Source organism: Sceloporus occidentalis, unplaced genomic scaffold (assembly GCF_023333645.1).
Source record: "Sceloporus occidentalis isolate IW3139 unplaced genomic scaffold, rSceOcc1.0.p SCAF_76, whole genome shotgun sequence".
Lineage (NCBI taxonomy): Eukaryota > Metazoa > Chordata > Lepidosauria > Squamata > Phrynosomatidae > Sceloporus > Sceloporus occidentalis.
In genome coordinates this window covers 1,098,072-1,170,160 of record NW_028317056.1, presented here as the reverse complement: position 1 = coordinate 1,170,160, position 72,089 = coordinate 1,098,072, and the positions used below count along the sequence as shown (strand labels likewise).

Below are 72,089 nucleotides of genomic sequence, written 5' to 3'. Positions count from 1 at the left end.
ATTTTTTTTCCTCATTATATGATTAAGTCATTGAGTTAATAGATTGAATTTTTGGCCTTTATACCAGAAAAAAAGTATTATTGTTCAATTGAAATCACCATTTAATTATTCAATTGAACTGCCTGCTACAAATGTAACAATTCTGCCAAGACCCTGACAGTTCTTACATTTGCAAATCTAATTTAAAATTAAATACAAAGTCTTTTAATTCACAAAGGCTACGTTTTTACCATTTCCTGCGTGTTTACCCTTATTTTGATTTCACTCGAAGGGTGACGCCCCCTTGTGTCTCAGGCCCCCCTTTCATTAGCTGATGACCGGCAGACAAACCCCTATGTATTACTTTGATACCTTGAACATGTAGTTGGATGGCCTTTTCCTGCTTATCCGGGCTGTAGATCACTAAGCACTCGTAGAGACCCTCGTCGGAGATGGTCACGTTGTGTACGGACAGCGAGGCGTCCCCGTTCACGACCCCCTTTTCATCTATTGTCATCCTTCGGTGGGAAATCATTCCTTTGCTGTCATATTTCAGGACTTCCCTGCCATTAACTTTCCAGAATATGGCAAGAAAATTCAGGTTCACAGAGGGGCCGTCTACACGGAAGCTACAGGGGAGAAGAACACGAGAGCCAACCAACGCATTTTGGGAATTGGCAACAGTTACTTGGAGCCCCGAACCTGCAGAGACACAAAAATCATCTTTATTTACTATTCCATGGATCCCATGCATGTTTAATCCCCTCACTGTATTAGCCTCTACCACATCTGCTGGGAGGCTGTTCCACTTATCTACCACCCTCTCATTAAAAGAAAACTTCCTTCCATTCCATCTCAGCCTCTGACCCTTTAGTGTTAGATTCCGGGCTCTTGTTGTAACTTTTCTCCTCCTTTGTTAAATCCCTTTATGTATTTAAATGTCTCTCTCCCCTCGAGACCCCCGGCCTTTCCTTATAATACGTATCGAGACCTCCCGACCTGTCCTTATAATACATAGCGAGACCCCCGGCCTCTCCTTATAATACATAGCGAGACCCCCGGCCTTTCCTTATAATACGCAGCGAGACCCCCGGCCTTTCCTTATAATACGCAGCGAGACCCCCGGCCTTTCCTTATAATACGCAGCGAGACCCCCCGCCTTTCCTTATAATACGCAGCGAGACCCCCGGCCTTTCCTTATAATACGCAGCGAGACCCCTGGTTATAGGGGTTATATAATGTGGGCCCTGGCGGGGCCCCTGGGTGCCGCTGCTTGTTTAGGGATTGTGCGCTGGCGTCACATTTATGGAATTATATCGAATGATGCGCTGCTGTCTAGTTACCCCGGAGGGGGGCTTTTATAGTGGGGGGGGCAGCGTTGTCGGGGAGGCAGTGATGGGAGTTGTCAGGTTGGACACAGTCCGCTGCCGCTGACCCCCCTGTCCTTGCCCCGGGGAAAAACAGGAAATTCTTCGCTTAACTCTTTCTGCGCCTCAGGATTGCGCAACACAGACTACGACCTTAACCCTTTCACGACTAGAGGAGTGAGCGATAAAAGCGTTCCAATGCTGGAAGCAACGCAATTTAGCCGTTTAGCGTGAGGGAACGTGAAAGGCGGTGGGGGCGAGAGGGCAGCTGGGTTCAAAATCAGCCCCGCATTTACCCCCTGACAGGGTAAATATTCCAGTTACTCACATATCCGCTGCATTAACAGAATAAGACCCAAAACACGGAGATCCATGGCTATCCTCCGCCCGGTTATCTCCGGAACATTCTCTGCACAGAGTCTGCTGAGAGTGGAAGTGAAAGTGGAGGATTTGTGGTGGTGGGGGGGGAATTCCTCCGGTCGGGAAGGTCGGGAGGGACCGAGTTTCGCTCGGGGTGGAGATCCCGGAGATCCGGATTAATATGCGGAGAACCGGTCTGATCAGCGCGCCGGGGATCTCCCATAGGAGCCGCGTTACAGACAGCCCTGGATAACACGGGGTTAATGCAGACCCTTTAACCCCAGTGCTAACTCCATCACATACCCCCCAACAACAGGATGCTCAGCCGTATCCCTGAGTGCCACTCCCAGGATGCTCAGCCAGCTCCCTGAGTGCCACTCCCAGGATGCTCAGCCATATCCCTAAGTACCACTCCCAGGATGCTCAGCCATATCCCTGAGTACCACTCCCAGGATGCTCAACCATATCCCTGAGTGCCACTCCCAGGATGCTCAGCCAGCTCCCTGAGTGCCACTCCCAGGATGCTCAGCCATATCCCTGAGTGCCACTCCCAGGATGCTCAGCCATATCCCTGAGTGCCACTCCCAGGATGCTCAGCCATATCCCTGAGTACCACTTCCAGGATTCTCAGCCAGCTCCCTGAGTGCCACTCCCAGGACGCCATTAATGCAGCTGCAGGAAATATCCCGGGAAAGCAGAAAGTGAAAGTAACTCGGACTTTCGGACCTCAAGATGGCCGCCTGGAGACGGGGGATCCTGCTGATCCTGCACAGCCATGCCTGTGAGTACTGAGAGTGGGGCACTGGCTGTGAGTACTGAGTGTGGGGAACTGGCTGTGAGTACTGAGTGTGGGGAACCGGCTGTGAGTAATGGGCGTAGGGCACTGGGTGTGGGATGCTGTCACTTGTTAACCCTGTCAGTGCCAAGGAGTGTGTGCATCTTTTCCTCAGTGGGGAATTATCATTATTATTACTATTATTATTATTATTATATTTTCATCATTATCATTATTATTATTATTTTTACTACTACTGTTGCTATTAGTATTATTACCATTATTAAGTCATTAAAGAATGAAATAGTAGAATGTCAGACATCATTAAAATGACTTATAATTACAATAATCCATAATGATATCAAAACAACCACGTTTTCTTTATGCCGCCCGAAATAATAATAATAATAATAATAATACAATTTGATATTAATATTTGACATTTAATGCTAAATTTTCCAACAATATTCTGAAAACTATGGATTTATTCCTTGTTTTTTTAGTGGTCTCTCTTGTGAGCGCGGAGCTGGAGCTCGTGGCGCCGACGTCCCAGGCGTTCCGCTTAGGAGACGAGGCCCGCGTGCCGTGCACGGCCAAGGTCGACAAACCTCCCATAAACCTGCTGAACTTCGTGCTATTCTGGGCCTTCCGAGGGCAAAACATTCTGAGGTTCGACAGCAAAGGGGTGGACGACATGTCGGAGCCGCGCAGGTTTTTTAAGGCCGAGAGCGCCCGGACGGGAGACGTCTCTCTGCACATCCGTAACGTGACGTTAAGCGATGCCGGGACGTACAGGTGTACGGTCATCTACACCCCCGACAGACACGACAGGGACGTCCGCGTCGCCGTCTACGGTAAGTGCCTCGGTCACTGATTTATATAGCACCATCATATTCCACGGCGCTGTACAGAAACCTGTATTTCCATTAATTTGCCAAATTAGGCGCACTGGCCACCTGAAACCTGTCAGAGTGGTAGAGCCTCCCAGCAGAGGTGGTAGAGGGTAATACAGTGAGGGGATGAAACATGCATGGGATAGACATACGGCTCCTGAATCTAAGACGAGACCAACGACTGAATAAGGTTTGAGTCTTTACAACGGGAGAAACGGGCGACTAGACGGGGGCCGCCGGGGGCCGATCTGCCGACAGGGGCTTCTACAAACAGCCCATGTAAAACAGCTTCAAGCATTGGAGGGCTGCACTAGTACCTTGAAGGCAGCGGGGTAGAAGGGGCAGTTATGGGATAATTATTCCTGCAACCTGATATGGAAGGTGTGTGACCTACGAGGGGTGGGATACGAGACACATGACAGGTCATACTTAGTACTAATATGTTTGAAGACCCCCCTCCCACAGCATTCTGACTTCTGGTAGGTAAATCGTTATGGCAGATAATTGTTACCCCTCATTGGTTAATTACCTCGGGGTAGTGCTAGTATTCAATGCGTGTGACGCCATCATGGATCGTGTTTCTGATGCCCCACAGCTCTTCCAACCATCAAGACGCTGCAGACGCTGGAAAAGGGCGACGACACAACCACCGTGCTCTGCGAAGTCGCCCGATTTTACCCCAAAGACATCAGCGTGACTTTACTAAGTGATGGAAATGCCCTGAACGGCACTGTTCTGACCCCGCTCACGACCAACAGCGATGGCACCTTCAACATCAACATTACCAAGACTTTCCGGAAGGACGAGAAGCCCAGGAGCTCATCCTGCGAAGTGAGACAGGATTTCCTCGCGCGGCCGCTTACGAGAGAACTCACCCTGTTATACAAAGGTAAGGAGAACGACTTCTTAAGGCCCCTTCTCCCCAAATCTCCCTTACTCAAAGGCTCCTTGGTGGTTGTCCATCTTGGTGTAAAGCTGTTGCCCAGCAGAGGTGATTCCGTGCCAATTCCTCCTGGTCCCCAGTTGGCTTAATGACCATCGCTTGGCCATAAACCATTCCCAATATCCACCAACGCACTTCTGTAAAGTCACACGCGTATGGTCCCGTGACAAATGGCCCCCATTACCCTGTTGGGACACTCAAGGTCAACTCTTGATTCTCAACTCTTCCTTCTCGGAGACCGAAGGGGTGACCATCATCCAGCTTTCTTTCCCATTGACTCATCTCACAAATACCCTCACCTCCTTTGTGCCATGCTGGCCCGTGGTCGTGTAAGGAGTCTCATCTGAATTCCTGGCTTGGGTCCAGCTTGGCCGGTAGCTTGCCCTGAGTCCACAGACCCGGGAGGGGGTATCATTAGTCAAATGGAGCCTTGCTTGAGCTTTTATAAGGTAAACAAAGTCATGGTCGGTCCTCAAATAGCACCACAGGCAAGGAGCCTCTTTGTTGCCCCACACGCCGCCATGTTGTGGCTTTTTTTGACACATTTATAACGCCTGAGTAGACATGGGAGTCTTGCGCTTGCCCTCAACGCAATGTGAGGGCTTCTACACATTGGCGGGTGGCTTGCTGGTGCCCCCTGGTCCAGTAACCCCAGGCGGTCTAAGACCGCGTGTCTATTAGAGGGTCGGATCTATGGGTTCTAAAAAAAACCACATGGGGTGATAACCTCTCAATTTATTTTATTACCCCCCAGAGAAGGAGAGCTACACGACGGCTCTGGCGCTCGGGGTTGTCGCTGTTCTGGTTCTACTTGGAGTCGTCGCGTTTGTCTTCTGGCACAGAAAGAAAAGAGGTAAGAAGAAGATCCAATAGCGCCTCCAAATGTCTGTTTCATGTGACGTTCTGCGGTCTTCACAATTTCTTTATCTTAAAAAATGAAAGGGTTTGACTTTATATTTAAAATTAAATTAATTTAATAAAATTAATAAAAAATGAAATAGTTTAATAATAATAACAAATTTAAATTAATCTTGAGAAGTAGAGATTTTATTTAATCATTAAATTAAACAATAGCTCAATCTGCTTTTGCTCAATGGTCCATTCCGTTGGTTTCTACGGCGATAAGACCGTTTTAAACACTTTGCACCAATTTATTATAATTTTTTTAATTTAGCAGATAATGGCACATTCAATGTGAATATTGAAAATTTGCCCCGGCTCCTCGTTCTACGCGTCTCTGTGCTTTGCAGGTGGGAAGACGTTTGCCGTCGGCGATATCCAGGGGCCACCGGCGTGGACTGCTGGAGAAAAGATGTCTCTCTGGTGCACGCTGTCTGACTGCGCTCAGGACCCCGGGGTAAAATGGATTGTGACGGGGAAAGATGGGAGGCGCTTAGCGCTGATGGAGATGCCCTCGCTGGAGGCAGAAGACAAGGAGCCCCTCCTGTCCTCGGAGTATGTGGTGACCGGCGAGAAAAAGGAGAAACGCGGGAAAAAGGCAGTCTTTGATTTTATCAGCTCTCTGAACTTCATCCCGTCCGTATCGAGGCATTTGGGGTCGACCGTGGAATGCGTCGTCACCTGCGCCGGCAAAACCGAGGAGAGGACCTTTACCTGCATATCAGTTTATGGTAAAAAAAATACATTTTTAGATTCTAGAAGCATGTCACATTTTTTTTTAATTTCTGCCATCTTAAAATTACCCTGCCGGCAGGTCGGCCCCATCCGGCCCCCGTCTAGTCACCCGTTTCTCCCGCTGTAAAGACTCAAACCTTAATCAGTCGTTGGTCTCGTCTTAGATTCAGGAGCCGTATGTCTGTCCCATGCATGTTTAATAATCTCACTGTATTACCCTCTGCCACTTCTGCTGGGAGGCTGTTCCACTTATCTACCACCCTCTCAGTAATATAAACCTTCCTTACACCACTTCTAAGCCTCTGCCCCTTTGGTTTTAGACTACGACCCAAAATTCATCTGGGGTCAAAGTCCGGGTATTAATGCATACATTGCCGTGATATTTACCCCAGTGGTACCAAAAACCACCTTAAATACCCTCCTTAATTACAAAGCCCACCCTATTGTCTTTCAGCGAAGCCGCAATTCAATGATCCGATCAACCTCAGGGCCAGCGACGCAGGAGATGTCCAGCTCTGCCTGAACCTCCGGGGATTTTACCCCCAAGGTATCGACGTCACCTGGAGCTGCGACGGGGAAAAGTCTCAAGACAAATTCACCACCAATCACGACGGCACTTTTAACCTTAAGAGCAAACGAAAGATTCCCGCCGATCGCTTCAAAGACCCCGCTTTCAAAGCCTCTGTAACGTGGCATCACGTGTCAATGGCCGCGCCGGAAGCCAGGGAGATCTCTGCGAGAGGTAACGGTCTAAATCTTATCAGAGGGGTTCTAATGTTCCGAGACTTCCTCCTGACTTGGGCTCCCCGTATTCTTTCAGACCTCCATTGGCGTCCGGAAATCGAAGGCGTCTCCGTCCAGAAGACTCCCGGCGGCGACCGCGTGGAACTGAGCTGTAAAATCTCCAACGTCTTCCCCGACGTCCTCGCCGTCAAGTGGTTTGAGAAGAGGAAAGGCGGCCGCGAGATCCCCGTGACGGACGGCGAGAAGTTCACGTTTCTGGAGGTCACGAAGGAGAGAGGCCCCGATCGCACCTTCACCTACGGCTCGGTGGTGGTTTGCGATAAATCTCAGATTCTGGATCGGGAGTTTATCTGTCGCGTGGAACATCCCAGTCTGCAAAAGCCAATTCAGGCCAGTACAGGACCACTACAACTAACTGGTATGTAAGCTTTTACTGGTAGCTGGGACCACCACAGCGGCCGGAGAGATATTGTTGAAGGTCCTGCTAGCTCCGTCCTCCAAAGAGCGGAGAGGTGTCCAGCTGCCTGTTGGTCTTTTTACCAATTATTTTATTTTTTTCACAGATTTGATGACCTTCGTTATCAATAACATCCAGGGGCCGCCGGTTTTGTACGTTGGAGAAAAAGTCACTCTGTATTGTGCTGCTTCTTACTGCACCAAGGACGTCGTGGTGACTTGGCTCGCGGCCGAAGCCGATGGCCCAGCGCAGGAGATCTCAGAGGTTCGGTCAGGAGAAGACAACCGACGAGGTCTTCTCGCGTCCGGCGTGTACGCGGCGGTCAGGGAGAGGACGGATCCGTCGGACAAAGATGGACTCCATGATGTAACCACCTCTCTAAGCTTCACGCCGTCCATTTCCAAACACAAGAACGCATCGCTGACCTGCAGGGTGGTCTGCAGCGGGAAGTCCAAAGAAAAAACATTTCACCCTAAAATACTGTATGGTACGTTTATAATGTTTGTGGAAGAATAAGCGCCCGTTACTGTTGACCAATGAGGTAACAAAAACATTGTAAAGATTAATATTATTAATTACCAAATGTAGCCAAAATTCTTTAATCTATATTTCATGTCATAAATATATTATTTAATATTTTTAGATATTTATTATTATATATTTATGAATAATTAATAATTACAATAGAATTAGGAATTATATATAATAAAAAAAAAAAACAACAAATATTCAAAAAGGCTAATGAAGTCCGTTCCACCATAGACTTTCATTAGTCAGAGAGTCTGTCTGGGTGATTAAGACTGAGCCATTCTATCGTTGCCCACAGGCAGTACGATAAGGAGTCGGGGGGGTTTGTCTAGTAGATCGGGGCTCAGATAACAGAGTGAGAACTCATACAAACGGCTGACAACATATTATGGGGCAAAAACAGCAACTGGGGTAAAAAAAAAAAATGTTTTTAACCTGATGTTGATTAAGTGGTGGGAGTTCTGATTGCTATGGCAGCGGATCGTAACCGTCGATCATTATTTTTCAGCCAGACCAAAAGCCCCGGGTCCTGTGGGGTTACGTCTTTGTGGCAGCGGGGAGGTGATCTGCTCCTTGGACATTCAAGGATTTTACCCACAAAATATCGAGGTAAAGTGGGGGGAGAATTTGGATTCAGCGGAACATTTGAGACCCAACGGGCTCACCTACGACCTCCGCAGCGAATGTAAAGTCGCCGGGGATCTGTTCACGGATCCCAGTTTCAAGGTGAAGGTGTCGTGGAAGCACGAATCCATGAGCGGCTGGGAAAGCAAACAGCTGTCGGCGAGAGAGGAAGGTAACGGACGGCGGCCCGGCCCGGAAATAGTTTTTTTTCTGACTTTTTTTGTATCGGAAATTATATATTTCTCCAATGTAATTTATTTCCATTTTTAGGTTTTCCTTGGCGACCTCAAATCGAAGACATTCTCGTCCCCAACGTGTTTAATAAGCGCTCGGCCGCCCTGACGTGCGCGATTTCACGCTTTTTCCCCAGTAATCTGCAAGTGAATTGGTTAAAAAAGGAGAAAGATCACGAATTCCCTGTGACCCACGGTGAAAAATACAGAATCTCCAACGTTACCACGGAGAGGGCGGCCGATCACACGTACTCGTGCACATCGTGTTTAATGTTCACGCCGTCCGTGAAAACAGAGCAGGGGGCCGAGTTTATCTGCGTCGTGGATCATCCGAGTTTAGAAAAGTCCGTACGTAAGAGCACCGGGGCCCTGCGCATGCAAGGTGAGTATTTCGGGGTGACATTATTAGTGAATTAATTCCATATTTACAATAAAAAGATCATAAAAATGTAACATGCAGGCTCTCCTATCCAGCTGTCGGCTGATTAGTCAAGAATTCATGGTTCTTAACGCTTTATTTTATGAGGTTTCAATCATTTTTTGGGAAACTGCCGTTATTTTGTACCCTAGTGAAAGATTTGACCCCCCCCCCCGGAATCTAAAAGTCTAATATACAATAATGTGAAATGAATGGAATCTCCTCTTTTTCAATATATTACCCCGGCTTTCGATACATTCCTAAAAAAGAAGGCAAAAAAAACCCCTAATCAAGTTATTTAAGGGGGGAGAAAATCCAAAAGGCGATGGGATTCCTCGTTGGATGGGGAAGCTGTAAAATATGACTGTTTATTCCGTCATTTATACCCCTGTATATTCTGCTTTTACCCCTTTTGGAGGCATCCGGTGTATCTGATGGACCCCCCCTCTCTGGGCGGTGGATTCCGTACCTTTACTGTCCTCACTGTAATAGATCCCCTCCTGTGTTGTGAATGAAATCTCCGCTCTTCCCGTCTCAGCGGACGACCTGTTATATCGGCCCCGCACATATTTATACACCCATTGTACAGCGCTGTGGAATATGATGGCGCTATATGAAACAATCAATAATAATTTATATGGCGTTACAGTATCTTTTGGAGAACACTGACGGCGTCGGATTATTCTGATTGGCCGTTATATAAATTCTTTTAAGGTTTCCCAGACGTGAAGAACATTCTACATTCCGGAGACAGAGCCGCTTTGGACGTGGAGGGCTTTTACCCGCGGGAAATCGTCGTTTCTTGGAAACTGGATTCCGGAGCCGAGAGCCGGGCGGTCCCCTCATCCAGTGAGTTCGAAAAAAACGAAGACGGGACTTTTAAGGTCTCGAGTACCTGCGACTTGAAGACGGTGGATCTGAGTGGAGACGGGCCACGTATTCTGACAGCCACGGTGGAGCATGAAACGGTGGAGAGTCCCATCCGCAAGAGCATCAGTTTGGCGAGAAACGGTAAAGAGAAAAAACATTTGTATGATTCTCGCTCTGTTATCTGATCCCCGATCTACTAAACACCGCGACTCCTTATCATACTGCCTGTGGGGGACAATAGAATGCCTCAGTCTTAATCACCGGCCAACATTACTGTATACAGTGCTGGGGGTTATATTACTGTATACAGTGCTGGGGGGGTTATATTACTGTATACAGAGCTGGAGGGTTATATTACTGTATACAGCGCTGGGGGGTTATATTACTGTATACAGCGCTGGGGGTTATATTACTGTATACAGCGCTGGGGGTTATATTACTGTATACAGCGCTGGGGGGTTATATTACTGTATACAGCGCTGGGGGGGTTATATTACTGTATACAGCGCTGGGGGGGTTATATTACTGTATACAGCGCTGGGGGTTATATTACTGTATACAGCGCTGGGGGTTATATTACTGTATACAGCGCTGGGGGTTATATTACTGTATACAGTGCTGGTGGGTTATTACTGTATACAGCGCTGGGGGTTATATTACTGTATACAGTGCTGGGGGGTTATATTACTGTATACAGTGCGGGGGGTTATATTACTGTATACAGCGCTGGGGGTTATATTACTGTATACAGCGCTGGGGGGTTATATTACTGTATACAGGGCTGGGGGTTATATTACTGTATACAGTGCTGGGGGGGTTATATTACTGTATACAGAGCTGGGGGGTTATATTACTGTATACAGCGCTGGGGGGGTATATTACTGTATACAGCGCTGGGGGTTATATTACTGTATACAGTGCTGGGGGTTATATTACTATATACAGCGCTGGGGGTTATATTACTGTATACAGTGCTGGGGGGTTATATTACTGTATACAGCACTGGGGGTTATATTACCGTATACAGCGCTGGGGGGTTATATTACTGTATACAGCACTGGGGGTTATATTACTGTATATAGCGCTGGGGGGTTATATTACTGTATACAGCGCTGGGGGGTTATATTACTGTATACAGCACTGCTGGGGGTTATATTACTGTATACAGCGCTGGGGGTTATATTACTGTATACAGCGCTGGGGGGTTATATTACTGTATACAGCGCTGGGGGGTTATATTACTGTATACAGCGCTGGGGTTATATTACTGTATACAGTGCTGGGGGGTTATATTACTGTATACAGCGCTGGGGTTATATTACTGTATACAGCGCTGGGGGTTATATTACTGTATACAGCGCTGGGGGTTATATTACTGTATACAGCGCTGGGGGTTATATTACTGTATACAGCGCTGGGGGGTTATATTACTGTATACAGCGCTGGGGGTTATATTACTGTATACAGCACTGGGGGGGTTATATTACTGTATACAGTGCTGGGGGGTTATATTACTGTATACAGCGCTGGGGGTTATATTACTGTATACAGCGCTGGGGGGTTATATTACTGTATACAGCACTGGGGGTTATATTACTGTATACAGCGCTGGGGGTTATATTACTGTATACAGCGCTGGGGGGTTATATTACTGTATACAGCGCTGGGGGGTTATATTACTGTATACAGTGCTGGGGGGTATATTACTGTATACAGCGCTGGGGGTTATATTACTGTATACAGCACTGGGGGTTATATTACTGTATACAGTGCTGGGGGGTTATATTACTGTATACAGCGCTGGGGTTATATTACTGTATACAGCGCTGGGGGGTTATATTACTGTATACAGTGCTGGGGGTTATATTACTGTATACAGCGCTGGGGGATTATATTACTGTATACAGCGCTGGGGGGGTATATTACTGTATACAGCGCTGGGGGTTATATTACTTATACAGCGCTGGGGGGTTATATTACTGCATACAGCGCTGGGGGGTTATATTACTGTATACAGCACAGGGGGTTATATTACTGTATACAGCGCTGGGGGTTATATTACTGTATACAGTGCTGGGGGGTTATTACTGTATACAGCGCTGGGGGGTTATATTTCTGTATACAGCGCTGGGGGTTATATTACTGTATACAGCGCTGGGGTTATTACTGTATACAGCGCTGGGGGTTATATTACTGTATACAGCGCTGGGGGTTATATTACTGTATACAGCACTGGGGGTTATATTACTGTATACAGCGCTGGGGGTTATATTACTGTATACAGCGCTGGGGGTTATATTACTGTATACAGTGCTGGGGGTTATATTACTGTATACAGCGCTGGGGGGTTATATTACTGTATACAGCGCTGGGGGGTTATATTACTGTATACAGCGCTGGGGTTATATTACTGTATACAGTGCTGGGGGGTTATATTACTGTATACAGCACTGGGGGTTATATTACTGTATACAGCGCTGGGGGTTATATTACTGTATACAGCGCTGGGGGGTTATATTACTGTATACAGCGCTGGGGGGTTATATTACTGTATACAGTGCTGGGGGGTTATATTACTGTATACAGCGCTGGGGGTTATATTACTGTATACAGCGCTGGGGGGTTATATTACTGTATACAGCACTGGGGGTTATATTACTGTATACAGCGCTGGGGGTTATATTACTGTATACAGCGCTGGGGGGTTATATTACTGTATACAGCGCTGGGGGGTTATATTACTGTATACAGTGCTGGGGGGTATATTACTGTATACAGCGCTGGGGGTTATATTACTGTATACAGCACTGGGGGTTATATTACTGTATACAGCGCTGGGGTTATATTACTGTATACAGCGCTGGGGGGTTATATTACTGTATACAGTGCTGGGGGTTATATTACTGTATACAGCGCTGGGGGATTATATTACTGTATACAGCGCTGGGGGGGTATATTACTGTATACAGCGCTGGGGGTTATATTACTTATACAGCGCTGGGGGGTTATATTACTGCATACAGCGCTGGGGGGTTATATTACTGTATACAGCACAGGGGGTTATATTACTGTATACAGCGCTGGGGGTTATATTACTGTATACAGTGCTGGGGGGTTATTACTGTATACAGCGCTGGGGGGTTATATTTCTGTATACAGCGCTGGGGGTTATATTACTGTATACAGCGCTGGGGTTATTACTGTATACAGCGCTGGGGGTTATATTACTGTATACAGCGCTGGGGGTTATATTACTGTATACAGCACTGGGGGTTATATTACTGTATACAGCGCTGGGGGTTATATTACTGTATACAGCGCTGGGGGTTATATTACTGTATACAGTGCTGGGGGTTATATTACTGTATACAGCGCTGGGGGGTTATATTACTGTATACAGCGCTGGGGGGTTATATTACTGTATACAGCGCTGGGGTTATATTACTGTATACAGTGCTGGGGGGTTATATTACTGTATACAGCACTGGGGGTTATATTACTGTATACAGCGCTGGGGGTTATATTACTGTATACAGCGCTGGGGGGTTATATTACTGTATACAGCGCTGGGGGGTTATATTACTGTATACAGTGCTGGGGGGTTATATTACTGTATACAGCGCTGGGGGTTATATTACTGTATACAGCGCTGGGGGGTTATATTACTGTATACAGCACTGGGGGTTATATTACTGTATACAGCGCTGGGGGTTATATTACTGTATACAGCGCTGGGGGGTTATATTACTGTATACAGCGCTGGGGGGTTATATTACTGTATACAGTGCTGGGGGGTATATTACTGTATACAGCGCTGGGGGTTATATTACTGTATACAGCACTGGGGGTTATATTACTGTATACAGCGCTGGGGTTATATTACTGTATACAGCGCTGGGGGGTTATATTACTGTATACAGTGCTGGGGGTTATATTACTGTATACAGCGCTGGGGGATTATATTACTGTATACAGCGCTGGGGGGGTATATTACTGTATACAGCGCTGGGGGTTATATTACTTATACAGCGCTGGGGGGTTATATTACTGCATACAGCGCTGGGGGGTTATATTACTGTATACAGCACAGGGGGTTATATTACTGTATACAGCGCTGGGGGTTATATTACTGTATACAGCGCTGGGGGTTATATTACTGTATACAGTGCTGGGGGGTTATTACTGTATACAGCGCTGGGGGGTTATATTTCTGTATACAGCGCTGGGGGTTATATTACTGTATACAGCGCTGGGGTTATTACTGTATACAGCGCTGGGGGGGTTATATTACTGTATACAGCGCTGGGGGTTATATTACTGTATACAGCACTGGGGGTTATATTACTGTATACAGCGCTGGGGGTTATATTACTGTATACAGCGCTGGGGGTTATATTACTGTATACAGTGCTGGGGGTTATATTACTGTATACAGTGCTGGGGGGTTATTACTGTATACAGCGCTGGGGGTTATATTACTGTATACAGCACTGGGTGTTATATTACTGTATACAGCGCTGGGGGGCTATATTACTGTATACAGCGCGGGGGGTTATATTACTGTATACAGTGCTGGGGGTTATATTACTGTATACAGCGCTGGGGGTTATATTACTGTATACAGCACTGGGTGTTATATTACTGTATACAGCGCTGGGGGTTATATTACTGTATACAGCGCGGGGGGTTATATTACTGTATACAGTGCTGGGGGTTATATTACTGTATACAGCGCTGGGGGTTATTACTGGATTCTGGTATTTTAACTATTTTTTTGTTGTATTCTTTAAGCAGAGACAAAGGCCGAAGCTCCGTTGATTGGTCAGCAGAACGTAACAATTATTTCCGAGCTTCCAAAGGAAAATTCCGTTCTTGAGTCTCATCCTTCGAACCAACAGACAGGTTTGTCCGACGATGAAAAAATTATTCTATTTTTCTAAGCTTTGTTTAAACTTTGGGGGAAAATAAACTTGCTGATTTTTTTTTGGGGGGGGGGATCCTCTACTCAGATAATAAAAGATATTTGCTTTGCAGAACAGCACATGCGGTTTATCGTGAACGCAATTCAGGGGCCGGCTAGCTGGACGCAGGGGGAAAAGGTCTTTCTATACTGCACGGCTTCCTATTGCCCCAAGGACGTCGAGGTTTCCTGGGTCATAACGGGGGGCGACGGAGGGTCTCGGAAACAGGAACCTATGCCGTCCACGGAACATACTGAGCCTTCGGACGTAGAGGGTCTCTTTAATGTAAGCAGCTCCCTGACGCTGATCCCATCTGTCCAAAAACACGCGGCGGCCGCCATCAGCTGCCGGTTTGTGGGTGACAAAAAAACGAAGGAAAAAACATTCCGGCCAAAGTCTATTCACGGTACGTGAAACACAATGGGAATCATTTAAGTCTGGAGCAAACATAACGAGCGACTTTGATTGTCACCAATTATTCTCACCACTGATTGGCTGCTTAAGGCAGCCAATCAGTGGCAACAAAACTCTCCCTTGAGAGCTCTTTCTGCACATGGGCAAGGAGGGCTCTGATTAGACCCCCTATAGATCCGACCGGCGGTAAGAACCATGTGTCGGTATTTGTCTTCGGCCAAATACATTTCTTGAATGGGTAATAGCGGGGGGGGGGAGTACATAATGGGGGATGCATTTACGGGGGGGGCAGGTACATCTGATGGGACCTTTTAGCTTTAAAGTATATATATGATGGCTGGAGTGTCCCTTTAACCCTTTGTACTTTGTGCACTTTTTTTGCCAGGGTTTACGGTTTAATATTTGAGACATTTGTTAAAGATGTCCATATAACGCTATTGTAAGGGGTTAAAAAGGATAGAACGAACTAATATCCCTATTTTCTTCTAGCAAAACCAACAGCGACCAGGCCGATAAACGTGAGCCTCAGTAAATCAGGAGATGTTATCTACCTACTGGGCCTGGAACATTTTTACCCAAAAGATATCAAGATTGGGTGGACTTGCGGAGCAGGAGAGTCCCAGGAGAACGTTAAATCCCAAGAGGAATTCCATGAAAACAGCGATTTCACATACAGCGTTCAGACGAAATTAACCATTTCTGGTGACAAGTTCAGGAATTCAGAATTTAAAGTGTGTGTTTCCTGGCGCCACGACTCCATGGAGAGCTGGGAATCCATGGAAATGGACGCTAAGGATCCCGGTAAGATCCAGAAACGCAGCACTGGGTTCCAGGTTTCTAATCGTTTTCGTTCCAGACTATTGAAAATTCCTAGTTTTAACACCCAAAACAAAATAATAATTATTATAAAAAAATTATAATAATAATATTTTTTATTTTATAATAATAATAATAATAATTATTATTATTATTATAATGAAAAATCACAATTTAGAGAAAATTCTCTATCTCTTCCACCTTTTACATTTGTGGTAAAAGCATTACTGAAGAACCGAACGGTTCCTTTAACTTGCTTGCAAATAAACATAATAAACAATAATTTTTCTGGAATTTAACCCTGAGGCATATTATTGAGATTTTATTTAACTTTTATTTTTAGAAAAATGAAAAATAAATAATGCATTTATGGAGATTTATTTTATTGAGATTTCATTTAAGTTTTAATTAAAAAGTAAATAATGCAATTTATTTTATTAAACAGGTAACACTTACAGAATTTGTCTTTTTTTCATATAGAATTTAAATGGAGACCAGAAATCCAAGAAATCCCTGTTTCCGGCATATTTTTATTCAAAAGTGTCACTTTCCAGTACAATATCTCGAAGTATTTCCCTGATATCCTTACGGTGAACTGGTTTCAGAAGGAGTACGGAAAAGACGACTTGGTTCCTGTTACCAACCTTGATAAGTACCGGATCCCGGCGCTCAGCCCCCGGCAGCAGCCCGACGGCTCGTACCGCTGTGAGGCGTGCCTGATATACACTCCATCCCTGATCTCGGAGCAAGGAATAGAATTCATCTGCAGAGTGGAACATCCCAGCCTGATTGGACCAACAGAGAAAAGGACTGGACCATTACAAGTCAGAGGTGGGTGCTTTATGGATGCTCAAGATGAGAAAGGCAGGTAGACACACGAGATTGGAACGGGGGGGGGCAAACATCTAAAGAAGAAAATGGAAAGGGCGTCTTATGGAAAAGGTTTAAAGGCGCCCAATAAAGCTTTCCTAAAATTGCTATTAAAATGATGCGTCCAGAAGATAAAAGATCAGAAGATAAAACATAAATATAAGAAATGATAACCCGTCGCTAACGGAATAATCCTAGAGAAGCCGCCGGTATGGAGCGTCGGGCTGAGCAGGAAGTCGCGTCACAAAGTATCACATCCGCGGAATCTTTCCATGACGTAGACCAACGATGATCGATAATAAAGCGTCATCTCTCCATGATAAAAAAGCTCAATAAGTGATTTAAAATAGCATTAAAACTTCTGGAACGTTCTACCTACAGTATGCAGCCCCCACGCTGTCATTAAACGTGACAACATGACAAATAATCCTTTTTTTTTCCTTTTTCTGAGACAGAAATATTATTAGTATTAATAAATTTTATTATTATTAGTATTAATAAATTTTATTATTATTAATATTTATTTTAAATGTTACAATTTTAACCCTATTTTTTCATTCTATCGGTTAATGCAAAGTTGGGGTTTTTTTTTTTGGTGACAGAAACTTCTTATTCAGTAATGTTATCTTATTATATTAATATTTTTTTTCAGCCATTCCTAAAATACAGCCATTAAAAGTAATTGTTGATGACGCGGGGGAGATACAGTTATCCCTGGAGATGCAGAGTTTTTATCCTAAAGACGTCCAGATCGAGTGGTCTGTCCAAGCCCACCATTCTCATCACGCGCTGGAGTCCCGGGAACAGTTTGTGGATAATTCAGATTTAACCTGCGGTCTCATAAGTCGATGTAACGTCTCCGGGGGCTTCTTCACGGACCCCGACGTTAGCTTATTGGTGAACTGGAGACGGAATTCGAGTCAGGATTCTGAAACCCACCACTTATTTTGGAAATATCCAGGTAAGGAGGAGAGTTTGAGTAACGACTCAAACCAAGCGGGTAGTTGATACAGTGTAGCAGAACCTATAACGAAAGCTCCACAAAAGCTCCTCAAACTAAGTGTGGGCAAGGACAACCTGGAGCTGAGTGGATGCAGGTGGGGGAACCAAAATATTAGAAATCTGCCAACCAATGGCTGCACAGAAGATTCTGGAGTCGCGTTCCCTTTCTCCAGAAGGTCCATGGGGTCTTCATTATGAAGAAACAACCCGTCAGCTTGGCCTTCAAGGAGGTCTGAGTGGACCCAGTGGTTAACATGGGAAAGGTCTTTTTGATCGGTTTCTTGGCCCCCCCTCGGAGGAGATCGCTATTTAAGACAATACTTTTCTCCGTTCCTAGATTTTCCGTGGCGCCCGCAGATAGGAGAGATTGCGGTTCCAAACCTTTGGGTCGGCCGAGAAGTCGCACTGAGCTGCACAATCTCTCACTGTCTCCCAAGTGCCGTCTCTGCTGAATGGTTCTCAAAGCCCCGGGGTCTCGATGATTTGTTTCCAGTGAGGAACGATACAAGGCACGCCATTCCGGGAATGAAGATCGAGAGGGAGAGCGAGAGTTCGTTCTCCTGTACGGCGTTTCTAACTTTCCTGCCCACTTCAGACGCCACCGACGGACACGAGATCATCTGCCGTGTCCGTCACCCAGGACTTCAGAAGCCAATCGAGAGGACGACCGGACCACTGCGGCTAATGCGTGAGTCTCCATCGGCCGAGCGTTACAGTAACCAAAATATTTGTAGCTGCATCGCTTTCAAGATCCCAGAAGTCTCTTCTTGAGACGTCACGGTGAATTTAGGGGCAGTCGCTGCCTGGGATCGGGTGGATCAGCTCAAAACCTCTCTCATTTAATAATTTCATTACTAATCCGGGATCAGTGACATTATTCCCAGTATCCTTCATCGCCTGCACCCTGCCCAGAAATAAATAATTGAATCCTACAAAAATGTATCATTTTTTCAGGGAATGCTTTATTGTCATGTGACACATACGCAGTCACTGATTGGTCGGTGGCCAATCAGTTTATTCTTTAAAAGAATTAAATTAACATATATTGTTCATTTGGTTCCTGATATAAAAATTTACACATGACAATTTGATGCCATTTTGTTCTGTTATCCGTGGAATTTTTAACAAGGTTTGTTGTCGCACATTGTAGCAAAATTGTTTCCAAAAATGTTACTTTTTTTAAAAGGAATCCATTCATAGAATTTAATATTTTTTTTACTTATAAGTTTAGATAGAAAGTCTAATTTATTTTTCTCTACTGTTTGTACCTTTTAGAAACAGAAGCAGCCAATATGGTGACTGAGATAGATGGTGTTAAGTGCCTACCAGCCGTGACCACTGAGAAGGTGGTAGATAAGTGGAACAGCGTCCCAGCAGAAGTGGCAGAGGGTAATACAGTGAGGGTATTAAACATGCATGGGATAGACATACGGCTCCTGAATCTAAGACGAGACCAACGACTGATTAAGGTTTGAGTCTTTACAGCAGGAGAAAGGGGCGACTAGACGGGGGCCGGATGGGGCCGATCTGCCGAAAGAGGCTTCCTCTTTAAACGTTCTGGATATGTCAGTGTCCAGGAGGATAGATAAAGAGTAGACTGAGATGAACTTGATGGGGAACGGATTCTGATCGGGGGAGGGGGGGTTGTTGGGTTTTTTGGATTTTTTCTGTAAAGATCGGGAAGATTCCGCCGGAAGCTGCATTAAACCAACACAATTCTCCGCAGGTATGGAGTGCGACCCGGAAACCCCTCGTTCCAAGCCTTTCCGGAAAAACGCCTCCTCCGCGCGCAGGAATTCAGGTCAGCTGCGTAATATTAATGAATAGAACGTGCGCGGCGATGTATTTTCACGTATTACGCAATCCGGTGACATCACCTCCCGTGCGCTTAACAGAGATTGATGAGCGAAAAGTACAATCTACAGAGTGTGCTCATCAATTGGTTTAAAAGCTACGATGTAACCCTCGCTCCGCCTCTGCCTGCCGTCTCAGTTAAAGTAGGGAGGTTGGCGGGCGGTCGAGGGGGATCTCGGGTCGCGGCCAGGAGTCAGACGTAGAGCCAAAGGGAGAGCGGGCGACATCTGCGCAACCTGATAACTTATGGGTTTTTTCATCTTAAATAGAGCCACAAAAAGTGAAAACTCAGCGAGTTTTGCCCAAACCTCAGAAGAGGAAGAGATCAGACGAGGCGGACGCAGGTGAGAGATTTCTGCCCACGCCAGCCTCAGACACTCCAACAAGCGCCACGGGGGCAGTGGGAAGGAATAACCACCAACCCATGATGGCATCCCGATATCCTTCAGAATGCCCAAAACGTATCGTTATTATTAACTGATTTAATTTTTGTGAAGGATATATTTTGGGGGAAACTGTAGTTTTTTCGCTTCAGTGCTGGATTCTGCTGATCTGGCGCTAATGCCAGAAGTGTGAAGACAGTAAATGGGAGAAACAGGTATGCTCTGTGTAAAGCGACCCGGCCGTTCAAAAGTCTGGGGTTACTTAGAAATTTTCTTGTTTTTGAAAGAAAAGCACATTTGGTCCGATAAAATAACATGAAAGGGATCAGAAATCCAGCGCAGACGGGGTTAATGTTGTAAATGACTTTTGTAGCTGGAAACGGCTGATTTTTAATGGAATCTCATCATAGGCGTACAGAGGCCCTTTATCACTCCCATCACTCCCGGGTTCCAATGGCCCTTTATCACTCCCATCACTCCCGGGTTCCAATGGCCCTTTATCACTCCCATCACTCCTGGGTTCCAATGGCCCTTTATCACTCCCATCACTCCTGTGTTCCAATGGCCCTTTATCACTCCCATCACTCCTGGGTTCCATTGGCCCTTTATCACTCCCATCACTCCTGGGTTCCAATGGCACGTTGTGTTCGCTGATCCAAGTTTAAGTTTAAAAGGCTAATTAACCCTTTTGTAATTACGTTACAGCCGGAAATGTCGTTGTTTTCCATAAAAACAGCTGAATGACCCCAAACTTTTAAATGTTTGCTTACCTCTAAATTTCACAGCTTTAGGGTGGGGGTGGAGGGTGAAGGAGTCAGTCGTTTGGATAAGAGGTAGTGGAGACAGGTTCCCAGTGACCCAAAAGTGGGAAGCGGTGGACGTGGAGCTTCATGGGTTGTTCCCCTGACGGAAAAGCCACTTTTTTCAGAATCCTTGACTGAGAAACGGAAGAAAGACTGCGAGGAAGACTCACCACTGAGCGACGACAACGAAGATGATCGAGCCGAAGACGATATGGACACAAACTGAGACGGAAGCAAGAAGGCACAATCTACTAAATTGTGATTCTCTGCAAGGACGTTCCGCGTATAACAGGCTGAGATGACCACCTTTTTCAAATGAAATTCAGAAAAGTTCCAGCCGGAGGAGCCGGAAGAACCCTCAGTATTTTATGACGTATTTTTCATTATATTACGTGTTTTTGATCACTCTGTTCCGTTAGAAATACTGAAGTCTCAATCAGAGGACCGAAAGTGAGGACGCCTCGGGGGGGCTCGTTAACGGACGCTTGTTCATTGAGAAGACTTTTATCCTCCATCTCTCATTTAGTGGTTTCTATTCCCTGTAAGACGTACCCCCCATTCCCTCCCGTTCTAATTCCCGTTCTAATTCCCGTCCATCGGTTATTTAATAATAAGTGGAAACCAATCATTCCTCACGGATACGTTCCACGTAATTCAAGCTTTTCACACCTGCATCATAAGTTGGGGAATGTCGGTTTATACACTGGGGGGGATTCGGGGAGTAACGGGGGGACGCTGGTCACGTTTCACAGGATCACGTTCTGTACAGAAGATGATGGCGAGAAACGTATTTAATTCCTACTTTTCCACAAAAAAAAGTAAAATAGAAGAACAACTGGACATTTAGTGAAAGGAAGGCCCCGGTAAGAGAGACGGAGAGCTCCGCAGGGGAGGGAAGGCGGTGGAGCGCGAGCAGTCGATTGGATTTTAGTATTTAAGCCTCTGGGTCCTCTGCTTGCTCACAGTTCTTGTTACCCCTTCCTGTCCTTCCATGCCTGGTTCCTGCCCCGCTGGTCACCTCGGCTGGCTGGTCCTGGCCACGTCGGTCTCTCCAGTCCTTCCGCCTACTGACCTTGGCCAGTCCTGTCCGCACTCCGGTCCCTTTCGCTTCTGACCATAACCCCCCTTGACTGACCTCAGCTTTCCCAAGCCTCCTTCCTGCTTCTTACCGCTCGTTATAAGCCTCGCGGGGCCACGGTCTCAGCTCCCAGTTCTTAAAGCCGACTCCTTAACAAACTGCCTGTGGGAAACAATAGAATGGCTCAGTCTTAATCACCCAAATAGAACCGGCCTAGTCAAAATTATCTGAGCACAATCTACTAGACAAACTCCCTGACTCCTTGTCATACTGCCTGTGGGAAACAATGGAATGTCTCAGTCTTAATCACCCAGCCGGACTCTCTGACTAATGGCAGTCTATGGCTATAGAAAGTCACGTGATATATCACCCAATATATCATATGATTGACAATGTTTTTAACTTCAGGGGAAAAAAACAAATAAAATGTAATATCTATGTAAAGACAAAGGTCATGTAGCTTTTCATTTTCTGTTTGAGGGAAGCCTGAATCACGAGACAGTTGGGCAGTATTGCCGACCGGTCATGTGGTTTCCAGTAAAGTTACTGTGGGGTAAAGTTTAGCTGTCTCAGTAATAATGGCTCATCCGCTGTCGCTGCTTCTCCTCCTGCTGCCCCGAGCGTGTAAGTTTTATCTACTTCTTCCTCTTTAAAAGCGGAGTAAAAGCGGGGATATTGAGGGTTAACGTCATTTTTGGGTCGTTTTTGGAGTAAATAACTGGAGCTTTCAGCCGACCCGCGACGATTCTATCAATCAGACCGATGGCTTCAGAACGCGGATCAGAAGATTATGTAGATTGTATTTGGGATTCCGGACAAGCAGCGAGGGGCTGATAGCTGCGCCTGTCCCGATTCTTCTATATCTACCCCGGATACCCCGAATACCCCTAAAGCTCGTGGGACGTGCGTTGAAAGTTACAGGGTGTGTTGTTTCTTGTTGGGTGCTGCAGGGTAAATCAATGTACTGTTGCGTGTTTTGTTTTCCTTATCTTATAAACCCTGATGTGAATCATGCGCAGAACCTCTATCTGACGCATTATTTTACCTCCCAAGTGCCCTGTTTTGTTTGGTCAGTCCCTGCTCCTTCCTCCTCTATTTTCTAGGAGCTGAACATTTGCTGGGTTCACACAGTGCCGGCCCTAGTGGGGTGCGGGGCCATAAGAGAAAACGTAAAATGTCTGCCTACCAGGGGTGTAACTAGAAACCACAGGGGCCGGGGCAAGAATTCCCCCGAGGCCTCTTAACTTTACCAACCAACATTGCCACAGTGCCACCTTTGCCCCAAACAGCTGGTATGTGCCATCATCGCCCCGCAAACAACTTCTCTGTGCCTGCTTTGCCCCACTTGGACCATACGCTCTGACACACATATGTAAACACACTTACACAAATTACACTCACTTACTCACTAACACACGTACACATTCTGTCACGCCAGCTTGTAGTGTAGTGCATACATGGACTTGCTACCTGGTAGAGATGGTATGGTTTAGTTCAATTGCATAGTGGTGCCAAAAGGTCTTTTAACATGAATTTGTCCTTTGCTGGTTCAAAGAAGGGCCTTTTCTAAACAATTTTTAACCGTTACGAGGAGACAGAAACAAGAGGTCATAGGGGTCGCCCGGAACCCCTAGCGGCACGGGCCCTGTTGCAGTTGCGATCCCTGTAGTTATGCCACTGTTACCTATATTTTCTGTGATTCCTTTCTGTATATCTGCATGTAATGGTTCATATTATTCGATAAATTAATATTTTGTATGTAAAAATAAAAGCAAATATTCCCTAAATACATCTTCACGGCTCCTGCTCGTCAATTCCCTCGGCTGCCTGCCTGTATCTGCAGTGAAATATCTCCTCCTCCCGGGGACTGGAGACTTTATTTGCTCCCCACTCACTCTAACACAATATGCTAACTCACTCCACCATACACAGACACACACTCTCCCTCGCCCCACCAACCCTAGGCTTACCCATACACCATACACACATACACTGCAAACCATACACTGACATCCACACATTCTAACACCACACACTGACACATACACATTCTAACACCAGACACTAACACATACACATTCTAACACCAGACACTAACACATACACATTCTAACACCACACACTAAACACCAGACACTAACATATACACATTCTAACACCAGACACTAACACATACACATTCTAACACCACACACTAACACATATACATTCTAACACCAGACACTAACATATACACATTCTAACACCACACACTAACATATACACATTCTAACACCAGATACTAACATATACACATTCTAACACCACACACTAACACATACACATTCTAACACCAGACACTAACACATACACATTCTAACACCACACACTAACATTTACACATTCTAACACCACACACTAACACATACACATTCTAACACCAGATACTAACACATACACATTCTAACACCAGACAGTAACACATACACATTCTAACACCAGATACTAACATATACACATTCTAACACCACACACTAACACATACACATTCTAACACCAGACACTAACACATACACATTCTAACACCACACACTAACACATACACATTCTAACACCAGACACTAACATATACACATTCTAACACCACACACTAACACATACACATTCTAACACCAGACACTAACATATACACATTCTAACACCACACACTAACATATACACATTCTAACACCAGATACTAACATATACACATTCTAACACCACACACTAACACATACACATTCTAACACCAGACACTAACACATACACATTCTAACACCACACACTAACATATACACATTCTAACACCACACACTAACACATACACATTCTAACACCAGATACTAACACATACACATTCTAACACCAGACAGTAACACATACACATTCTAACACCAGATACTAACATATACACATTCTAACACCACACACTAACACATACACATTCTAACACCAGACACTAACACATACACATTCTAACACCACACACTAACACATACACATTCTAACACCAGATACTAACATATACACATTCTAACACCACACACTAACACATACACATTCTAACACCAGATACTAACATATACACATTCTAACACCACACACTAACATATACACATTCTAACACCAGATACTAACACATACACATTCTAACACCACACACTAACATATACACATTCTAACACCACACACTAACACATACACATTCTAACACCAGATACTAACACATACACATTCTAACACCACACACTAACATATACACATTCTAACACCACACACTAACACATACACATTCTAACACCAGATACTAACATATACACATTCTAACACCACACACTAACACATACACATTCTAACACCAGATACTAACATATACACATTCTAACACCACACACTAACATATACACATTCTAACACCAGATACTAACACATACACATTCTAACACCACACACTAACATATACACATTCTAACACCACACACTAACACATACACATTCTAACACCACACACTAACACATACACATTCTAACACCAGACACTAACACATACACATTCTAACACCAGATACTAACACATACACATTCTAACACCAGACAGTAACACATACACATTCTAACACCAGATACTAACATATACACATTCTAACACCACACACTAACACATACACATTCTAACACCAGACACTAACACATACACATTCTAACACCACACACTAACACATACACATTCTAACACCAGATACTAACATATACACATTCTAACACCACACACTAACACATACACATTCTAACACCAGATACTAACATATACACATTCTAACACCACACACTAACATATACACATTCTAACACCAGATACTAACACATACACATTCTAACACCACACACTAACATATACACATTCTAACACCACACACTAACACATACACATTCTAACACCAGATACTAACACATACACATTCTAACACCACACACTAACATATACACATTCTAACACCACACACTAACACATACACATTCTAACACCAGACACTAACACATACACATTCTAACACCAGATACTAACACATACACATTCTAACACCAGACAGTAACACATACACATTCTAACACCAGATACTAACACATACACATTCTAACACCAGATACTAACATATACACATTCTAACACCACACACTAACATATACACATTCTAACACCACACACTAACACATACACATTCTAACACCAGACACTAACACATACACATTCTAACACCACACACTAACATATACACATTCTAACACCAGATACTAACACATACACATTCTAACACCAGACAGTAACACATACACATTCTAACACCAGATACTAACACATACACATTCTAACACATACACATTCTAACACCAGATACTAACACATACACATTCTAACACCAGATACTAACACATACACATTCTAACACCAGACAGTAACACATACACATTCTAACACCAGATACTAACACATACACATTCTAACACATACACATTCTAACACCACACACTGATACACGGACATTCACACACACTCATACTCTCACACACTCATACTCTCACACACTCATACTCACACACACTCATACTCACACACACTCATACTCACACATACGTCTCTCCTCCGAAGGTGCAGAACTGCAGATCTCTGCTCCGAACTCTCAAGCAGCCCTGCAAGGATCAGACGTCCTTCTAAACTGCAGCTTCTCTGTGGATGACCGCCGCGTGGATCCCAAATACCTTGCCGTGTTATGGTATTTTAAAGAAAGAATTATTCTGACGTATGATAGTAAAGGTACAGACCTCAGCCCAAGGATTTCATTCAACGAACGAGCGGCTTTAGCTGGTGACGCTTCTATAAAACTGTCTGAGGTCAACATTGAGGATGAAGGACTCTACAGGTGCGTGGTGATCTACGCCCCGGACAAAAAAGAGAAGGAGATCTCTCTGAACGTATTAGGTAAGGACTGAGTTATACCATGGAGAAAAAGGATCAGATGTCTCGATTTCGGGGGCAGTTTGTGGTGGCGTTCCACTATGATGGAATGTCCTAGACATCGGCCAACTAGTCCACCTTGCACTACATATAAATACGTCAGCCCTCTGGACTCCGACACTAAATATCGTTTCTTACAGTCCGCCCAACGATCCAGATTCATAACAAATACGTCAGCGAGAGAAGCCTAGTGTGCTCAGCCAGGGGCTTCTATCCTCCGCCGATCGGCATCACGTGGCTTAGAGATAAAGAGGTCCTTAAGAACGCGACTGTGGACAAACCATTGAGAGGTCCCGATGGCGCATACACAACAGAAACCACGCTGACGATAGCGGACGACCGCGGTCACACAAACGACATCTTCATCTGCAAAGTCCACCATGAATCCCTCGAGGAGCCGCTTCAGGAAAGCACCCTGCTGATTTATAGAGGTAAAAAAAAAAATCATCGTTTTGGCTGATGTTATTTAATTACTCCTTTAATGCTGCGGTTCCACTTGGACCAAATATTTATTGCTCTCACCCAATGTGATTAAAAATGAGTTTCGTAGAGTCAAATGGCAGTAGAAAATGGGCAAGAACAAACAAAAGTAAAAGGACCCAAAAATGTGTTTTTGCCACAATAATGATTAAACATAAACTGCAGGAAAGACATTTTCAAGACGCGTCGATACTGAACGCCGGTCACCTTCTGTAATTTTTGTAGATAAGAGAAACGCCTGGGTGACGATCGCCAGCATTCTTGTTGGGTTGGCGATGGTCGGAGCGGTGGTTGGTTTCCTTCTGTGGAAACAGAGACTCCAGAAGAAAGGTAGGGCTGGCGTCACTGAAGCCATGTCTATCTTCATGGGGGGGGGGGTCCGGCTTAGTTTTGTTGGCTTCACTGGATGACTCCGAATGCACAAGTGTATTGGGTAGCTTTATTACAATAGAAGAAATATACAAAATTAACAAAAAACAAAAACACACAAAATACATGCTGATGAATGAGATAGAAGATGAGGGGCTGCTTAAAGAATTAGGGGGTCTCACAGAACGAGGAAACTAGCAAAATCCTGAAGGCTGTAGAGGGAAAAAGTTTTTATTTTAGGTAGGGTCAGAGGTTTAGGGAGCGCAGAGCTGTTAGGGCTCTAAGTAAGTGTCAGGAGTTTATATTCTGGGGGGTATGGCGAGCCAGACGAAGAATTTAGGTGGAACTGCAGCTAAAGAGCAATAAGTAAGGAAAACTAGTCTGGAACATCTAGACCCTAGTACAGAACACACTAAAAAAGGGAAACAATACTAAAATGATAATTTATTGCCATTTATTGTCATTTTTGGTTAATCGTCTGAACAGCATCAGGACGATTCTCGCTGAATGACATCCAGGGGCCGGAGAAACTCGTCGATGGAGAAGAAGTGGTTCTGATCTGTACGGCCACCAACTGTCCAGGAACGCCGCAGGTTACGTGGTTTCAGAAAGGAAAGGTGGGACCCTTAGAAATTCCAGAGCCTCCAGACAGCGGTCCGGGGGAGTCCGAGCAGCTGCTGACCAGAACGTACGCGATCAGGAAGAAAGCGGAGGGATTTCGGGATTATACCACCAGCCTGAGGTTTAGATTCTGCTTCCAGAAGCACAACGGGCTCTCCTTCATCTGTCGATTCAACAGCGACAAAGGAATCAAGGAGAAGACCTTCCACTGCACATCAGTTTATGGTAAGAACGGATCCGTTTATTATTATCCCACCCCAAGGAGTCTCTGACTGGGGCAAGAAGAGGATGGGGTATGGAGATGGCTTTTTATTAACCCCTCCAGCCACTCAGAGCCGCGGGGCTGATGACCTTTAATCCGGTCTGTGTAATAATCAGCAATAATATTCCGATAATCCATCCATTTCTTTTACTATTTCAGCCAAACCCCAGCTGGCCGAGCCGATAAAAGCCTCGCTCTGTGTTTCCGGGGAGGTTGTCTGCTCGATCTCCTTGCAGAATTTTTACCCCCAACAAATCAAAATTGGCTGGAGATGGAAACGGGGAGACCTTCCGGCAAAATTATCATCCAAGGAGACGTTAGAGCCAAACCCTGACTTTACCGTCAACGTTTGTAGCGAAGTCAGAATCCCGGGGGATTTCTTCAAAGACCCGGAAGGCAAGCTGAGCGTGACGTGGGAGCACGAATGTCTCGACGCGCCCGGATCCTGTGCGCTGTCTGCCAGGAGCCCAGGTACCGGGGTATAATGATGGGCGGGGGTATTAAGAAGCTGCGTATTCCTAATAAAACTCCAACCATTGGGGGGGTCGATATTTTTGGGGGAAATGGGGAAAGTTTTTCTCTTTTTGAGAGGGGTCACCTATCGATCCGCAGCTCGATGTAAATATATAAGAAAAGTCCTGTTATATGAGCTAAATATTTGTAGCAGTATAAAAACAATTTTCGTATTTTTTCCTCCTTTTTTTTTTTTTAACCCTTCGGCAGACTACCCTTGGAACCCCGTTGTAGAGGAAATACAGAAACCTTTACTTTTCCACGGCATTCCGGTAAAACTGGAGTGCAAAATCTCAAATTATTTCCCGGACGCACTGACCGCGAACTGGCTGATTAAAAATAACGGGAGCCCGGAGGAACTCCCCGTCCCCGACAAGGAGAACGTTTTAGTTACGAAATCCCAAAACGAGGAGGATTTCACCTACAGCTGCACCTCCAGCCTGACCGTCACCCCAACGCTCGGGGCTCATCAGGGAGCGGAGTACGTTTGCAGGGTCTTGCACCCCTCTCTGGAGACCCCAATAGAGAGAAGAACCGAGAAGCTCCGTATACTGGGTGAGTCCATCAGCCTCGCGTGATGCCGCCATTCGCCCCTATTTTAGGGCGCAGCCCTAAAAAAATATACAATTTGCCCCAAATAGCAAGTGTAAATATATATAATATATAATTAGCATATAGTAATAGAAACTATACTGATAAACCCAAGATTTATTTATATTTATATAATTTATCTATATTAAGAATTTATGAATAATTTGTTTAAAGGGACATGTAAAATATATTTATTTCAATATTAATATTATTATATTTTTGTGGGGCATGTAGGACCTCTATACGTCTGCCCCCCCTTATTTTGAATTTTATTTTTATGCTTGTTTAAAAGTTTAGACGAAAATTTTATTTTTGGGCACATGAATATAAAGGGACTGTGATGTAAAAATGTGCTTTTAATGTTAAAATGCTAAATAAATAGAAAAATATTAATTTGTACTAATAGATTCTTAATTTTTATTTAGTTTCAATGATTTCAGGGGATTAAAGCATCTGTTCCTCTGGTGGGCTCCTCAAAGTCATCTTTGAATTACTGTCTCTTTGTTTCCTTGCAGCCAAACCCTGTATGAAGGAGCCTATAACGGCCACACTGATGGATTCTTCCCGAATTTACTTCTCATTATATTTACAGAATTTTTATCCCAGCGATATCAAGGTCACATGGTACAATGACACGGAAACATGTAAATCTTTATTACCATCTAATGAAACTCTAACACAATCTGAGGATCTGACGTTTAACGTCAACAGCTGGGTCAAAACTCTTGGGACTATTTTTGAAGTTCCCCAGGATAAAGTAACGGTGACGTGGAAACATGCGTCTCCGGCTGGTACTGAATCGATATCGCTTTGTGTAAGAGGTAAGGAGAGTTGTAAGGGGTTAATCTTACCGTAACCCAACGTACAACAAGCCGATCATTAACAAAGCCCGCTAAACACAGAGATCAGCGAGCCCTTTTATATCCAAATTAGTAACACATATGGCCGCCATTAGAAACCCAAAAACAGAGTCCCCCACCCCGCCTTGCACCACCCCATGCTCCTTCCATCCCCCCCGGTCCATAGTTCTTCCAATTGCCCCATGCTCGCAATAAGGCCAACAGGGGCTAAAGCTTGCTTTAGGACCACCAAGGTCCAAAGTCTGGAAAAGGGCCACCAGTGCCCAGAAGGGGTCCATTGCAACCCCAAAGTCCACATGGGTCCAGACATGGGGGACGAGGGACCCAGAACCGGCTAGAAAGCCACAAGAGCCGATGACCTGCACCGTACACAGGTACCGGTTGTACCCCAATGATGGTCGCTCTGGTAAATGAGTATCACTTCTGAAATGTTGCTGTACCAATAGGAGGTTGGTGCGTGGAGGCGGGGCTAGGAGGTGGGGTAATGGTGTGGAGGCGGGGCTTGTCTTGTGCAGGGGGCCTATAAAGCCAGCACCTTGAGCATCACACACGTGAAATTAAACGGAAACGACGATAAATAACATTTTTGCTCTAAACTGTGCTCTTTTAATAGATTTTCCGTGGCGCCCGCAGGTAGAAGACATTCAGATTCCTAACATGGAAGCCAACAAAAAAACCGCCCTGAAGTGTAGGATTTCAGGTTATTTCCCCGACAAGCTGTCTGTGCGCTGGTTTAAGAAACAGAAAGACCAGGAGACGGCGCTTCCCGCAGAGAAGTACGAAGTTCCAGCTGTCACGTCCAAGAAACAGGACGATAGGACGTTGAGATGTGAATCGTGTCTGAAATTTACCCCACATCTGGGGCAAGACCAGGGAGCAGAATTCATCTGCCGAGTCTCCCACCCCACCCTGGAGCAGCCGATAGAGAAAACGACCGGACCTTTAAATATAGGTGGGTAAGATTAGAGGAAGAACCTGGCCTTCACAGGTCATACGTTGCAGTTTTTCATGGGGGGGGGAATTACAGATTCTCAGGGTAATGGAGTGGATTTTTGGGGGTAAAAGGGTTGGTTCTGGGGTAAAATGGGGCAGATCATCAAGGTGAATGAATCTTTGGGGCTGATTCATTATAAAGTAGAGTTGTCGAGTTTTATTTTATGTTACGAGGAATCCCAAATCCTGCTGGAGAGCTTACAATTCTCACTAACCCATGATGATGATTGAGTTTGCAGAGGTAGTCTGCGGCCCGTTCCTTCTCCTTCTGGTGGCCAACCACTCACACTACTCCTGAAACCTTCCTGATATCTGGGGACAGCTGGCCTTCTGCTTGTGTCCTCGTGGGCTCCTCTAGCCTGACTGAAAGGGCTTAAGCCACAAAGTACTTTACCCCGTCTTTGTGTGGTTGATGTCATTTAGAAAGAAAAGACATAACGTAGAAGTATCCAGTTTAGGATTCCAGGTGACAATGAACAATGGAGGCAGGATGCGGCCTTTCAATGCCCCCAACCCGGACCTCTAATAATCTGATATGTGGCATTATACTGAGACGCGTTCTTGTTCTTCTCACGCAGTGTACAAAGGGACACCAGATGTGTCGGATATTAAGTTCCACAATCGCTTGTTTACTTTGGAAGTGGACAATTTCTACCCCCGAGACATCCAGATAATGTGGAGAATCAAACCGGAATCTGCGGATAAATTCGACGTTCTTGGACTCCCCACTACAGACGTCATCGAAAAGAAGAACGGGACGTTCAGGGCCACCAGCGCGTGCCAACAGCCAAACCACAAGACGGAAAAGGCCAAGTCATGGGTCGTGGTCGCTGTTGTTGACCACAAATCCCTGGAGAACCCTGTACAAAAGACATGCCGCTTGAACTGATTAAAAAATATCCGACTGCGGATATGAGATATTTATCCGCTGACGTCTTGAGACCGGTCTATTTTTATAGACAATATGCCAACGAGAAGAGGCGTAAGGTGGAAAAATTACGGAATTAGGGCCAACCCTGGAGACTAACAAGCTAAGACCCCTAGTGCCGATCCAGACTAATTAGAGAGCTGGCTAACGGGCTGACATACACAAGCACACGGGAAACGCAGGGCAGTGACTTACCGCCCGATGCCGAGGAGAAGGACCACACGGATCAGCCATACATGTAATGCCATGCGCTTATTATGGACATGCGCAGATAAAGGAACGCGGGTTAATAAAAGTAATATTCTCTTCAAGCATTAGTACTCTCTTACACCCAATAAAAACCAATAAAATAATGAAATTAGGGAAAAAAATATATTGTATAAATAATCAATACATAAAAATACATAAATGAAAATGGCTGATTTTATGTTTTATTCATTGAGAAATAAATAAGCATTTTAATGAAGTCTGCAGGTCCCCCCGGGGCCGTACGGATGTGACAACAAAGATATCGCGGGCAGCCAGGCCCCCCGCTTATCTTCCTCTGATGACCAATCGTGCGTCGGGGGCCGATGTAGGAATCCTGACGGCCCTCAGACACGGAGCAGAAGCAGCGGAACAGTCCAGCGCGGCCCCCTCCCCGGTAAATACAAACCGGCTGTCCATTAACCAATGGAATAACCCAAATATATCCTAAACAAAGACCGACGCCAACCAACGGATAAAAGGCCGTAGGAGATTTAATTATAACGCACAGAATGATTCTGACACGGAGTAAGATTAGCAATAGACGGAGTAAAACTCCCATTTGGTGCTTTTGTTCCCAGTATGTCATGGCTGATTTCCCTGCTTGAACGCAGGTGACTCAATTAAGTGTATCTTTAAATAATGACAAGTCAAGGTTTCCACGAGGGCCGGTATTAGAGCCATTTGGGTAACGCATGTGTGTTGTATATACTTCACAACAATGTGGGGAGTCATTACATAGAGTCTTCACGATGGGCTTTTAAATGGTTAAGGCAGCGGAGCGGAAACTGGTGATTTCATGGCGGGTACACACATGTACATACCAGCATGCTTACACACACACACACATAATGTTATATACTTCCAGAAATGATTCTCGAAATCGTTTGTAACTCTTTATTAAACTGTTTAGAAGATTTGTAGAGGCATGCTAATATGTACATGTTGTGACAGGGCCAGGCTAGCTGGCTCATGTGTCATATGAAGTTTAGCCGGGTCACGGAGCACTTTTGTGTCCGGTTCCGTATCCCGTGACCCGGTAATATATTATATTGTGTATTATTGTGTAACCGGCCCAGAGACTGATGTGGCTTCAGCTCCAGCCTTCAAAGAGACGATCCTATAATCTGGCTGGGGCTCTTAATCAGCCAACACAGCCCTGTCTGCCCAGACGGCACCCGCACTACAGGGGGGATAACACAGGTGGGGGAACCCATTGTATTCTGTAATCCCCTCACCTGATACATCCCCTGTATACTGATGGGATTTGTGATGGGATGTGGTTGATGGGATTGGGGGTTGGGTTCGGTACACATTGCATTGAGATTGTATATAAATTCTGTGCGTTTGTAATAAAGAGAGTTCTTCTTGGTTTGCTACGAATGGTGGTCTGGATGATCCGTGGATAGCTGAGTGCGATCCGTATGAGGGACTGACTGGTGATTCCTCAGCCCTCAAACAGGGGTACCCAGCCTTGGGTACGGTGACCCTGTAACATTGGTTGGCAGCGGTGGGAAGAATCCCACGACTTGGGTGAAATCCAAACCACCAACTGGGATTGCAGACGAGAGACACCGAGAGAGCTCCTGGAGGTTTGTAGCAAAGGAAAGGCTACTCTGATTGCGGACTGCAGAGAGATGGACCGGCACCAGGATGCCCCAGAGGAGAGCCTCGGACTGAGTGCTCTACAAAAGAACATTCTATGGCACCTATCCCTGTACCCAGGAGGGGCTACATCGGAGCAAGTGACGGCGGTGATTAAAATGTGTCACCGGGAACTGAGCCAGAGTGGGTCTGTATCTCCCAGACTAGGGGAACAGACCACCAAAATATCATACCAGGATATCCAATCCTTCCGAGAACCAGAGGATGAGACAGACCGGGTTACAGCCGAGGTGTGTGAGCTGGAACACCAGCAATGGCAGTTAGAGTCTGCGCCTGCAGACTGGAGGGATGATTTCTCCCATCCCCACTTTGAAACGTACTGGGGACAGTACTGGACAATGTGGGATCTACGAGTTCCACTCCTGGGGGAGAACCCGTTGCCGGAGTGGGAAGAAGAATTGAGAGGTCTCATATATGCAGAGCTCGACCTCCAGAGCCGCTACCAGGGATTCTCCCAGCAGTTAGCAGGTGAAGACCACAGCGACCCTCTGATGCTGTATAGCCCCATCGACCCAGGACTGATATATGATGCCTTCCAATTTGACTCGTCCTTCGGAAGCCCCTGCCAGTACCGCAGGGATACAATCTGGGACAACCGTGCAGAAGTCCGGGTTTATGCTATTCCCCCCGAGCTGGAGGCTGTTATGGATTGCCTGGTCCAAGAGGAATGGCAGCTCGAGAGGGACTATAAAGAATTGCTGCGGAGAGTGGAGCTCCAGGAGTTACAAGGAGACTGGGAGCATGGTACTACAACTTGCGGGAGTGGGACCGAGGTCCTCCTCACCTACTCCATTGCCCCTGTCCTGGCGAGAAGAACCGAGTTCCTCGCCAGCAAGAAGAAGCGGAGGAGGAAGCCAAAAGCTCCGACCCAAGTCCCCACCAACAACCCTGGCTGCTCTACCCCAGCAGAAGAGATGACTGTCCCCACCGCCCGAGTAAGTGGCACAATCCCCCTCACCAAACCCCTAGCTATGCCCGTAGAAGCCAGTGCCCCAGACTGTCCCCCTGATTTTTCGAGTGTCCTGGAAGAAGCCCGGGTCACTGCCCCAGAGGTTCCCTATGAAGTCCCCGGTGACCCGGTAGAGGCACCGTTCCTCGACCTAGCGAGGGCGCCAGAGGGGCTGCCGAGTTCCCTGGGTCCTTTCAGTAGCCTGGCGCAGGCCCTGGTTCCTATCCCTGGTTCCCCAAGTGTCCTGGTAGAAGCCCAGGTCACTGTCCCAGAGTGTTCCTCTGACTCTCCCCGTGCCCAGGCAGAGGCACCTGTCCCGGAGAGGAAGATCGAGGGTCTGCTTAACCCTCCCGGTGGTCCAGTATTGGCACCTGTCCCTGCCCCGGAGTATTCCCCTGGGTCCCCTGAGTACCCCGCAGAGCTGCTTAGCTCGCCCAATAACCCCGTAAGGGCACCCGTTCCTGTCCCAGAGTGTCCCCTAGGTCACTCCAGTGTCCCGGTAGAGGCCCCTCTTACTACCTCTACGTGTTTCCCTGGTTCTCCGAGTGCCCCCGGCCCGATCAGCAGGGCTTTCCTTCCATGCAACCGCCCTGGCTTGGCAGCTGCCCCAGACTCAGTTCCCAAGACTAGGGAGCAAGAGTCTCCACGTGGCCATGTTATCCTGGTGAGGGGGATAGCCATGTGCCCCCGGCTGAGCTGGGACCGCCCTCCAATTCACAGAGGACTATTAACTATCTTTTTGGGCAACCAGGGCCCTGGCCCACCTTCTCTGGATGCTTCTGACAAAGGGCACCATGAACTAAGGCCTGCACCTTTTGAACTTTGTCCACTCGGACAGCCTGCAGCAGACCCGTGTGGATCTGCCTGGTCTGCCGGACCGTTGGTCAAGGGGGAGATCTGTGACAGGGCCAGGCTAGCTGGCTCATGTGTCATATGAAGTTTAGCCGGGTCACGGAGCACTTTTGTGTCCGGTTCCGTATACCGTGACCCGGTAATAGGGATTTTGCCCCAGAGCAGAGTCCACAATGCTGCAGCTTCACAGGTCACATATGTTCTGATCAATGCTGCTACGCAACCCTACCCTTATCCCACCAATCAAACAGAGGCCGTAACTAGGAACAGAGCCCCTCAACTTCACCAAGCAACATGTCCCACATTTGCCCCCAAACAGCTTGTGAGTACTACCTTTGCTCCCAAACAGCTTGTGGTTGTCACCTTTGAACCCCAATAGCTTATGAGTTCCATCCTAACCCCCAAACAGCCGGCCTGTGCCATCTTTACCCCAGCTGGTCAGTGGGCTCAAACAGCTTATCTATGTCATTTTTGCCCCCAACCAGCTTGTCTGTGCAATCGTTGCCCCCTCCAACAAACACTCTGGCACACATATGTCAACACACAGAAATTTACTCATGCTAACACACACGTTCTCATACTTACTAACACACGTACACCTTTATTTTAACACACACGCTCCCTCTCACACCACTCGCACTCCATCTAACGTCACTTACACATCCATGCTCACATACATCCAAACATACCCCGCCTCCCTCCTCGCCGCACCCCCTTTACCTCTCCTGCAGTTTTGGGTCCAGCTGCTCGGTTTCACCGGGGGGTCACGTGACCCGGTCCAGGTCGGAAGGGCCCTTTCTGAAGTGGCACGAGGAGACAGGAAAAAGTGGTCGCAGGGTTGCAGCCCCTGTAGTTACACCATTAAGAGGTGTGCGTACTGGAATACTGAAAATGGTGCCAGGTGACTAAGGTCAATCTTTTGACTTTTGCCCTTGAATGTTTTATTTATGGCTACTTATCGGGGTATCTGGTGGATTTCTTGTCTTTTTACCCTGAATTGTGTAACAGCCTCTGTAACACACCAACCACCTTGTCCCTTTCCTTTTAGTGATGTCCGGATCATGAACGAATCGTTCATTTGATCCGGTTCTTTTTAGTGATCCGGATGAATCGGTTCACTAGACTGAACGATTCATTTGTAGCGGTTCAGTCTGTGAATCATGCAGATGTAACCTGATCCTAGAGCTGTGAGTCATCTGCAGAGAACTCAGACACAGACTCTGGGGTCAGGTTACAGCTCATTCATTCACACAGGAACGATGACTCATAGAGTCAGAGAGTCGTTCAAAGAGTCGAATGATCCGAAGAGTCGAATGATTCGAATCTTACAGGGATCCGGATCTTACAAGGATCCGCATCTTACAGAGATTTGAATCATTCAGAGAATATTACTGATACCATACTTTTATAAATAAATACATTAATAATGTTCACACTGCCCCCAGGATTTAGATTCCCCTGAGTTTGCCCCCCTTTACCTATAACTGCACCTACAGTTAACTTTATTAAATTAATTAAATCAACCCTCAGTCATCAGCATAAAATTAACCCTTATACCCCATCAACCATAACTGCCCCTGAAATTAACCGTAAAGATCCCATTAACCAAAACGGCCCCTGAAATTAACCCTAAAGACCCCATTAACCATAACGGCCCCTGAAATTAACCCTAAATACTCCATTAACCATAACTGCCCCTAAATTAATTGCATGTACTCCAGATAAATTACCTAATAAATTGGTATGGTTGATGGGGTCTTTAGTGTTAATTTAGGGGCAGTTATGCTTAATGGGGTGTTTAGGGATAATTTAGGGGCAGCTATGCTTAATGGGGTGTTTAGGGTTAATTTGGGGGCAGTTATGCTTAATGGGGTGTTTAGGGTTAATTTGGGGGCAGTTATGCTTAATGGGGTGTTTAGGGTTAATTTGGGGGCAGTTATGGTTAATGGGGTGTTAAGGGTTAATTTTAGGGGCAGTCATGGTTGATGGGGTGTTTAGGGTTAATTTAATAGTGAGGGTTAATTTAATTAATTTAATAAAGTTAGCTTAAGGTGCAGTTGCAGGTAAAGGGGAATGTAAATCCTGGGGGCAGTGATTATGAATGTATTATTTATAACAGTATGGTGACATTCTCTGAATGATTACAATGCCAATGAAGGCAGAGAGTCGTTCAAAGATCCGGATCTTACAATGATCCGGATCTTACAGTGATCCGGATCTTACAGTGATCCGGATCACTGTAAGATTCGGATCCCTGTAAGATCCGAATCTTTGAACGACTCTCTGCCTTCATTGACATCACTGGAGGCAGGGGGGAGGATTCATAATGAAAGGGGCGGGGCCAATCGTTAGTGTGCCTGCACGGAGTTACTGGAAAATAGTAACTCCGTGCAGACACACCGAGTGATCCGAAGATCCGGATCATGAATCGAATCATTTCAGTGAACGAATCGAAATGATCCGATTCACTTTAATGATCCGACCTGAGAGAAATCTGCAGCTCTGCTTAGTATTGAGTGAAGAGAAACTTTATTAAATCTTTTCACAAGAACAAAATGAAGAATAAAGTCAAGGAGTCCACACAAAAGGTTACGTGAGCAAGTAAATCCACGTACAGAACAAAAATGGCAATGAAAGTACAAGCGAAAACTAAACAGAGAACAATGTCAGCGTCCGCTAAGCAACCTATAAAACTACTGAACAGCAAACGGAAAGTCTTAATTAAACAAAATATTTTAATCGGCACATCCTAGCAACGTGGACGGAGCCGGGTTTAGGATCTGTGTGTTCTGATCAGCCCGATATTGTTAACTAATGATTCTGTTCTATTGAATACTCCTTTCAGGCTCCGGAGGGCATCGTTCTTGCTTAGTTTTTTCCATTCACAGGGCAGTGCAGCCGGCTTGGCCTTATATTCACCTGCAAACTGCTCATTAAACTTGCTAAAGATGTATTTCCAGTAATCGGAGGCCTGAATGGAGTCGTCAGGTTGGATGGCCCAGTTGGTGTAAATTTTTTTGTAATCTTTATAATTGTGCCACTCGCATTTTGTGTCTTCATTTTTAAAGCGATTACTTGACACCACGGAGGTAGAACATATGTCTATCACTAAAGTTTCATATGAGTCCCATCTGCATCTTCCTAATCCTTCAGGTCGGTGGAAAGATGCCTTGTGCTCCGTATGGTCTTTTCCTCCGGCCTCACAGGGCACCTTACAGAATGGACACTGCTTCCCGCATCCGATCACCTTCTCCAGCAATACATCCACGGGGTTCAAGGTGACCTTGGAGAGCGCAGATTCAACGCTCAACGACTTCGCTTCTTTTAGGATTCGTTTTTCGGTTTCCTCTACAAAAATCCTAACGTCACCCGCAAACTGGGTAACCTCTGTGTTGTTCTCGAACGTGATGGCATTTATGTCACTTTGAGAAATTACCAGCTCGCTTTTCAGTTCCTCGCAGAGGTTTTTCAAAAGCTCTGAAACGCTGTTATTCTCCAGGCATTTCTCGTTTGCTAGGAAAGCTTGTATTTTTTTAACTACCGAAGATAAAATATTTTTTTGTAGAGTTTCTAGACTTGAGGATTTCTTGTATTTTTCAGAGACGTACCGGCGGATCCAGTCTTTCAAAAACCCCCGATATGATGTAATGTATCTTACATATTCCCTGAAATCTTCTTTTTCTAACAGGCTCTCCAGCACAGAATATTGGAAAAATGATCGGCTATTGAACATGGTATCGGAGCCGTCTACCACATCGGTGACCATTTTTTCCCCAAGACTTTTGTAAATATATTCAGTTAAAGCTGGCGCCAGGATGCTGGTGCAAAACGATTGAGCTTTCTGCTGGCTTATGTCTTTTTTATGGTAAATGGCCTGAAAAGTTGATAAAGGCTTTAACCTTTCCAGAGACAGCTTTGGATCATTCTCTTGGATGAATCGATCGTGCATCTGCTGAAATAATGGTGCAGCTCGGGCAAGAATTAACATTTTAATGTCCAGCTCAAATTTAGTTGTAAAATTAATCTTTTTAGTATCCTTGTCTTTAAGTTTCTCATCGATCAAGTGCAGCAGTCCCTGGCTGTAAGAATCATCATAGTCAGATCTTGCATTCATTTTCTCTCTGACGTATTGGTTGCACATGTCTATTAGTGTGTTAGACAGCCGAGTTATACTATGTTTGTAGTCTTCTTTCCTAGCGAACACATCTACCATCGGTGCATACCAAGAACGTTCTATATGAGAGTCGTTGACTTTAAGCGTGTTTTGTTTAAATTCCCGTAAAGTGTTCACTTTCAATATCTCTTTATTTATTTCTGATCCTTTGTTGCTCATGTTGTTTGACAGTTGCTGTAAAATAGATTTACTGATATCTCGCTTTTTTAGGGACTCAACTTGGAACTCTGAGACTGTTTTTTTCCACATGGCATCAAATTCTTTTTCCAAGGCTGCCTTACTGAGCTGGCACTCCATTTTTCTGCATCTCTGTAAAAGTTCACTCACCTTCTTTTCGATCAATTTCTGATATCCATCCTTGATATTCTCAATCTTGACCTTACTGTTCTGGATTTGGAAAGCTTCATCACATTTGTTGAGCGCATTTCTTTCCAGTTCCTTTCTGAGAAACGTTACACTCTTTAAAAAATCTTCCTTGTATCTTTCTATCAGATGCACATTCTCAGACTTATTCTCAAAATATTTCCGCACATGCTCCAGCATTTGCGCTTCTCCCTCGCAGAGCACCCTTCGTAGATCATCCTTATAACTTTGACACGTTTCTTCAGTTAATTGAACTGAAGTCTGATTCCTAACGGCCGTTTCTGTTTCGGTCTGCCAGCCGAGCACGGTTTTGGTGAAGTTCCATTCCCACTGAGAGAACTGAGTGGAGAGTTTGTTATAAGCTTCGGCTACCAGACTGTTTCTGAAACTGAATATAAATTTCTCATATTTCACCGCATTCCATAAACTTTGAATCCATTCAATGAAGTCCTTAATGTTGGATGGTCCGCTTTCATCTTTACATCTTTTCATAAATTCAGTTAAGTACTTCTTCAGCTCGGAAACATTTTCACTGTAACCAAAGTTTACCGGAGCCATTGGTGGGACTCCGTGCCACAAGCCAGGAATGTACCAGTTGTCTTTTTCAACATCGTAGTCCATCATATCACTAAATTTTGTGATTCCATGTTTATTTTCCATTTTTGCAGCTGCTTTGGTCATTTCGTCCAAATGCTCTAGGAGTTTTCTTCTGTCCCTCATGTTTTTTTCATGAGCGGATACATCACTCACATTCTGGTGGACAAACTGGCAGTTGGGTTTCTTACCAACTTCTTTCATCCTCAGAAAAGCATGGACAACAATCTGCAAAATATCTTTCATTTCTGTCGTGTTCTCCATGGCCATGTTGACTATGGTGATATCGCTCAACCCGACCACTAGTGTCGCCAGCTCATTGTCATGTTCATAACTGCCTTCTAGAGAAGACAATTCTAGGGCTTTCAAACCTTCGGTATCTATCACCAAGATAAAGTCACACCCCAGCTCCTCCTGGAGGTTCTTCTCAACCTTAATTAGTGTCATGAAAGCCCCACGTGTGCATCGGCCACTGGCCACGGGGAACTGTAAACCAAACATAGTGTTCAGGAGGGTGGACTTCCCTGTGCTCTGAACTCCCAGCACTGTGATCACTCTCAGTCGACATTGTCCTCCTGTCCTGGTGTCTAGCTCGGTCAGAACGTCAGTAATCCACTGCAGAGGGATGTTGGAAGCATCTCCATCAATCAGCTCCAAAGGGAACCCATCCAGCAGAAGATCTGCAGCAATTCCCGGGAGGTAGAAAAATTGTCTCTCATGTAAATGATTTTTTTTTTCTTTGTACATGGAATATTCTGCCTCGTACAGCTGTCCCAGCTCACGCAAGAAATGTTCGATTCCCAACGAGCTGGCGGAGATTCTGTGATCCAGCTGTTTTATTCCTTCCCGATTATTTTTTGGATTGCTAATTTTTTCCTTGTATTCAGCCTGTAAGGATGACAGTTTTTTTCTAGCAACGCAATCGAGTTCAAATTTCATCCATTTTCTTTCCCAGACAAATGAAAAATGCCATCGATAAACATCATTATACTATTGTGAATGCTATGTCGGTGTTGAATCTCATGAATCGAAATGCGTTGACGCAGCAGCTCACTTCGATATATTTGTGCGTCCGTCGTCCCTTGGTCTTTCATTCTGCACATTTCTTTTTCTATTTTCGACAACTGCTTCCACAGATCTCCCTGCAGGCTCATCGCTTCCTTCTTATACTGAGCCACATCTTTTATCGCTCCAGTTATTTTCAAAGCATGTTCCCGCGCATGACGGCACTCCTCCAAACTTTGGTCTACGTAGATATGGAGGCCAGCCGCCCGTTCCCCCATGTTTTCGAGTGTCGTCCTTTTGTGATGAATTAGGGAAGAATTAATAACGGATTGAATATTTTGCACCAGTACCGTATCATTATCTGTGCTTTGCTTAAATATAATATCTTCTTTCTTCAGCTTTAGCACGGTTATTAATTGTTTCAGGTTCTGCAGTGTTTCTGCGTTTACATTTCTGCCAGGGCCTGGAGTGATAATAAAATACAACTTTGCTTCTGAGTTACTGCAGTTTGATAACATTCTGCATTCTCGCTCACAAATATTCTCTGTAAATATAAAAACGGCTGAAGACACTTGTGTTAAGAAGCTGAATTGCGTGCCGTTGGACTCCAGCTCTCCTCGCAGGTTGGCCACCGCGATCGGCTCAGGGTAAATGTCAGAACTCCTGCTACCAGAAGGGAAATACCAGGACATTTCCACCAGTCCATCGGATATTTTTCTTTCAACGTTTCCTCCTTGCAGGTCCTCGTGAATAAAAAAGTCATGATACTGCTGGGCTGGGTTAAGAACATGATTCAGGATTTTAGATTTGGATAATTTATTTTTCCCCATTCTCACAAAAGAGAAGGTTGGCATGGGAATATCAACCACACTTTCCTCCATAAAGCCTTTTGTGTCTGCTAATGAATGAGGTCTCCACCTCTTCACTAGATCTCTCATCGCCCAAAGCATGAAGGTGCAGTTCACGCCATCGCCAGCAGGGAGCAGCAGAGGGACAGCAAACTGGCACATGGACATTTTCGATACTATTTCTTGCTGTAGGAAACCATCTGAACAATGGAGGAGAACGCACAGGACGTCGAGGGGGTGGACAGAATAGGATTTAACATTTTCCACGCTTATATTAAAAAACTGAAAGAGGTCATTATTTTCTATGTTATGTAGATTTTGCCCAGTACAGAGTTGACTTTTTGCACAGTCGGTGTTCCTGGCGGTCCTGTTAAGAGCCATGAGTTTCTTTAGGAAATGCCAGGGAATATCCTGTAAATCCTGGGGATGAAAGTCTTTTACGTTCACTCGTTCAATCTGTAAGACATCCTTCAGCTCGAGCTTCGAATGCAACCGAGCCTTCATCCCCAGCTGATCCAGAAGCTCATCGAATATTTTCACTTTATCTGAGAAAAGAAAAGTTAGTCTTCATTAAGCCTCATTGATCTTGTGTAGTAATTACTCTATAAATTCAAACAGGACCCTAACCCTTGTTTTGTGCTATCGGTTTATATCATAAACTAGTTTAAAGCACTCGCTAAAGCAAAATATTTCTGCCGGTCCTTTATCTATATGCTTCCTCCCTGCTATACCAAACCTATCTCCCACTGGCTATTGACCACTCCAGTGTTATTACACTATGACTGCACTACTTTTATGATTTAGAGCCTTATGTCACGCCAATTTGTGTTGTACATATATAGGCTCGCTTCCTGGTAGAGATGGTATGGAATTTCAGCATGAGTGGGGTTAATTTGATTATATATGAATGTGATGCCAAAAGGTGTTACAACATGAATTTCTCTTTTAAAGCTGGGACTCCAATCAGGGCCCTTCCGCAATATGTGAAATGTTACAGATGAGTTGCCTTTAAGTCTAGCTTCAATGTAAATTGGCTGACTAATCCACCATGCCTGGATCCCCTCAGATGGTGGATTACTTTAAAATGCTAAGTGACCACGAGTCAGGAGACTATTCCTTCCAGGGTCATACCCATTAGATACAATAATAACCCAGATTTATAATCCTGTCTCGTTTTTTGCATATTGGGGTGTGACAGTGACATATACCAGGACCTGTAAATTCATACCTAAAATATAATGTGTGTGGGGAAAAATACACACTTTGTAAACTTTAACAAAGGCTGGTGGTAGAATTAGTGCTTTCAAAGAGTTAAAATACCAGCATTTGAAATACCCTGGGGTGTCTAGTTTTCAAAAACATAGGTTTTTATAGTGCACACGGAATTGGCCGGGCATAAATAGGGCATGGGCACAGGACCACCAAATGTAAACATTTTCAAAAAATATGCATGCCCCAAATGTGGCCCTTTTGCCCTCAAAAAGCAAGGTAAATCCATGCATGTGTGGTATCACTGTACTCAGGAGATGTTGCTGGCATATTGGGGTGTTGTGTGACAGTGGCATATACCAGGAGCTATAAATTTATACCTAAAGTATGTGAGTGGGAAAAATACACACAAAAAATGCTACTGCAAACTTTGACAAAGGCTGGTGGTAGAATAAATGCATGGAAAGAGTTAAAATAGCAGCAATCAAATACCCTGGAGTGTCTAGTCTTCAAAAATATATGGTTTGATGGGGTAAATTGCATTGGCCAGCTTTGAAGATACCTGAAATAGCACATGTGGGCAGAATAACCGGATTTGGAAAAAATGGTTTTGAAATAGCAAAACGCTACTTGTACTTATTGCCCCATAACATGCAGAAAAAGCATTTTTTTTTTTATTAGCTTTTTTTTTTTAAATTAGCTTTTATAGATGAGTAAAATATGTTTAAAGTAAAAGTCAGAAAGTCATTTTTTTTCTCAGTTTTTCACGATATTTTATACTTTTGGTTTTTTAGTAAATGATATGATACAATCAAAATACTGACATCAAAAATAAAATCAGCCATGTTTGAATCTAAACATACAAAGTACATTTAAAATAACAAAGGAGTATAACACGAGGTACAACATTCATAGATTCACAGATAAAATATATGGCTGCAAAAATAATTGAATGTTAGTACTGCAAATATTGGTGATATGTTACAATCTCAATCCTGTATGTAACAAGTTGACATATGCACCCAGACCCCCTGAAAAAAATCCAGGGAGGCTTACGGTTATTGGATGTTGATGTACTTTATCATGTTTATACTTACCTCTGCAAACTCAATAAAATCTCTTTAAAAAAAAAATAATAAAATCAGCCATTGTCACAAAGGGGTTAAATTCATATTGTGGGTTTGATCCTTCAATAATTAACAGTGCCAGAATTTTGTGTATGTGATAGAATATTGGTTTTGCCTATTTTATCTTATTAATATCCCTAAAAGGACAGAAAAACTGTTACTTTACCCTCCAAGTGAGTAGTTGGGTTTTCTGTAAAATTCTCTTTTTATAGCGTAGACTAATTTATTGGGAATTTGAAATCACATAGATATTGCGTTAGAGCATATGTTTCGCATTTTTAGTCTAACTTGCTTAGGGAACCAAGGCACCCCGTTTATAAATTGTCTTGGTGGTGGCAGCAGTGGGATATGGATATTTAGTTATTTCATTATAATTAGATGCCATGTTATGGGGGGGGGGGGTTATCACGCTTGGAGAACGGTGCACACCTTTTATAAATAACCTAAAGAGTTTTTGCATTTGCACAGCTTGGAAGGTCTCTTGATGAGGGCCCTCGTTCCCTTTGGCTTGTGGAAGTTTGAATATGCCATATAAATCAGTAAATAACGCAGAGATTACTTACTTTCCGGGAAGTATCCTGAAAGCCCGGATAATGCTGGAAACCGTGGAATCATGTTTTTCATGTGGCAGAGGAATTTTTCACAGGCTTCGTAACCTTTCTCTAATATGATGGTTAATAACCATTCGGTCCTCTTAACTGGGCTCTGGGTTGTGCTGACGTTTAAATATTCTTCACGGGTTATTTGGAGCAGAGAGCTGAGCTCATCGAACAAGCCAACTGTGTCCTCCGCAAAGACCTCTGTCAACTTCCAACGCAAGCTGCTAATAACGCGGGACGCTCCCAAGCCACGATCCATGGTTCCAGGATATCACAACCTAAAAAAAAGCACAGAAACCGAGAGGACGCAGTGAAAGGAGAAGGAATTAAATATTATGCAGTGTATCTGATTCAGCATTCTAAGCCAAGACCATCCCAAACACTGTACACCAAAAGCGGTCTTGTAACCATGACAAGTCAGTAACGTGTCTAGCAGATTATAAATATGGCAATTAGTTAATGTTATTTACTCGCCCATCAGAGTTTACAGAAATTGAAAGTGTATGTTAGTGTATGGTGTTAGCATGAGTGTGCGTCTTAATATTTAAATGCTTTTGCCCTGTATATTGTATAGTTATATCAGGGAGCTGGCCCTGTATAATGTATAGTTATATCAAGGGATGATCAAAGAAAAGAATGGGAGATAAAAAAAAAGATAAAGTGGAGTCGTTTATGTGTAGGGGCAAGACTGAATGTGCATGTGTTTATGGACAGGCGATTGTAAGGGTAATGTTTGTTTGATCTATACCTTCAGTGCTGAGTTTTCTTGTGATTTATCAATTGATCTAAACCTGCAGCGTTGTGTTTCTATGTGGTGTTTACATGATCTTGTCAGATATTTTATGATAGAAAACATGTATTCCACATATTCTGTATTTTACATGAAAACAAAATGGAGTCAGAGCCATTTTATTTTACTTAATCATATAGTGATTATTTCTTTTTGTCCTTGTTCTCTCTATAATTGAGAACAAAGAAGTATTCATGTATAGAGATGTTTCAGTAAGTATGATACAATTAATGTTATTTTCCATGAGAAAGTTAAGGAGTAGACGCTGCATATCCTTGGGAACGTAAATTCGTATGGGGGATACATGGTAAGTCTACCAAGTCCTGAGTTACTATCTAGGAGGTAACACCTAGCGATAAGGGTGACCAAGGATAAATTCCAAACATATATGTAATGGTTTTAAGTTAATTCTTAGACCAGAGCGTCTCTCACAGGTAAAGTAAGAAATTACAACGGTGTAAATATGAGTAGAAATTCTAATTATAATGGGTAAAACCCACCGTTATGATTGGAGAATTCCAATCAAAAGGTGGAGGCTATGATAATAAGCCCTGTCTTTAAAAGCTTATGTCTTTAATAAAAAAGGGGGGGACCTTTAAAAAAAAAAAAAAAGAGATCGCACCCTGGAACGGACAGATCCTGACGGATTTATTCACCAAATTTTCCCCAGAGACTTGGAATCTTAAGATTCTGGCACCATATTTCACTCTTGGAGTTACTTTGAGTTATAACCTATATAACTGGTAGACAGTTATATTTTTTCCACTTAATTTCTTGCCACTGAACCTGGATTAATTTCTACAAGGACCGGTGGGATAACAGCAACAAGTGGTGGTAATTATAATTGTTTTATTATTCTGAATAGAGATGAATTTTGTCTTCTTCGTATAGAATTCCCTGTTTCTGGGAAGTACTATATTGCATTATTGTATATGACGGCTTGTGAGACTGCAGCTTATAACCCGTGATAATAACAATAATGAAAAGGTATTTTTACCTATAGATGAAGTTTGACATTATTTGCATCTATTAAGAACTTCACTAATACTCTTAGACACAATTATATTATTTTTAATTTGTTATATTAGTTGAACTAATATTAGAGAGATAGTGATATCTTTATTACTGCCCTGATTATTATCAATTTTTGGTTGCTGAGTGGGATGGAAATTAATTGTGTGTTACTTATAAAGTAGTAACTTATATTGATAACTATCGATAATATACTGTATTTGAATTGATTCATTTTGACATGTTTTAAGAATTTTGTGTTTTATATCATGCACTGTGTGACCCATATATAGATTTGATAAATTGTATTCACAATAAATAATATTTTTGATTGATTATTTTTGTGATATCTATCTAATTTGAATTATAATTTTCGGCGATCTGAAAGAATTTAGGATCGGAGATAAAATATAGGGTATCTCCTTAAATTAATATTGTGGATGTGGTACTACAATATTTGGTAGCGTCGTTATTTTGCGTATGTGATAAAATATTGGTTTTGCCTATTTTGTCCCATTAATATCCCTAACATAATTGGAGGCACCGCTGAGATATTTCACGTAAAATAATAATTCAAATTATTGATATACGGTAGTTGTTGTTATTTTCGGTTGTTTCACATAGTATATTTCTGGTACGGTGTATTGTATACTGATCAGTGCATAAAACATGTCTGTGTCCAGCAAGTCGAGTGCTGCTTCTGATGAAGATGTTTTGATGTCTAAAGCACAAATGCTGGTACATGTTAATAACATTAAACAGGATATTATGAGAGGTTATCATAAAAATATGAAAGCCAAAGAGAATTATGGAGAGTGGCTCCAATCCCTTAAGGATGAAGTACAAATGACCCTAACAAATGAATGGTCTGAAGGATCACCTTTGGTTGGACATTTGAATGCTATTGTTCAAACATCAGATTTGAAGGAGCGAGAAGGGTTAATCTTTTCATCCTGGCCCTACTTCTTTGTATTGGCTTCTCGGTTGTTGCGAGATCGTGAAACTAGAGAAAAAGAAGTGTCTAGTCTCCAGAAAGAGGTGAATGCTTCTAAAGCAGCCCTGGATCAGTCAAAGGATACTCAGGCAGAGTACAAACAGTTGAGACTAAAGTTTGATGATTTAACTGATAAGCATTTGGCACTTCATGGCCAGTACTTTGATGCTAAGAGCAGGGTAACTGATTGTCAGTATGATCTTGTTAATTGTCGTGGGGAGATACGAGAACTCCAAGCCAAATTGTCTAACCAGGATAGTGTGCAAATGCCTAAGCTATCTTTGTATGGTGAAGGTGATGAAGGGGTTAAAACCCACACCACCGTAACAGAGTCTACTGTTCTGAGTATAAGTAAGCAATTACAAACTCTACAAGAACAGGTTAATCAGGTGGCTTCTGTCCAATCACAGCGGAATCAGAAGGTTATATTGTCTGATACACGCGATTCCTCTGATTCTGATGAAAATCAGGAGAGTGATAAAAGTGATAGTGAATCTTCCGTTTATTCAGAAGGTCATGTTTCAGGTGAACCCTCTGTGATGTTACAAGGTGCCAATACAGCCAGAACACACAGATCAGACGGGCGCTCCCGTAACTTTAAAGGAGCAGTAAAGGGTACTAAGAAATTACCCGTACCTGTCTATGATGCCCCTAAGGTAATTAAATTCCTTAAGGAGACTGTTGCTGAATTTTCTAAAAAAGGCACAGCTAATATTGCTGACCATTTAGAATCATTTGAAAGGGCAATGCAGTTTTTGGGAATGGATGATGATTCCAATAAGAAGCACTATGTGTCGTGGACTTTCTCAAGTCATCACAGACATTACTTTGAAGGTTTACAAAGTATGCGAACCCTTTCTTGGTCTAAAATGAAATATGAGATTAAGATTGAGTTTGGACAGTATAAAACTGTCTCCGCTGCTAAGAAGGCTGTGTATAATCTCAAATGTAGGCCTCACCAAAGTCCTAGAGAGTTTTTAACTGTTCTCAAGAACGCTTATTCTCTTACAGAACGTAAGCCCAGATATGATTCTCGAGAATTTCGTGATCTTTTCTTCTATGCAATGCCTTCCCCAATTCGGACAAATCTTGCTAGAGATTATGATAGCGATTGCTCGTTAGACTGGCTTGTTAATGAATGCATGACACTGTATACAGTATTGCATGCCAATGATGATTTGTCTGATAAAAAGAGTCAGAAATTTCATGGACAAGAGGTGGCAGAGACCCAAGCCCATCTGGGATTAGAATCACAGAAAAAGAGAAGCTATGCTGAGGTGGTTAAATCCCCAAAACCTCAGAAACAGGAATCGGCTATAGCCTCACCTGTTGTCAGGCCTAAAACTCCTAATGTGGAATCCCAGGATAACAAAGGACAAAGTCCTACTGCCAAAAAGAATCCACAGTGGAGGAAGGGTAATTCCCAGTGGAAGAAAAACCCTCAGGCAAGGAGGAAATTTTACAGGACTAATAGGGACAGATCCAGTCAGTCTGAGTCTGATAACTCCCAACAGCCTCAGCCAAATAACTCCAAACCTAATAGGCAGTACAGGAATGGGAAAAACAATTTTCGTCATCATGTCAATCAAATGAGTGACCAAATGAAATTGTTAACGGAGCAGATGACTAAATTAAGTCAAACTATGGCTACAGCGACCACCAATCCTTTTTTAGGGGTAGGTCCTGCTACAATGCCAGCTCCCCCGCAATAGATCATAACGAAGTTAAAGCCGATGTGGCAATGCAGGGATGGTTGTCAGATGATATAATTCCTAACCCTGTTTTACTTCCAGATCCTCATCATCTATCAGATGATTGTGTTAATAATGATGGTAAAACCTATGTGGTCCCTCCACTTTTGGCTAGGGGGGACGTGTCTGTAACTTTGTCTTCTATATTGCAGCCAGACCAAATGAGTCCGCAAGCTAACTTGTCTTTAAAAGCACCTAGTTCCCTGGAACCGGCTCTGAAGGAGTTAACCGATGAGATGCCGACCGCTAGTAACAGCTTGAATGCTCAAGACATTCCTGAGAAGGAAGAACTAGTGGGTAAGAGTGTGCACACATCAGTACAGGTTGGAACTACTGCCGTGACAGGTAACGTATGGAAGACAAGTGATATGCTGACACATTCTAAATTCTTATGTGAACTAGAAGAATATGAAGGAAGATATTATGTTTCTGTAAATGTACAGGATTCATTGCCACAACCCTTCATGGGGTTAATTGACACTGGGTCACAGGCAACTATATTGTCAAATGTGTACTTTCAGAAGGTAATGGGCTTAGCAGCAGAAAAGCCGAAGCTAAGAGATTTTCCAAATACTCTACTGAGTGTTGGAGGTAATTCCCTTCATGTCGTAGGTTCAACCTGGTTAAAGTTTACCATAGGTAATAAGACCTTGAGACACCCGGTAATAGTGGTAAATCTTCCCTATGACCGATTGATTTTGGGTATAGATATACTCAGAAGACTTAATGTAATCATAGATTGTGTGAATGGGATTGTATGGTCACAAACCAAAGTACCCATTCCATATGATAAGTCTCATCAGCAATCCAGGCGTAATTGCCATGTAATTGAGGAAAGGCCGGACTCAATTGAAATTTATTTTAGGAATAGTCAGTCATCTGATGTTACTGTTTTGCAGGTTAATGATTTTATTTCCCCTGCAGATGATCATTCCATAAAAGTTCAGCCAGAGAGGATCCGAAATGTCTCTCTGGAAGGCGATGTTTTAACCATTTCTCTTCACAGGAATTATGTGGAATCTGTGGAATCAGCAGGTCATGTTCAATTCCTTGACAAAATTGAAAGGGTTAATAACAATTTATTTTTTTCTGTCCAAGTGAATGATCTAGGGAAAAGTAAGAATGCCAAGCTAAACTTAGAGATCGAAAACAGCTATATCAGCAAAAGTATGTTAAAACAGATCGCTAATCCTAAAATGATCCGGTATCTTTCTCCCCATGACAGGTGGATCCATAATCTGGACGGCGAATCGGATAGCCATAATATTATTGCAAAATGTTTGTTATCCATTTCTATCGGAAATAAGACAGCCAAACATTTGTTTCTGGTGTTGGACGAACCTCGTTACCAGATTTATGTGGGAAATGATGTCATACATCGCTTTGCTATCCATCTGGATCTGATTAATTCTAATCTGTGGACCAGGTTAAAAGGCGATCCTTGTAAATTTCAGGATGAAGATGAAGCCCTGAAATCGGCACAGTTATTGCCATATGCAGTCAGTGTTCAAGTACCTGAAGATGTAACCATTCCACAAGGGAGCAGTAACTTTCTTCTACCCATACAGGTTAAGAAAGGCCAGAGATTGAGAAATCCTAATGCATTTATCTGTTTATCCAACCGGATGCAGCAGCTAGGTGTCATGGTAACACCTACACCAATGGTAAATATCCATGGAAACCCTATTTATGTTGTTATAAACAACATTGCACCTCATAATATTACCTTATCCAAAGGTACTGTTGTAGGTTTGGCATTGGATTCAGAATATTATACTTTTGGATTCCAAAATCATGTTATAGGTCTCATTCCTGAAGAATACCTGACAGAAGAACAAATAGTGGAACAAACGTTTAATTCTATTCCAGAAGGTTTATTCACTATCCAATCTGTTTATCCTTTCAATATAGGTGAAGGTTCGTGCAGGATTGAAGAATCCGCCATCATCTTTGACCACCTAATTGATGAACAAGAATATCATGACCAAAAGAAAATTAATCCACCTGGAGAGGACCTAACCTCTAAACTTGAGGAATCCTTTGAAATAGGTCAACCTAAAGTTTTTCCTGGATTTCAGGAAAGGGTGGAGGAACAGATATCCATGGCTGACGCTTGCTCTAACGATAATGAACGTCAACAGCTAAGGGAAATCCTAATGGAGTTCCAAGAGATCTTTGCCAAAGATTCTTATGATTGTGGTTTTACTAACCTTCATGTCGCTAGGATCCAGACTGATCCCGATCTACCACCCGTATGTATCAAGCAATATAGACTACCTTTAGCGTCCTATGATGCGCTACAGGATATCATTCGGAATTTAAAGGACCGGGGCATTATCCGTTCGGTGCACAGTTCGTATAATAACCCCATCCTAGGAATTCTGAAGCCTAATGGTCAATGGCGTTTGTGTGCTGATTTAAGACAGCTAAATAAACGTGTGTATATGTCTGGATGGCCTGTACCCTACATAGACCAATACTTGGTACAAATGCAAGGATCTAAAATATTTACTGCCCTAGATTGTGCCCAGGGATACTGGACTATTCCGGTACACCAGGAAGACCAATACAAGTTGGCCTTTACATTTGGAAAACAGCAGTATACTTGGACCCGGATGCCTTTTGGTTACATAAATTCTGGTCATGAATTTGCTGTATTCATGCATAAAGTTATGCCTGATGCATTTGAAAGGGGAACCTTGGCCTATGTGGATGATATTTTACTCAAAAGTACTTCTTTTGACAAACATATTTTGGAGATCCGACATGTTCTTAATCAATTAAGAGAAGCAGGAGTTAAACTCTCATTACAGAAAGCCCAATGGTGTCGTACCAAAGTCAACTTCCTTGGACACGAGGTAACTTCTGAAGGGTTAAGTCCACAGAAGAAGAAAGTTGAAGCCGTTCTGAATGCCAAAACTCCTACTAATGTCAAAGAATTAAGATCATTTCTAGGAATGATTAATTATTCCCGTAAGTTTATTGATAACTATGCAGAACTAACAAAACCTCTTTTACAGCTGCTTAAGAAAGACGTGAATTGGAACTGGGGGGAAGCCCAGGACAAAGCCATAGACGAGCTGAGGAGAAAACTCACTCAGGCACCCTGTTTGGCATATCCGGAGGGAGGTAAGCCTTTCTATCTGGAAACAGGATTTTCTAATTTAAGCATAAGTGCGGTTTTGTATCAAAAACAGGACAATCTGAACAAGGTCATCGCATATGCAAGCAAAACCTTGTCACCTGTTGAAGTGAAATTCAACAACTGTGAGAAAGCTTTATTGTCTACGGTATGGGCATTACAGAATTTTCGGAGCTATATCCACGGCGAGAAGATTATTGTAGAAACTGCTCACCAACCTCTACAATATTTGCAGAGCGACAGGATACGAGACGGTAATCTTTCTAACAGTAGAATTACTGCATGGACTTTATTCTTACAGGGATGGCCGTTAGAAGTCCGTTATAATCAAAACAAGAAGAATGTAGTTGCCCAAGGACTAGCAGATCTACATGATTGTGCTGCTCTACCTCTGGATGATAACTCTACCGGAAATGATTTCCTAGAGGAACAATTACTTTCTCCGTATAAAGTTTATGACGAGGAATATTGTCGACCACTATCATGTGTATACATAGATGGTTGTTCATATCATATCACTGTTGATAATGAACGGAAATTGGTTGCAGGTATTGGAATCACCTGGACAGGTGATTATCCAAATATATCTGTAGGATACAGCATTGGTCCTAAAAGCAGTCAGATAGCTGAACTTTGTGCCGTATATAAGGCCATTCAAATGGCAATTGAGTATGGTGTTAAAGAATTTGTTATCATAACTGATTCTAACTACGTGCGCAATAGCTTTGTCGAATATCTACCTAGCTGGAAACGTAACCAAATGCTGAGAAGTAACAACAAACCTGTGAAGCATGGTAAGTTGTTTTGTAGGATTGATGATTTGGTAATCAAACATGATTTGACCATTTACTGGAAGAAAACCAAAGGCCATTCTAAGATACAAAGTATTGATAAAGAAGGTAATGATTTGGCTGATTCATTAGCAAAACAGGCAGCCATCAATGGAGAACTTTTTAACATTGATGATCTTATTGGATCAATTCAGATTGAAGCCATAACTAGACAGCAAGCTAGAAATGAAGTGGACCTTAATGTTGCACAATGGAGTCAAGAATTTCCCAATGAGGATCTGATCACTAGTCAAAAGAACGATCCCGTTATTGGTCGATTTTATGAGTATATAAAAGATCCTAGTGTCAATCCTATCACTGATGATGATTGTAAGAATAATGAGGACTTGCGAATCTTGATGAGATATAAAGTCCAATTCAACTTGATGGATGGATTGCTGATCAGAACATCCAAACATGGCATACAACAATGGGTAGTTCCTACCGCCTTTAGAGGTTTAATGTTGCAACACGCACATGATGCACCTACTTCTGGTCATCGTGGGGATAAGATCACCTACGAAATACTGCGTGATTATGCCTATTGGCCACATATGCTAAGAGATGTGCAAACTTATTGTCGAGGATGTTTGATTTGTCCGCAATTCCAACCTCATGCTCCAACTCATCGTGCACCACTTCAGAAACGAGGAATGTCTCTACCTTGGTCTGACATACAAATCGATTTCATAGGACCTGTAACTAGATCCTCAAGAGGTAACAAGTATATGTTAACTGTTACATGTATGTTCACCAAATGGGTAGAATGTATCCCATGCAGAGAGAACACTAGTTCTGTATGTGCAGCATTACTAATTAATCATGTATTTTCCAGATTTGGCCTTCCTCAGAGAATCGAATCAGATCGTGGAAGTCATTTCACAAGCGAAGTGATGACAAAAATGTGGAAAATCCTAGGTGTGAAACGCAAGTTACATATCGCCTACCGTGCAGCTTCTAGCGGAGGGGTAGAGCGTTATAACCAGTCCATAGTAAATATACTCAAAAAGCATGTGAAAGAATCTGGTAAGGACTGGGATGTTAAATTGCCCTTAGTTCTTATGGCTATTAGAGCTACACCTAGTACCGCCACTAAGATGTCACCTTTTGAATTGATGACAGGCAGGAAGATGATTTTACCACAACATTTGCTATATCGCACATCTGATCATAATTTGATCAACGCTGCAACAACCCATCAGTATGTTGAAAATCTACGTAAACATCTTCAACATGCATTTGCTTTCGCACAAAAGAATCTAGGAAAAGCAGCAATCAGTGCTAAAACCTACTATGATCTGAAGACTACCAAGAAAGAATATGAAATCTCCGACCAAGTTTATCTGTATAACTTTGCACGAAACCAAGTGAAGGAAAAGAAGTTTCTACCTTCTTGGAAGGGTCCATATGTCATAATTGACAAGATTTCACCAGTAGCCTATAAGATCAAGATTGCTAAAGATGGTGATTTTGTTGAAAAATGGGTTCATATTAACCAATTGCGTTCTTGTCATCCCAGATCTCAGTTAAGAATTATAGATAAAGATTCTGAGATAGAAGACTGAACATCGGTGTGAAATCAGAAGATCCAAGTCAACAATGTGGTATCGTATACAACTTGACATGTGATTATGTTATGTGATAATGTATATCCATATCATTGATTTCCATACCATCCAGCAACAATTTTAAGGTTGATAGATAGATTGGATAGCTATGTTTTAATGTCAAGTGATATTACAAGTATGTATACTCATACTATTCTTCTTTTTGAATATTAAGGCAAGGATTCAAGTTCTGAAAGATGTCCAAGAAGGATGTGGCGATCGTCTGGATCGTATTACTCCTGTGTCACGAGATACGGATGGAACCAATCGCAGAGCCTGGACCATCCTCTGGCATCATGATCCAAGAAGCTCCTGGATTCATCCTTACAGAAAAGAGGATCCTAACACAACGTGTGTTTGTCAGCTTAGACCCGAAGATCTCCATCGAAAAACAGTACAATGTTTCGTCAATGCAGCTCCCTGAATTAAAGGCCTGGTACCAGATGCATCTTGAAAGAGCACAAAGACGCGTTCAAGAAATTTTGGAACAAGCCAGGAAGCCGTTTGTATCAAGCTCCATTACAATGAATCATCGAGCTAAAAGATTCCTTGTTGCTTTAATTGTTGCCTTGGTATGTACAGCCATAGGTGCAGTCGTTGCAACCGGTATGTCTGCCGCAAACTCTGTTTCTGTTCAAACTTTGGAGAACGAAATTCGAGGCTTAAAAGGAGAAATCAATGCTATTCATCGGGAAATGGAACGACAAAGAGAGTATCTAGTCGACTTAATGGTTATGGTAAATGATACCATTGTAACCACGAATATGCATTCCAAATTAATCTCTCACTCCATTAATCTGCACCAAAGTCATGAACAATTCAAACGTGAACTTTTGTTTGTGCACGACCCGATAATATTCCACACGACTTCATTTTTGGACGAAGTGCAATCTGGAATGACTGATTTAACCAGAGGACACATCCCTTTATATTTTGTTACAGATGATATCGTTCGTAAAATGATTACAAAAGTCGATGGCAATACCGTGGAACCCATGCAACTAAATCTGGCCTATGAAATGGGAAGTGCTCTTCCTCTTTACATTGATCCAGAGAGAATGGAAATATGTTTCTTATTATCAATCCCGTATGTTACCCCACGAAACATTTTTCAGTTGAAAACCATACATAATGTTGGAACATGGAAGGATGAGATACATGTCAAGATCCAAACCCCTGCTGTGTTGGCTTTTCAACCATGGGTACCAGATTGGTATTCAATACCTATTTTGACAGAATGTGTCAAATTTAAGGACAATAATTTTCAGTGTGACGGGAATTCTTTTATATACGATTCTACCAATGCCTTATGTGGAATTGAATATATTAAGCACGGTTCTGAAAAGTGTCAAGTAACTATGACAAAAACTGGTGATAATGCCCCAGTACATGCTATCTTGGTAAAAGATAGATGGTTGGTCAGTACTCTGTACAAAAACATGAGTATATTTCGGAGAGATCAGGTGACTAATAAGGTGATAGCCTTGCCATCTCCAGTGTCACTCATCAAGGTACCCCAAGACTCGCGTATTACTGTAGGCACTGTTACTTTGTATCCTGCTGGTACCGATGTTTGGGAAGGGGAAGTTCAAATGGTTGATGTGTTTCAAAATCTTGATATTCCCATTAATCCTGATCTCCAATATCTGCTTGACCATAAGCCTAACCATACGATACAGATGTCTATCAGGAAGAATAATATTTCTGTCGATGCTTATAAGTACACAGAACAAGATACCAATATCATACACAATGTGGATTGGGCATATTACAACGACATCATTCTTGGTTTGATGATTGTAACAGTTTGTATATGGCTAATTATTCTTACTGTAAAGTTTTCATTAATGACTTCTCTTTCAGGAGCAAAAGTGTTCCAATCCGTGCATTATACCCCTGCACGTCCCATGTCGGACAACATGATTTGAAGTCGTTAATATACCATCTGACGTTTGTTTAGATCATTCTAAAGCAAACTGGATTTTGCTTTGTCATAATCTAAAGGGGGGATTATGTCAGATATTTTATGATAGAAAACATGTATTCCACATATTCTGTATTTTACATGAAAACAAAATGGAGTCAGAGCCATTTTATTTTACTTAATCATATAGTGATTATTTCTTTTTGTCCTTGTTCTCTCTATAATTGAGAACAAAGAAGTATTCATGTATATAGATGTTTCAGTAAGTATGATACAATTAATGTTATTTTCCATGAGAAAGTTAAGGAGTAGACGCTGCATATCCTTGGGAACGTAAATTCGTATGGGGGATACATGGTAAGTCTACCAAGTCCTGAGTTACTATCTAGGAGGTAACACCTAGCGATAAGGGTGACCAAGGATAAATTCCAAACATATATGTAATGGTTTTAAGTTAATTCTTAGACCAGAGCGTCTCTCACAGGTAAAGTAAGAAATTACAACGGTGTAAATATGAGTAGAAATTCTAATTATAATGGGTAAAACCCACCGTTATGATTGGAGAATTCCAATCAAAAGGTGGAGGCTATGATAATAAGCCCTGTCTTTAAAAGCTTATGTCTTTAATAAAAAAGGGGGGGACCTTTAAAAAAAAAAAAAAAGAGATCGCACCCTGGAACGGACAGATCCTGACGGATTTATTCACCAAATTTTCCCCAGAGAATTGGAATCTTAAGATTCTGGCACCATATTTCACTCTTGGAGTTACTTTGAGTTATAACCTATATAACTGGTAGACAGTTATATTTTTTCCACTTAATTTCTTGCCACTGAACCTGGATTAATTTCTACAAGGACCGGTGGGATAACAGCAACAAGTGGTGGTAATTATAATTGTTTTATTATTCTGAATAGAGATGAATTTTGTCTTCTTCGTATAGAATTCCCTGTTTCTGGGAAGTACTATATTGCATTATTGTATATGACGGCTTGTGAGACTGCAGCTTATAACCCGTGATAATAACAATAATGAAAAGGTATTTTTACCTATAGATGAAGTTTGACATTATTTGCATCTATTAGGAACTTCACTAATACTCTTAGACACAATTATATTATTTTTAATTTGTTATATTAGTTGAACTAATATTAGAGAGATAGTGATATCTTTATTACTGCCCTGATTATTATCAATTTTTGGTTGCTGAGTGGGATGGAAATTAATTGTGTGTTACTTATAAAGTAGTAACTTATATTGATAACTATCGATAATATACTGTATTTGAATTGATTCATTTTGACATGTTTTAAGAATTTTGTGTTTTATATCATGCACTGTGTGACCCATATATAGATTTGATAAATTGTATTCACAATAAATAATATTTTTGATTGATTATTTTTGTGATATCTATCTAATTTGAATTATAATTTTCGGCGATCTGAAAGAATTTAGGATCGGAGATAAAATATAGGGTATCTCCTTAAATTAATATTGTGGATGTGGTACTACAATATTTGGTAGCGTCGTTATTTTGCGTATGTGATAAAATATTGGTTTTGCCTATTTTGTCCCATTAATATCCCTAACAATCTATACATGGGGGGTAGCACAGTGAAGGAAAGGACAAAGGGTGTCATCAACACGGGGGATGATGTCATGTCTATGATGACGCAAGGGCAGGGTACAAGAGGAGTGGTGCCAGGGGGCGGCAAAACAAGTTTTTTTACCTAATGTGGGCAAACTCCTTGCACCAGCCTTGGTTTACACAGCACCTCAAAAAGTGCAGCCCAGGACGTGATGATGTGAAGACGCGTGCGTGCGAGAGGAGGTGTTTCCAGGGCTGTTTGAGACGGGAGCTTGTACTCGGGTATCTACATTAAAGGCCGGTAACGGTCTGAAAAACCCTGATGATTTGGCGGTCTGATCAGTAGATCCGTAATTCGGGTTCGAAGAAGTTCAACACGGCACATCTGATGTGGCAAGCTGATTAAACACCTTACCGATATGCAACCACGCTGAGGACTGGAACTGGACTCTGTCTATCGCCACGTGGCAATCTGAATACGGTACTTTCGGCTTTCTGCGGCATCTTATGGCCGAATATCATTTTTCACTACTTACTACTGGGAGCCTGAATATCCAAAGAAAAAGGAGATTTGCTTATTGAAAGAAGAAAAGGCGATCCATAAATCTGGTAGGAACTAATATTTTTGAAATCTAATGACTTATTGGACTTTTTTTTGTTATCTTTGTTATTCTAAACTGATTGCTCTCAAGAAAATTCTGGTGAATTAATCTGATTTAATAGTCCTAATCTCTCTCCCTTGACACTCAAGGATATATAGGCAGGTTTAGAACCGGATTTAGAGTCTTCATGTCGGCTGGGCGGCTTGCCTAAACTCCACGTGGTAACCTGAATATAACAATTTTTGATTTTCTGTGGCTATTCTTTGAGTGAAAGGGACCCTACTTTTATTATTTAGTATCGAGTCTGAATACTTAAAGAAAAGGTGACACTAAACCTGCTTAATGAGAGAGGAAAAGTGACGAAATGATCGTGACCTAACAGCTTGATATGGGCTAAATCACATTTCTTGATATGTATACAATTTATGGAATTTAATATATATGGAATATTGGAGAATCTCTATGGAAACAACTGCACTATTAAAACATCAAAAGGTCTCTATAATCCCTGGATTAAAACAAAGGAAAAGAGAGTATGGGAATCAGCATTGATTGAGTTTTGACCTACACCTGAGACTTGCAAAGGACTCTGCTGTGAAATTTGTATAAACCTGCTGTTATAACTGAATAAAGAACCATAGAAGGACCAGAGATCTAAAGTCCTAATCTCCCATTAGCTGGAAACAATTAATCTATGTATTATGCCTCCTAAAGTAGACAAAATGGAGAAAGGAGAGAAAATTAAGAATACCAATATATCAAGAAAACCGCAATCCATAAGCACTTTTTACTCTCCTCGTAGCCAGTTAAGTCTTCTAGAATCACCTGAAAAATCAATGTCAGAACACTGCACTGACGAACCAGATCATACTCGACAACCATACATATCTCACAAAGATCTTTCAACAGCGTTAGAAACCCTACACGAGAGAATCAAATTAGATCTGGATAGAAATTTAAAAGACTACAAAGAAGAGATTTCTACTATAAAGTCTTCATTACTTTCTCACTCCCAAGAGATTTCCACTCTTCAAACAACAATTAAAGACCTAAAAGCACAAAACGATAGTTACAATCTGGAGATAAAAAAAAAAATGGAGCATAAAATAGCAGATATTGAGGACAGCTCCAGAAGAAAAAACTTAAGAGTTAGAGGAATCCCAGAAACCACTATAAATTTGGATCAGTACATTAAAGAACTTTTGGCTACATATCTGGATACCAAACTACTCGGATTAACACCAATTGAGAATGTTTACAGAATTCCAAAGCCATCTAATCCTATTTATAAAGATAGAGACTCCGGATAAAAGATCAGCTTGTTAAAGAATGGACAGCAAACCCGCAAAAGAACAAAAAGTTTGCATCATTAACATTTTATCCTGACCTTTCTCAAATCACAAGACATAATAGGAGTAAATTTGCAGACCTTACAGCTTGTTTAAGAGAAAACAATATCAAATATACCTGGGGATTTCCCCATTAAAATAAGGGTCAATTATAGTGGAAAAATCTATATCTGCCAGGATGTTGAACAGCTTAAAAACAAATTAATTACTTGGGGTTTGTTAAAATGAGTTTCACTAACGGAAATGCAGAAGCTCCCGTCTTCCCTCTTTTTTTTTTTTTATAAATATGCATGACACTTTAAAAAAAAAAACATATTCTTGTGGCGACTTATTTGAATATTATTCAAATTGGTAATTTATAAGAATAATAGTTACCAGTGTACCCATGACATTCTAATTTGACCACCATAGAAAGATATATATATATATATATATATATATATATATATATAATATATAAAATCAGAAGAGAATAAGAAAGAGTTACGAGCTTTAGCGAAATTATTTTTGGAAACCAACGATACAGGGGAAACTTCAATGAGCACCTTATGGTGTGCCATGAAATGTTTTCTAAGAGGCCATTTAATTAAAAAAGCAGCATGGATTAAAAAAACAAGGGGGAAAGATCTGACAGATTTACATATTGCGCTAACAACTGCAGAAAGAGATAAAAATAATCCTAGTGAAGAAAAGTTAGAAGAAATAAAATCAATTAAAGCAGAAATATAATATAATAATATAATATAAACAAAATTAAAATTAAAGCTGATGATATCATGACTTGGTATTGCAGTAATAATCGTATTTCCCGGGAACTAACGAATAAGATTAAAACTCAAAATCAAAACTACAGGATTAAACAAATAAATCTGAACGACAATACTTATCTCCAACTCAAATAGGAGACACATTTAAAAACTATTACGAATCGCTTTATAATTTAGAAAATTCAGATAAATCAGAATCACAAATACTCTCCTATTTAGAGAAATTAGGTCTCCCCCAAATAACGAAGGAGCAATCGAATCTGCTGAACCAACGAGATCGAAGAAAGCATAAATAGTCTGATATCGGGTAAAGCACCAGGGCCAGACGGATTTTCGGCATTATTCTTTAAGACTCTGAGTATGGAATTAACACCTATTTTTAAAAGGCTTTTTGACGAAATAGGGGAAAAAGGAAAATTTCCAACAGAAAAGCTGAAAGCAGCAATAACACCTATACCGAAACCAGGGAAAGATCTGACAAGCGTGACCAATTATAGACCAATTTCTCTTATAAATATAGATGTTAAAATTTTCTCCAAAATATTAGCCCAAAGATTAAAAATAATAATAATGCCAGAACTTATCCATCCTGACCAAACTGGTTTTATATCAGGTAGATCAGGAGAGGATAACACGCGAAGACTTTTTAACATATTAGAAGAAATGCATCGTAACAAAATCCCCTCGGCTTTACTAGCACTTGATGCTGAAAAAGCCTTCGACAGAGTCAATTGGAAGTTTATGGAAATTACTCTCCACACATATGGACTAAATGAAAGATTCTTGAGATCTGTTATGGCTTTATAATCCTCCCCTACGGCTAGAATAAAAGGAATGGTATTCGAATCTAAACCTTTTAAAATTCAAAATGGTACCCGGCAAGGCTGTCCTTTAGCACCCCTGATTTATGCTTTAATCATGGAACCCTTAGCACAGTCTATTAGAAATTCACAAAAAATCCACGGAATAAAACTAGGCCCCCGGGGACATTCAATCATATTATATGCAGATGACGTACTCTTATGGATATCTTCTCCAGAACAGTCATACCCTACTATCTTAGAAGAAATAAAGGAATACTCATCTTTTTCTAACTATAAAATAAGCAATAATTTTCAACCTGGAAAAAAAACACAACAAAAAATCTTTTTCAGAGGGAACCCACATAGTTAAACCTCAGAACAAAATTGAATATTAAGGGATTATTATTAGTAAAAATCTGACATAATTTCTTTAAATTATGGTTCACTGCTAGAAGAAATGAAAGACTCAACTTTAAAATGGAAAAAAACTAGAGTTATATTGGCTAGGACGTATTAATGTTTTAAAAGCATATTTAATACCAAAGATATTATACTTGTTCAGAACTATTCCATATAAGGTTCCCAAAAACGTATTAAAAGATTTCGATTTTTGGTTATTTACATCATTTGTATGGTCAACTAAGAAACCAAGGATATCAAAAAACATCATGAGGAGGAGCATCTCTCAAGAAGGGTTAGGATACCCAGATTTATATTGACTCTATGAGGCTTCCCATATATCTCACGCCTTGGCATGGGGAATAAAAAGTAAACATAACTTAGGATGGTACAGCGCTGAGAAAAATACTTGTAATAATATAGATCCATTTAAATTTATTTGGTTAGATAAGAAAACAATAACCGATTTAAAAATAGTAAGTAAGATATCTTGAATACATTATTCAAAGTTCAGAAAGACTATGGTTTATCTATAGCTATTTCAGAATCATCCCCCATAGAAACTTTGAATTTACTTATTACAGACCTGAGTATCCAAGGATGGAAACAATGTGGGATTCAAGAATTAGCAGACATTATGGAGGGCCAAACAATAATTCCATTGGCAGAAATCCAAATGAGATACAACCTACTAAACAAGGAACTTTTTTTTACTTACGTATTAAACAATTTTTGTTAACAAACCCTCCAAGGGCACACGATAATTTGGATGATCTTTTTTCAGAACCCCCTCAAGTAAACATAATTTCGAAGGTATCAAAATTGTTAAGAAATCTTTTACCTTCTGAAAAGTGTAAAACAATTCTATCATGGGAAAGAGATCTTCGGCAGGAGTTCCAATTACCAACTTGGTATAAAGCCTGGCACCACACCAGAAAATCAGTTCATTGTCTAAACCTTCACGAGCAATACTACAAATTATTACATCGTTGGTATCTGGTTCCAAGTAAACTCAGTAAAATATATAATACAAATAATGATCTTTGTTGGCGTTGCCAAAAATCAACTGGAACTCATTTCCGCACATGGTGGGAATGTTATAACCTTATATTACGTTGGTACAGGTGAGGAAACCAGGATGCAGGAGAGCGCGGTCACAAGGCAAGCAGAGGTCGGCACCGGGTATCAGGCAGAGAAGGGTCAGGCAATCCGGGTCAGGAGCAGAGAGGTCAACAAGGTCACAAGGCAAGCAGAGGTCGGCACCGGGTATCAGGCAGAGAAGGTTTTGGCAACAGGTAAACATACAGCTAGTTGTAAGAACAACTGAGCACTGAACAGGTATGATGTATGAAAGGTATGAGGTATGACACCATGTCCCCGTCAGCCCCTGTATTTTTCCCACCAGCCCTTGTAGTCTCCACTAGTCCCTGCCATGATCCCCCTCACCCCCTGCCATGTCCACACCAGCCCCTGCCATGATCCCCCTCACCCCCTGCCATGTCCACACCAGCCCCTGTTGCATCCCACCAACCCCTACTATGCCCCCCTCAGCACTTCCATCATCGCACTTCCCCACCTCCATCATACCTTTCACATCTGCACACAGCTGGATAACTCAAACTCTTATCTTGTATGGACCCACAGATCAAGCAGCTACAATATTACCTCGGGGGTCACTTAATGTAATGTTTCGTGACCACCATGGTAATATTGTACGCCTGCCTCTGGTCCAGGTCAGACAGTTCCTGTTTAAACGATTTTGAACTGCCTGCCCCGGGGAGTGTATTTCTGATAGCCGGGGCAACATGCAGCAAACAGTTACCTGCGCAGTCTGATTGCAGAACTGGTTCACGAGTCTCAGTCTCTGGATGCTGAAATGAACAGAATTCCATAAATGAGGCTCTTTTATAAGGAGAAGTTGGGGGGATTTCTGGGAAACAGAATCCTTCCAGTCTCATTCTTGCTCAGAGGGCGTTCAGGTTATTTAACGCAGATGATAGGTGTGGGGGGTTATAATGGAGGTTTATGTCAACAACATTACCTTTGCTCCTAGGGTGTAATTCCCCACTCACATGCAGGTGTATTTAAAGTGTTTGTTAAAGGGACACTCCAGCCATCACTCCCTTGGTGGACAATTTTGGACTGGCCTGGGGTGGCAGGAATGCAGTGGGGTCATGTGACACAGTGGTAGGTGACCCCGCAGTAAAATTAGAGTGTGTGTCAGCATAGATGTGCTTGTGTAAGTGTGTGTGTGTGTGAATGGGAGTGTGTGTGAATGGGAGTGTAGCAGTGAGCATGTGTGTTACTGGGGGGGGGGGGTTACCTGCCTCCCGGGCCGGACCACCACTACCCTGCCAAAACACGGCCATGTGAATCAAAACTATACAAACATAGGGAAGGGCCCATCAACCCATCAACACAGCTTGCAGGGGCGCATGTTTTTGTGTTACGTAAAAAAAATAATCCTTATGTATAGAGATTTTGCAGATTTAAATAAAGAGCAATTTGATTAATCGATTTGCTGATGAACAGAGTGGGCTTTACTCCCAAATAATTCAGAAGAGTCCAAATGTAAATATCTGTTGGGACTGCCCGGTAAAATCCTGGATTGTTGGGAGGTATGCAGCTGTACAGCATGACAGAGCCTCGCTCATGAATCCTGAGTTATCAAGCATCACTGCATGTAAATGCCCCATCTATCTATCTAGGGTTGCTAGAAATAGGTAAACCTTTTTCAGAAACAGACAAATGTGGCGAAATTTCACAGATATATTGTAATGATCACTATCTGAAATAACCAGCGCTCCACCCTGTTTAATAATGATAATATTGCATGCCGTGAAGCTCTGTGGAGTATAGACTCAGGTTGTCATAGACTTAAGTAGGGCCTACTCAGGTCAATAGAGGATGCAATGCAACCTCCAAACACTGGGGGCCGCTGGTGCATGGGAGTATATATACATTTTCCTGCATACCCGACATCCATGTTTTCATTTGCTGCCATAACTTTAGTGATTTTGTGTTTTTCCTGTCTGACCCGGGGTGTATGTGCGTGTGCGAGAGTGAGTATGTATGTATGTATGTTATGCGGAGGGGTTACTTAGCTGTACCGGACCCCTGCCTCCCTCACCAACTCCATCGAAGCCTCTGACCCTCTAGTGTGAATTCTGGTTTCTTTTTTTCATTTTCTTCTCTTCCCTGCTGTTCTCTCCGTGAAACCGAAAGGAATTTCTCTCCCAAGTCCATTTCTGGGAAATCATTGGATTTCAAGTAACGCGTCTGCCTCCGTCTCCCCCAAACATGAGTAAACCATCCCATTAACCCCCTCACTGCCGGTACGTGCGGTGTGTTTCATGTCATATGTTCCAGCGGTGAGGGATTACGGGAAGTTTTTCTATGGTATTTTGTAGGGCTGCAACTAACGATTATTTTCATAATCGATTAGTTGGCCGATTATTTTGTCGATTAATCGGATAAAAAAAATGAATGTAAATTTTTCAGTCATTTAAAATAATTTAATAAACAAATGATGTTAAATACAAACAGCACAATAAAAAAAAACTTTGATAAAATGCATTTCTTGTCTTTATTTCCCAACGAGCCCCCCAATTTATGCACATTTGAGCCCAGGCTTGCCAAGCTGCCTCCCACATCTGCCACTCCACGCTGCCTCCCACATCTGCCACTCCACGCTGCCTCCCACATCTGCCACTCCACGCTGCCTCACACATCTGCCACTCCACGCTGCCTCACACATCTGCCACTCCACGCTGCCTCACACATCTGCCACGCCATGCTGCCACCCCACATCTGCCACTCTACTCTACCCCCACATGCCACTGTGCCTGATACGCCTTATAACCCCTGAAACCCCACTCCATCCTCCCCAGACAAGCCACCCTGCCTCCCACATATGCCACCCCACGCTGCCTCCCACATATGCCACCCCACGCTGCCTCCCACATATGCCACCCCACGCTGCCTCCCACATATGCCACCCCACGCTGCCTCCCACATATGCCACTGTGCCTGATACGCCTTATACCCCCTGATACACCACTCCGTCCTCCCCAGACATGCCACACTGCCCTCCCCACATATGCCTTATATACCGTATATGCCTTATACCTCCAGATATGTCACTTCACTGCCCCCAGGATTTAGATTCCCCTTAGTCTGCCCCCCCTTTATCTCTAACTGCACCTTAAGTTAACTTTATTAAATTAAATTAACCCTCAGTTCTCATCAAATTAACCCTAAACACCCCATTAACCATAACTACCCTTAAATTAACTCTAAATGCCCATTCAAAACAACTACCCTAAATTAACCCTAAACTCCCCATTAACCATAACTGCCCCTAAATTAACCCTAAACACCCCATTAACCACAGCATCCCCTAAATTAAGCCTAAAGACCCCATCAACCACAGCATCCCCTAAATTAACCCTAAACACCCCATTAACCACAACTGCCTCAAATTAACCCCAAACACCCCATTAACCATAACTGCCCCTAAATTAACCCCCATCTCCCCTAACTTTCAGTAGCCCAAATATTAATGTTATACTTACAGTAAGTTGAGTGTCACAGCCATGTGGTTCTGGCCTGGAGAAGGAAGGGGCGGGGCCAGTTGTCACAGTGATTACAGGGAGGGGCTGGTAAGTAGGAGCTGCTGCTGTGAGTCACTGAAACGGTTTATATAATGAGGGGGATTTTTCAGAGCGTTTGCTTTAAAAAAACCCTCATTTTATAATCGATAATAATTGATTCAACTAATCGATAATGAAATTCGTTGGCAACGATTTTCATTATCGATTATATCGATTAGTTGTTGCAGCCCTAGTATTTAGGAGGATAAACGTCAGAAGAAGAGGCCGTGATCTAAAACCAGAGGCTCAGAGGAAGGATGGATGGAAGGAAGCCACCCAATATGGCTCCATAGACATGGCTCCGGTGCTGCCACGTTCGGCCTCCGGCTGGATGTGCCCAACCACACGCTATGTGAGGTGACCGGTAGACACGTGCACCGAATTTCCTCGCAGGCGTTTGGTTCTGGTGAAATTCGGGGGCCCGGTTTTTACTCTGAATGAAATTCGGGGGGCCGTTCCCAGTCAGGGAAGGTCCCTGACACCTTCTGGACTCACCTTTCATTATTTAATTTTTTTTTAAAAAAAGGTTCCCCCAGAGTAAGGACGGTCAAAGAGGTGCAGCAGGAGTAGTAGTAGTAGTAGCAGGGCACTGGGTCTGGGCAGGCAGATGATAGGAACATGCTGCCCAATGGAGCAGGTCTGGATTTCCCAATATTATACATATTTTTATGTCACCAATATTAATTTATCAATGGAGACTAATAGATAATATGATAGAAAGATAGTATAAATTGGCTTATCCACAAATTACAGGTTTTGCTGGCAACATAAAAATGGCCGACTGTCTTCATCAACAGAACTCCACTCAGGAACAGGGGAAGAAATGTCTGCCGTGGTCCCTGTAATACCCTACATCGGTCACTACAACGTCTCCAATCCACCCGGCCACAGCTCGTTACCTGCACTAGAACGGACTACTCATTAAGCAGGTGACAAGTTAAAATGGCACCAGTGCACTTCTATATCTAATGTTGTCCCCACCCCCTGTAAATGCTGATTGGCCAGAGTAAAATAAAATTAAGGAAAAACTCCCATAGGTTGTTGGACCCATCAATCACAGCCATAACCATCAATGAGACCATTCCCTGTTTTTTTGGCTACTTCTATCTATCAGTCATTCATATGTACCCACCCACAGTCCCTCCCACATACAGCCCCTCCCACTTTTCCTCATCAGCTAGCGCCAAACGGCTTGTAATGGCACCAAAATGGTTTGTAATGGCGCCGAAACAGCTTGTAATGGCGGCGGCTTCACATGGCGACGAATGCACGAATCATGACAAATTTTCAGTGCTTTTGCAGTTCGTTTTCATTGAGACCGCGTTCCCAAACGGGGGATGCAGCCTATTCCACGAGCGTGCCGCCATATTGGGATTGAAAGAGGCAGTTTGAGGTAGGGGACCCCTGTGACGAGGGTGCACGGGCTTTTGGGCCTGACCTCAGGACTGCCCTGTTAATATCGGGACTGTTGGAAGGTATGTGTGCCAGCTAGTGACAGACGCCGACTAGCAGTCCCTGTGTTTGGAATGCGGACCCCCTCTGTTCCTTGAGTAAAGGGGTCCCAGAGAAATCTGTGTCTGCGATTACACGGTGGCTTAACAGAGAACAGGAGCCGGGATGATACGACATGCGACTTCCTGACACCCTCGCACACTTACACCCGACACACACACTCACACTTACACTGCTTCCTGCACACCGCCCGACACACACATCAGAAGCGCTCCTCCGGTGAGTATTCTCTAAGCTGTGCATTACATGTCCATAGAAAGGTGCCAGTACCGGGGGTAAAGCTTTAGTGCCTCCCAATAACATCACAAATGCATCGACAGAAGAAAGGAACCCCTCTGCTCTGCCCATCCCGAACCCCTCTGCTCTGCCCTTCCCGAACCCCTTTTAACATTTTCTACGAGAGCGTCACACACCAATCTTTCTTGAATTCTGTTTCTGAGTTTACTTGTTCGCATGACCACTGGAAGTCCATTCCAGGTATCTACAACTCTTTCTGTCAAGCCAAATTTTTTATTAAATGTTTATACCGGCCTTACTGGGAAATATCAGTTCCAGAGCCAAGAACAGAAGTCTTATTACATGCAATCCCCATTTGTACAGAGCTCCAGAATCTGTTGGTGCTATATAAATAAATATTATTTACACTCCACAGCTGGTTACTTAGTTTATGAGACCGCAAATTTATGATCTCAAGGTCCGCAACATGGATCTGCCCTGGGGCCAAGTGCACTGGACGAAGGGCTGGAGCACTGAGGAAGCCCACTAAGGCCTGACGAAGACCCTTCGGTTGAAACGTCCGCATGTTCATGTTCTTGTTCATGTTCTTGTAGAACAACAACATAGTGGCAACAACGTAGCGTTAAGGGGACTGTTGGGGGTGATCTGTGATCTCCTTTATAACCGGCTCATTGAACAGAGAGGGCGATTGGCTCGGTTATGCGGCAGAGGGGCTTCTGCCCCCCGGACCTGCAGCCAAATATATCCCTATATTTAACTTCTCCAACTTGTGATCATACGCATTGTGTTACGGATATCTAACATCAGGCTGACCTCAAACACGGTCGCGGTGATAAGGAAACCCTTTATATTATAATATCACGGGGACATGGCCGGGCCGCCGCTAACCGCTGCCAATCGCCGCCAACCACAGACAGCTCTGTTCTCTTATGTCTGGACTTGTATTTAGTAGATTGTAAGCTCATGGGAGCCGGGCCGCCCTGCTCCTGTCTGTCTTAACGTGTGTTCATTTTATTGTCGGGTTGTATAATGTCATTTTCGCTGCTCGCCTTTTGTGACTGCGCTACTGAATCTGCAGGCGCTATATAAATAAAATGCAGCGTGTGTATAAGATGCTCCTTGTTTCTCGGAGAAACGTAAAGCTCGGGTCGGATGTGGCTGCATGGAACGTTCAGCTTGCAGCTGCCGAGCGATAATATCTCTCCGGTTTCCTGTTTGGCTCCATCTCTATGAAGCCGTTCTCTAGAGGAAGCCGCGCCGTTTCCCGAGCCCTCTCTGCACTCACGAAAAAACTTGGTGAGGGGTACTCAGTACTACTGCTTTATATGTGGAAAAACTCCCACCATCCGTGGTTAAAGAGTCACCTACACAATCAATGCACATGAAGAGACTCGGGGAGAAACTGAGAGCTGCAACTTCCCACTTCCTTCGTGGTCCGATGTTTCGGCCGCTGATAGCCTACTTAAAGTAGCCAGGCCGTGGGAATGCTTTATGTGCTTGCACAAGAGGGTCTCGTAAGACCCCCGCCCAGAGCGTTCCCTGAGCCAGCGCTGGAGCTGACTGACAGGAGGTATATCATGTGTAGGGCATTTAGCTAGGGTGTAGGGAAAAGGGGCAAATGCGTATAGGGAGGGGGGTTCTGCAGAATCCCCCCCAATGCTTTTGCGAGGGGGACATTAAAAGGGACCTCAGCTATCGTATGCATTACATTGTATCTGATGGCTGGAGTGTCCCTTTAAGATGCAGCGAAGGAGTGAATGAGCCAGATATATTCCCACGACCCATCCAAGAAACTAATCGTTTATAAAATAACCCCCAGGCCATAAAACTTTTCTGCCCCTCT

The 72,089-nt window shown here is 43.1% G+C and overlaps 1 protein-coding gene across 1 annotated transcript; it reads right to left on the bottom strand.

Annotated features, from left to right (window-relative positions):
• Positions 1 to 39,141: 39,141 nt before the first annotated feature.
• LOC149285691 (up-regulator of cell proliferation-like) lies at positions 39,142 to 46,546 on the bottom strand. Its single transcript, XM_089494792.1, is given in 3 exon segments — positions 39,142 to 42,455; positions 42,458 to 43,897; positions 46,252 to 46,546. Coding segments are annotated over 3 exon segments (5,049 nt in total).
• Between the last annotated feature and the right edge of the window lie 25,543 nt (positions 46,547 to 72,089).